Raw genomic sequence first — 72089 nt, 5'->3', positions numbered from 1 at the left:
GGAGGATGTTGTTGGAGGAGAGAAGTGGGCGAACAGGTGTGTATTTGCTGACTACCATTTTATTCAGAATATATTCTCATCTCTGCACTTTCTGTCATGTACGAACGCAGCCAGAGTGAACCTGTGCAAATACGACTGCACCTGTTAAGTAAGCAGACCATGCTCGTCTCTGTGCTACGGCAAAGGTGCAGCCATACTCACACAGGTGCAGTGCGGCCAAGTTCGTGCACAAAGGGGAGCTTGGCCACCAACTAGAGGGTTCTGGGCAGTTGCAGCAGTCTCAAGGAGGATCCAAAGCCTCTTCATAGGTTTTTTGTTTTAATCAGCCTTGGGTTTGCCTTAAAGCTATACGTAAGATTATGTTAAAATACAGAGATAACACTACTTCTCTAAAGCCAAGTTTTCTGCATCATTTATGTTTTCCCATGTTCACCAGCTTGGGAGAACTGTAGCAAATTGGAGCTTATATGGTTCAAGTAGTTTCATTGTAAAAAGCATGACTTTAAAGCGGAATATAACCCTGCATTTCAACTTTGCTCTAAAACATTATTTACAGTATATTATATGCAACCAGCATTTTTTTTTTTCACTAGACCAGCATTGGAAGGGTTACACAGGGCTTTAAAGTCCCTGGAGATTTTTGCAGACGCATCCGAACTTGAGTTAGATACTTTTTGTTTACACAAATGTATCTAAGTGTTTATTGTGACTCATCTCTCTCACTGAGAAGGAGTTGGAGGACAGCCAAAGAGTGTGTAACATTTCTAAATATATACATATAACTAAATAGAATGTAACTATCTGAACGTCTGCACGGAACTTAAAACCTCTGTGTTTAACCCTTCCAATGCTGGTCTAGTAAAAAAAAAATGCTTTTTGCATATAATATGCTGTAAATAATGTTTTAGAGCAAAGTTGAACTGCAGGGTTATATTCCGCTTTAAACATTGCTGCGGATGTGGATTTGCTATATATTGGAGTTAAGCTCTTCTTTAAATTATATTTAAGAACAATGCCTTGATGAGTGTTATTATGCCTTCCTGTACCAGTGTTGAAAGATGTTTTGGACATTTTTGTAACTAGGAAAATACAGCAGAGGATTTTTTCTGCTTAAGTTTTTGGATGGCTGCAAACATAGCTAGGTAAAGGTACTTGAATAAATAAAACAGTTAATAGACTTCTATCACAAAAAAAATTAAAATACATTTATATAAGTTGAACATTTGAACCTATCAGATCTGTCAGATTTCCACTACCTACTTTCTACTATAATTGTAAGTGATATCGACATATTAGAAAAGTAATTTATAGTGCATTTAACTCTCAGACAAATATGCATTTTAAATGTATATATTTTAAATGTTACCATTTTTCATGATAGTGGCCCTTTAATTTCTAAACACTTGAGAAATTGCTACAGGTGAAAGTACATGTCTTGTTACCGCAACCAGCCTTATCTTTGACTTTTAATTGCACAGACAAAAATTATTTTCTTTAGTTAAATAGTCCTTTATATATTTTAAAGGTGTGAGTGTGATACCAGCTTAGGCAATGTTTTGTTTCTTTAGACACTTTAACAGAATAACCTTTCACACAGACTCACCTAGTAGTCTGGAAGTACAGGACAAGTTTATGTGTATTAATAATATTAAAGAGACTCCGTAACAAAAGTTGCATCCTGTTTTTTATCATCCTACAAGTTCAAAAAGCTATTCTAATGTGTTCTGGCTTACTGCAGCACTATCACTGTCTCTGTAATAAATCAATGTATCTTTCCCCTGTCAGACTTGTCGGCCTGTGTCTGGAAGGCTGCCAAGTTCTTCAGTGTTCTGGTTCTGCTATGAACTCCCCCTTCCAGGCCCCTCTATGCACACTGCCTGTGTGTTATTTAGGATTAGAGCAGCTTCTCTCTTCTCTCTTATCTTTTACAAGCTGGATAAATCGTCCTCTGAGCTGGCTGGGCTTTCACATACTGAAGAATTACAGACAAGGGCAAAGCTGTTTGCAGGAAGAAACAAGCAGCCTGAAACTTCAGTGCATGAGAACAGGGGGAAAGAAACACACAAATGATCTCTTGAGATTCACAAGGAAGGCTGTATACAGCCTGCTTGTGTATGGATGTATTTTCTATGTGTGGACATACTGTACATCAACCTACTTCCTGTTTTGGTGGCCATTTTGTTTGTTTATAAACAAACTTTTCAAAAATGTTTTTAACCACTTTTAATGCGGCGAGGAGCGGCACAATTGTGTTAGAGGGTAATAGGAGATGTCCCCTAACGCACTGGTATGTTTACTTTTCTGCGATTTTAACAATACAGATTCTCTTTAAAACTCTAAAGCTGGGTACTATTTTCCGTGTGATAGATGGATCCGATTTATACAATCCCTCATGTCTGATATTACTCCCGATCGATTCTGCGCTCGATTTCTCATAGAAGTGAATGGAAAAAGATAAGAAAAAGGAGCAAAGATAAGAGAATGGAGCGCAGAATAGAGTGCAGAATCGAGAGGAAAAACCGATTGAGTCGGAAAATCGCATGGAAAATCTTACCGTGTGTACCCAGCATAAGATATTGAGCATTTAAAGAGTGTGGAAACTTTTAACAAGCATGCTACTTAAAGTCAAATAAATGGATTAAATCACAGGACTGACATTCATTCTATTTATTTTTAGAAATGTAAACAATCTTTTATATTTTGTTCCTTTAGGAACAGATTGAAGCTATTTTTGAAAATACCGTATCTGCTAGAACCAATTCCTCTGTAAGATTATTTCACATTTTCACAGCTGTCATGGTGAATGGCTTTTTCCATGTCTGGAGATTAAATCCCTTTTCCCCTCTAATCACAACAGCTGCCTTTATGTCTTTTGTGGCAAACGTAAAATGAGCAGCTTTCCACTGAATTTTCTAAATGATCCTTTAATTTATATAAAGATGTTCATGTCCCTCTGAATAAACTCTTGTCAAAAGGCTAATACAGTTAATTATTGTTCCTTTTAACTTAGTTCCCCCATGATCTCTATAGCTGTATTTATTTTCTTTCTGCTGTCTTACTAAACATATTTTCTATGATCTGCTGCCCATAATGGAACTGCATGTTCAATAATAATAATAATAATAATAATAATAATAATAATAATAATAATAATAATAATGTTTAATATAGGAGCAAAATAGCAAAAATCTCTTAAAATATACCCGAGGGAAACCTCAGGTACAAAAATAAATACTTACCTAAAAAGAAGGAAGCCTTTGAATGCTATAGAGGCTTCCCATGTCATCTTCCAATCCCCAGGCTTGTTAGTAAATACTCCCTTTCCAGTCACGACTGTGGCGGAGCCACACTGGGCCTGCATGATTATGGCCACGCCTGCACAGTAAGTCGAAGCCGCTCGAGCAAAGAGAGCAGCCCCAATGTGGAGCTGTGGCAGAGAACTAGAGGGCAGCGTGGGAAGCCTCTAGATGATCCGGGGGCTCCCCTTTACTAAGGTAGGTACTTACTTTTTTACATATTCCCTGCCTTGAGTTCTCTTTTAGTCAATGATTGGTGTATGCTTGCACTAGAAATTGCAGACTGGGATTGCTTACTGCTACTGCTAAGTCTGTGATATACAAGTAAATCCACATTATTTTCCATCAGTGACTCTCCCATTCCCATGATCCATTCTCTCCTCCCCCGGCCACCCCACCCTCACCCCCAACAATATAATATGGTGTGATATTTGCTTATATATGTAAGCTTTGAGTCATCTATGTAACTACCCAAATATTGGCACATTTTAACCACTTGAGGACCTAGGGCTTTCTACCCCTTAAGGACCGGCCACTTTTTTTCCATTTAGACCACTGCAGCTTTCACGGTTTATTGCTCGCTCATACAACCTACCACCTAAATGAATTTTGGCTCCTTTTCTTCTCACTAATAAAGCTTTCTTTTGGTGCTATTTGATTGCTCCTGCGATTTTTACTTTTTATTATATTCAGCAAAAAAGACATGAATTTTGGCAAAAAAATGATTTTTTTTAACTTTCTGTGCTGACAGTTTTCAAATAAAGTAAAATTTCTGTATACATGCAGCGCGAAAAATGTGGACAAACATGTTTTTGATTAAAAAAAACCATTCAGTGTATATTTATTGGTTTGGGTAAAAGTTATAGCGTTTACAAACTATGGTGCAAAAAGTGAATTTTCCCATTTTCAAGCATCTCTGACTTTTCTGACCCTCTGTCATGTTTCATGAGGGGCTAGAATTCCAGGATAGTATAAATACCCCCCAAATGACCCCATTTTGGAAAGAAGACATCCCAAAGTATTCACTGAGAGGCATAGTGAGTTCATAGAAGATATTATTTTTTGTCACAAGTAAGCGGAAAATGACACTTTGTGAAAAAAAAAAAAAAAAAAAGTTTCCATTTCTTCTAACTTGCGACAAAAAAAAAATGAAATCTGCCACGGACTCACCATGCCCCTCTCTGAATACCTTGAAGGGTCTACTTTCCAAAATGGGGTCATTTGTGGGGTGTGTTTACTGTCCTGACATTTTGGGGGGTGCTAAATTGTAAGCACCCCTGTAAAGCCTAAAGGTGCTCATTGGACTTTGGACCCCTTAGCGCAGTTAGGCTGCAAAAAAGTGCCACACATGTGGTATTGCCGTACTCAGGAGAAGTAGTATAATGTGTTTTGGGGTGTATTTTTACACATACCCATGCTGGGTGGGAGAAATATCTCTGTAAATGACAATTTGTTAATTTTTTTTACACACAATTGTCCATTTACAGAGATCTTTCTCCCACACAGCATGGGTATGTGTAAAAATACACCACAAAACACATTATACTACTTCTCCTGAGTACGGCGATACCACATGTGTGGCACTTTTTTGCACCCTAACTGCGCTAAAGGGCCCAAAGTCCAATGAGTACCTTTAGAATTTCACAGGTCATTTTGAGAAATTTCGTTTCAAGACTACTCCTCACGGTTTAGGGCCCCTAAAATGCCAGGGCAGTATAGGAACCCCACAAATGACCCCATTTTAGAAAGAAGACACCCCAAGGTATTCCGTTAGGAGTATGGTGAGTTCATAGAAGATTTTATTTTTTGTCAAAAGTTAGCGGAAAATGACACTTTGTGAAAAAACACAATTAAAATCAATTTCCGCTAACTTTTGACAAAAAATAAAATCTTCTATGAACTGACCATACTCCTAACGGAATACCTTGGGGTGTCTTCTTTCTACACATGTGGTATCGCCATACTCGGGAGAAGTAGTACAATGTGTTTTGGGGTGTATTTTTACACATACCCATGCTGGGTGGGAGAAATACCTCTGTAAATGGACAATTGTGTGTAAAAAAATCAAAAGATTGTCATTTACAGAGGTATTTCTCCCACCCAGCATGGGTATGTGTAAAAATACACCCCAAAACACATTATACTACTTCTCCCGAGTACGGCGATACCACATGTGTGGCACTTTTTTGCACCCTAACTGCACTAAGGGGCCCAAAGTCCAATAAGTACCTTTAGGATTTCACAGGTCATTTTTGTTTCAAGACTACTCCTCACGGTTTAGGGCCCCTAAAATGCCAGGGCAGTATAGGAACCCCACTAATGACCCCATTTTAGAAAGAAGACACCCCAAGGTATTCCGTTAAGAGTATGGTGAGTTCATAGAAGTTTTTATTTTTTTTGTCACAAGTTAGCGGAAATTGATTTTAATAGTTTTTTTTCACAAAGTGTCATTTTCCGCTAACTTGTGACAAAAAATAAAATCTTCTATGAACTCACCATACTCCGTACGGAATACCTTTGGGTGTCTTCTTTCTAGAATGGGGTCATTTGTGGGGTTCCTATACTGCCCTGGCATTTTAGGGGCCCTAAACCGTGAGGAGTAGTCTTGAAACCAAATGTCGCAAAATGACCTGTGAAATCCTAAAGGTACTCATTGGACTTTGGGCCCCTTAGCGTACTTAGGGTGTAAAAAAGTGCCACACATGTGGTACCGCCGTACTCAGGAGAAGTAGTATAATGCGTTTTGGGGTGTATTTTTACACATACCCATGCTAAGTTGGAGAAATATCTCTGTAAATGACAATTGTTTGATTTTTTTACACACAATTGTCCATTTACATAGAAATTTCTCCCATCCAGCATGGGTATGTGTAAAAATACACCCCAAAACACATTATACTACTTTTCCTGAGTACGGCGGTACCACATGTGTGACAATTTTTTGCAGCCTAGGTGCGCTAAGGGGCCCAACGTCCTATTCACAGGTCATTTTGAAGCATTTGTTTTCTAGACTACTCCTCGCGGTTTAGGGCCCCTAAAATGCCAGGGCAGTATAGGAACCCCACAAGTGACCCCATTTTAGAAAGAAGACACCCCAAGGTATTCCGTTAGGTGTATGGCGAGTTCATAGAAGATTTTATTTTTTGTCACAAGTTAGTGAAAAATGACACTTTGTGAAAAAAAACCAATAAAAATTAATTTCCGCTAACTTTTGACAAAAAATAAAATCTTCTATGAACTCGTCATACACCTAACAGAATACCTTGGGGTGTCTTTTTTTCTAAAATGGGGTCACTTGTGGGGTTCCTATACCGCCCTGGCATTTTACAGGCCCAAAACCGTGAGTAGTCTGGAAACCAAATGTCTCAAAATGACTGTTCAGGGGTATAAGCATCTGCAAATTTTGATGACAGGTGGTCTATGAGGGGGGGAATTTTGTGGAACCGGTCATAAGCAGGGTGGCCTTTTAGATGACAGGTTGTATTGGGCCTGATCTGATGGATAGGAGTGCTAGGGGGGTGACAGGAGGTGATTGATGGGTGTCTCAGGGGGTGGTTAGAGGGGAAAATAGATGCAATCAATGCACTGGGGAGGTGATCGGAAGGGGGTCTGAGGGTTTGGCCGAGTGATCAGGAGCCCACACGGGGCAAATTAGGGCCTGATCTGATGGGTAGGTGTGCTAGGGGGTGACAGGAGGTGATTGATGGGTGTCTCAAGGTGTGATTAGAGGGGGGAATAGATGCAAGCAATGCACTGGCGAGGTGATCAGGGCTGGGGTCTGAGGGCATTCTGAGGGTGTGGGTGGGTGATTGAGTGCCCTAGGGGCAGATAGGGGTCTAATCTGATAGGTAGCAGTGACAGTGGGTGATTGATGGGTAATTAGTGGGTGTTTAGGGTAGAGAATAGATGGAAACACTGCGCTTGGGTGGTGATCTGATGTCGGATCTGCGGGCGATCTATTGGTGTGGGTGGGTGATCAGTTTGCCCGCAAGGGGCAGGTTAGGGGCTGATTGATGGGTGGCAGTGACAGCGGGTGATTGATGGGTGGCAGTGACAGGGGGTGATTGATGGGTGGCAGTGACAGGGGGTGATTGATGGGTGATTGATAGGTGATTGACAGGTAATCAGTGGGTTATTACAGGGGAGAACAGATGTAAATATTGCACTGGCGAATTGATAAGGGGGGGTCTGAGGGCAATCTGAGCGTGTAGGCGGGCGATTGGGTGCCCGCAAGGGGCAGATTAGGGTCTGATCTGATGGGTAACAGTGACAGGTGGGGATAGGTGGTGATAGGGGGTGATTGATGGGTAATTAGTGGGTGTTTAGAGGAGAGAATAGATGTAAACGCTGCGCTTGGGTGGTGATCTGATGTCGGATCTGCGGGCGATCTATTGGTGTGGGTGGGTGATCAGATTGCCCGCAAGGGGCAGGTTAGGGGCTGATTGTTGGGTGGCAGTGACAGGGGGTGATTGATGGGTGATAGGTGATTGGCAGGTGATTGACAGGTGATCAGTGGGTTATTACAGGGAAGGACAGATGTAATTAATGCACTGGCTAATTGATAAGGGGGGGGGGGGTGTCTGAGGGCAATCTGAGCGTGTGGGCGGGTGATTGGGTGCCCGCAAGGGGCAGATTAGGGTCTGATCTGATAGTGACAGGTGGTGATAGGGGGTGATTGATGGGTGATTGATGGGTAATTAGTGGGTGTTTAGAGAAGATAACAGATGTAAACAATACATTTGGGAGGTAATCTGACGGCGGATTTGCGGGCGATCTAATGGTGTGGATGGGTGATCAGATTGCCCGCAAGGGGCAGGTTAGGGGCTGATTGATGGGTGGCAGTGACAGGGGGTGACAGGGGGTGATTGATGGGTGATAGGTGATTGGCAGGTGATTGACAGGTGATCAGTGGGTTATTACAGGGAAGAACAGATGTAATTAATGCACTGGTGAATTGATAAGGGGGGGTCAGAGGGCAATCTGAGCGTGTGGGCGGGTGATTGGGTGCCCGCAAGGGGCAGATTAGGGTCTGATCTGATAGGTAAAAGTGACAGGTGGTGATAGGGGGTGATTGATGGGTGATTGATGGGTAATTAGAGGGTGTTTAGAGGAGAGAATAGATGTAAACAATGGATTTGGGAGGTGATCTGATGTCGGATCTGCGGGCGATCTATTGGTGTGGGGGGGTGATCAGATTGCCCGCAAGGGGCAGGTTAGGGGCTGGCTGATGGGTGGCAGTGACAGGGGGTGATTGACGGGTGATTGATGGGTGATTGACAGGTGATTGACAGGTGATTGACAGGTGATTGACAGGTGATCAGGGGGATAGATGCATACAGTAAACAGGGGGGGTGGTCTGGGGGGGGGGGGTCTGGGGAGAATCTGAGGGGTGGGGGTGATCAGGAGGGGGCAGGGAGCAGGGTGGGGGATAAAAAAAAAATAGCGTTGACAGATAGTGACAGGGAGTGATTGATGGGTGATTAGGGGGGTGATTGGGTGCAAACAGGGGTCTGGGGGGTGGGCAGGGGGGGGTCTGATGGGTGCTGTTAGCGATCTGGGGCAGGGGGGGGGGAAAAATCAGTGTGCTTGGTGCAGACTAGGGTGGCTGCAGCCTGCCCTGGTGGTCCCTCGGACACTGGGACCACCAGGGCAGGAGGCAGCCTGTATAATACACTTTGTAAACATTACAAAGTGTATTATACACTTTGTATGCGGCGATCGCGGGGTTAACATCCCGCCGGCGCTTCCGTATAGCCGGCGGGATGTTGCGGCGGGTGAGCGGCGCCAGGCGGAGGCGGAGGATCGCGTCACTGATGACGCGATCGCTCCGCCCATGCCCCTACAAGGACCGCCGCCAATTGTCAATACGGCGGTCCTTGCGGGGTGCACTTCCCGGCCGCCAATTGTACATACGGCGGTCGGGAAGTGGTTAAATTGAAAGCACATTGTAAATTTTGGATATCTTTGACTTGATTGAAATTACATTAGGCAGCATTCACACTTGTCTGTTTTTGTGTGCATTTTCTGCACAGGAGAACACATTTAAACTGAGAATTAATGTAAATCAATTGGGCAGTTCACACTTTAATACATTTTTCACCTGCAGAAAAAAAAAACGGACAGCAGTGCAGCATACAGTAATTCTGCACTTTTTGCAGACTTTCTCTGTCAATTATATTAGCTGATGTAAAAAAACGTGTGGGGTACAGAAAACGCATGCAGAAAAATGCACACAGAAAACGTACACTGAAGTGTGAATGCTGACTTCAAGTTCTTTGGCCTTGGTTTACTAAATGAAGGGAAAATTACTGTACACAGACAGGATGCGGGAATCTTGCTGGTAATTACGAAAGTGATATAACACAACATGCTTTATATAGGCAACATCATTGCTTCTGTGATGGGGTTACCCAATAAGTGTAACATGAGTTACACTAGCAATGCACACAACCTACACCAAACCCCAGTAAAACCGTGCATGGCAACTTTTTTCTGGGGTTTAGTGAATCACCCCAGACTACTGTAATGCTAAGAGTTTGATGAATGTAATCACCCGCATATTGTTCTTCTTACTAAATGTGTCATATGGTTGCTCCTGATTGACCCACCCAACAATAGAATCCAGAGAAGACAAAAAGAAAAGGTGGCCATACACCTATAGATAGCCACCAGATCGACAATCAGATAGATCCCTCTATGATTGCATCTGATCAGAGAAGGATCTATTGGCTGCCCAGACACTGTACACAGATTTTGAATCAATTTCACCATGAAACTGATTTAAAATCAGTGGAGCTGTCCCACTATCACCTGTATGGCCAACCAGGTCTCGCCCATCTGTGCTCCCCCCTGGCAGCATAACTCTCCTCTATCCTGCTGGCCCATGTCCTTCCGTGTCCACATGCCGCGGGTCTCCTCCACCCTGTGTCCTCTTCTCTTCCTGGTAATGGGACACGAGCTGAAATTCAACCACTAGAGGGCCGACGTGTAAGCTGGCCTCATGTATGCTGCCAGACCTCTAGTGTTTGAACTTCAGACCTTGATGAGAAGAGGACACAGGAAGGAAGACCCAGGGCATGAAGTAAATCACTGCACAAGGGACAGGTAAGAGTACTGCCAACCCTATGCGTCTGTCATCGTCAGATTGAATACCACTCGTGACATGCTCCTTACCCGCTGCTTACAAAATTTTCTGCCCTGGGCGATCAATTGATTCAATCAATTTCCAATGGAAATTGATAGTTCAGGCAATGTATGCGTTAGCGATCTCTAACAGATCAATGCATAAGATCGTCTCGTTTATGGACAGCTTACATTGTGCCACAGTTCCAATCTCACTTTGCCCATAAAACCAATATTTTGCCCCCTTTTCCTCACTACACTGTTTGTATTCACCTATATTCCGTCCTGAATACTAATTTAAATGTTGGGCTAAAAAAAGGTTTGAAATTTGTGAAAAAATTATTGTAATTGCAAAATTGCAAAGAATGTGTTCCCATTAAAGTGTATGGAGAATTTCTAATACTTTAAGTTAAATAGCCCACATTCACCAACATAAATAATACCCAAGTACTTTGCAGGCTCAGAATGCTGGTCTTATGGCTTTTGCGACTACGTGCAAATGACTTTCGGATCAGCTTCTTGGCAGCAACTTTGATTACCCCCTGGTCTCTGATCTTTTAAGGTGCATACACACGCCAGATTTTTGCGTTCAACTGTCCAAATGTCCAAAAGACTTGGTTTGAACGATCCACTTGGCGGATCGTTCAAATCCAGTCTAATCAGGTGAACGACCGACCGTACACACGCCCGATTTGACGTCCAAACGACCGGACGTTCAAACGTCCAAATGACCGGTCATTTGAAAAAATCCGACGTATGTATGCACCTTCAGTCTTCATATTTGGGCATTCTAGGGTGGGCTAGGGTGAAGAACCAAAGCAAGCTCTGCTTCATTAATCTGTACAATGCATGCTATCAGGAAAATCTAAAGAGGAGGAGGAGGAGGGAAGACTCTTTTTCTGACCTACATTCCAGGAGCTGCACAAGTTGAATGACATCATTGCATAAGAAAGGTCAACAGAACATTTCAGACAACAGGTGGAGGATGTAATTAAATAAGTTACATGTAATATATTGGGCTAAAAAAAAAAAGCTGTACAGTTTCAATCCTGGGACTGGAGATGCACCTTGCAAAAAGCTAAAGCCAAGCTGCTATCCGAGGCTAACAAAAGGTTTGTTACGCTCAGTGGTATATTCTCCACAGTCAGCATGACATGCATAACCTAACGTGAAGGAGACACACATGCAAGCACAAGGAACCAGGATATCCCCAGTTTAGTGGAGGAGAGGACTAACTCCAATAGGAGATGTGGCGAACAGAACAGGCGTAGATCCGAACAGCCACAAACAATACTTTCACCTTAGTGGCTCAGCGCAAGGTAGCGCTGAGCGCATTAACTAGAACTCAGAAGATCAGGACAGGTAGACAGAATTAACGCTTGTTTAACTAGTCACTGCTTTAGTGACAGCAAGCATCCATAACAAGACAGACTGGAATGAGGCAGCCAATGCGAATGCAGCGATGGCGTGCCTCACAAGGACAGGACAGAATAGTCAGGAAATAGCAGAGTCAAGGCAGGCAGACGCAATACAAGCAAATATACAATAGGTATGCTATCCTAGCATATTACAATTACAGCTATCAATGAAACTACAAACGACTAACATATGTGTATATCAGCGATGAACCGATATATAACATAAGCAAGGAACACTAGCTAGGAACTGGAGCAATACAAGGAACAGGACTAGGAAGGATTCGCTACTTCTACGCAGAAGTGAGCGCAATCCACACAAGGTAACAGGAATAGGACTAAACTAACTAAGCACGGGTGATCACGCTAAGCGCAACCTACAGAAACGTGCTGGAAACTGACTGACTGAACACTGGATATAAACAGTTCGAGTACATATATATCAGCGACACTGATGTATTAACGTAACACGAATACAAGGAAAATAACAAACGCGCTAGTATGTGTATATATCGGCGATGAACCAATATATGATGCAAGACCAGCAAAGTAACACATACTGATAAACAGGATCAGGACAAGAAGGACTCACTGACCCCTTCGCAGGAGTCAGTGCAGTCCACACGAGATCTAGGAACAGGGGGGAGGGCCCGGACAGAGTAACAGACTGATCTGAAACTATGATAGCCCGTGGAGCCCTGCAGGAAGCAGATCTTTATACTGAGGTCATCCAATGGGAGCAGACATGCAGATTCCCACACTGGTGAATGGTAATTATTCAATCCTGAGCTGGCCAGAACTGCAGAGCAACTGCAGATGGAATCAGCAACTAGTTTGAGTGCAAACAAAACTATGCAAGCAAATGCATGTCATGAAATCAGAACTGCTTGGGCTGCAATACAACTGCAGCCAGCAGTACACGCCGCAGAAGCGATCGTGACAAGGTTCCAGTTTTAATACTTTACTGCAATGGAAGCTGGTCTCTGTACGGGCTGAAAGAATCAGTTAATGTAGGGGAACTCAGGGAATTATGTCATTCCACTCACATTAATACAGCTGGATCACTGGATGCAGGATTTAAAGGAAGTTATTTATCATCCGGAATAACCACAAAGGAATCATAAAAAAGTAAAATTCAGCTTTGGTTTTAATTTGGCAAATATGATGCTGTCCTCTCCCTGCTGTCACTACGTAATGCATGCCTCTTTTCTTTTTATTTCACTGGAGAATACGGCAACTAAACACTATGAAAGATCTTTATTCTATTAAACGTGCTTTCTCCTAAGATTTTATATTCAAACATCAAAACTATAACTTAAACTCAGCATGTTTTCTGCACTGTAGTATAATAACTTGCTTGGCATGTAAGCATTTAAGCACCACAATGAAGTTTTTAAAAAATATTTTCCAACACAATTTAACTATTTACCACAATGTGGGCGCTATATCTACATCCTGCAGGACTTCATTTATATTTTTTATACTTCTCTTCCCTTTCGTATTATGTCTTACTAGTGCTATTTTGGGGTCTCAGACCCAAGGGAAGAATTGTACAGTAAAACTGTATTGACCTGTAGTGTTTCCAATATCATGCTCTATTTATAGTTTGTGGTCGACTGTGTAATTTAAACTTGAATTCAAATTCCCCATGTGGAAAAAGAGAGTACACACTTCATTTATCTCTGTGTCATGGAATACTGGAAGTATTCTGTACCGGAATCTGAAAGAGTGGGTGTTTCTCTCAGTTTTTTATTTTTACTTTTTTGTTGTTTCAGAGCTTGCGCTGATCACCATCACAGACTCCACCACGTACTCCTCTTTGTATCAGAGGGTGCTTGAAGATAGTATGTGCCTATTATTAGAATGGAGCGCAACCAAAAGTGGAGAGTGAAAAACAAATTAAAACGTTATAGTAAACATAAGAAAGAATGGCTAAAAATTAGAAGGTGGTTGTGAATGGACTGTGCAAGCAAGAAACAACCCACAATGCACAGCTGAAAAGTTTCTACACTGAGAGTTTGAAAAATATTCTGTCAGTTTGATGCCAGAGACAGGTAAAAAATAATAAGTGCCTAGTTGACAGAGCTGGATCATTCACAAGGCAATCCTAGGCAGCTTCCTAGGGCCTGAAATGCAAGCTCCCACAAAATCTAACTGAAAAAGTCAGGTGATTATTAGTATTGGACAAAAACTGCGATTTTGCCTAGAACACCATGCCATCTTAAAGGAATACTATCGATTCACATATTTTTTTTCAATTGACCCAGGAATTGTTTGGGAAGTGCTGCTAAGTACTGGTGTATACATTTTAGTAGCAACTTCTGTGTTTACTGTTATCATAATACTTTTTAAACTTTACTGACGCCAAAACTGACGGCAGACTGAGCCATGAGGAGAGGGGAAATTCCCCTCACACTTGATCAGTTAACTCTGACTATGTGTAGCTCTGTGTGTGACAGAGAGAACAGCTGCAGCTCCTGTGTCCTGTGTTTATGACTGAAGTGTCTGAAGAGAGCAGAGGAAATGTAACTAATTCTCACAGCTTTTCATACTATTTTTGCTTTCAGAGTTTGATATGTTTGATATTTGCTTTCTGTAGTCTGATATGCAACTCTGGCTGTGCTTTGAAGCAGAAACCCCTTCTGCAATTGATTTGTCCCAATATAGCTAAATCCTACCCTCAATAAATTACAGCTTTTGCCTCTGATATTTAACATGAAAAGTAGGAAAGTGTTTACACAGCTACTTAGACATTATTTGTACATTGTCATTTTAGAACACTTGGGTATCGATAGTATTCCATTAATCCATTTCGAGCACCAGGTGAGACAGCCAACTCTGTACTTACTTCTTCTCAGAGGAAAAACTGTTATCTGTTAATTTACCATCAAATATATTACTGCAAAGTCAGTTTTCATAGTTTGTTAGGGCAAATTACATTTATCTTTATATGCTTGAATTAGGATAAAGTACGAATATTACTGCATAATGTTTAAAAAGGAAATACTTTGCTTTTTCCAGTAATTACTTTTTCACTGTATGTTGGCACATATTCTATAGAAACCTAGCAACAGAGTTGACAAACCACTTTCAATAACTGTCTCTTGTTCAAACCCTTAATGCATTAAGGACAATATAATCAGAGTGTATTCATCAGACACATTTTTAATATATTTTTTACATGTTAAAGCGGTCTAAAACCTGGACATAATATTCAATAAAAACATGTTTTCCTACTTTTTACAGTTATCATATTTGCTTTTGTGCATAAGTATTATTATTCATTCAGAAATTACAAGTGTCCAAAGTACACTTTTTTGCTCTGAGAGCTGACTTTGCATTTTATTCATAACTGGGTTTTTTTTCATCTTGAAATATAAGTAGAAATACTTTCTGATTGTCTGTCTGTGTTCAGGAGAGTCTGCAGTGTCAGAGAAGTGTTTGTTTACTTTCCTCACTTGATACAATGAAACACAAGATAACATTATCTCCAGTTCGGATGAGTCCAGGTTTCCCGGCATTGAACTTTTCTGTCCCGTGTTTAACCCTTTGAATGCTGTTTTAGTAAAACAAAAATGCTGGTAGTATATAATACAAGAACATTTAAAGGGACTCCGAGCTCAAAATCAAAATTAAATTCGTACTCACCTTGGGCTTTCTGCAGCCCCACGTAGGTTGGGAGGTCCCATGGCGGCGTCCTGACTCTTCTCCCAGGCCTTCTCCCAGAGATGGCTGCCCGGCGGCTTCCGGGCGGCTCCAGCCGACACTGGCCTAAGTGTCGCGCTCCTTCTTCCGCATACGTCACGTATGACTTCAAACGCCAGCCGCCTCGCGTCATCATGGCGGGCGGCGTGACAGTACGGCGCATGTGCAAATAAATTGCACATGCGCTGTACTGTCACGCCGGCCGTTCTTGGATGGTTGCAAGAAGTTGCTGTCAGAGGATGTTTTGGTACCATTCTTTATACATGACTGTGTTCTTAGGCAAAATTGTGAGTGAGCCCCAACCCCCCCCCCCCCACACACACACACACTGCTGCCAGTTATTCAGTAGTGTTGTGTTACTGTCTACCTGTACTACCACTTGGACCCATAAACTGACTGCTTGAGGAGGGATTAAATGATGACTGATAAAACTCTCGGTAGCCACTGTGATACAAAAAAATGAACTGTGACAGACTGCAGTACCCTATTGAAGTTGTTCTACATGTACTGCTAAACAGAGGTATCTCATCAGTGGGGGCCAGCCACCTAACTTTTGGCAGCAACATGGAGAGAGCATACATCCGTATGGTAAGAGTACAACAAGGACAAAAGCCAAGCTCTGCTCTCTGTGATTGCCACCAGGGCCGGGCCGAGGCAGAGGCTGAAGAGGCTCTTGCCTCAGGGCGCGGTGTAGGACGGGGCTGTGCATGCTCTTAACTTTCTCTGCAGTATCTCGGGTGTGACAACCATGCTTTGAGCCATGCTCCCCCAATCATCTGAAGTTTAGAGCACATGTCTGCCATACACTAGATACACCTTTGGTCAAGAGTCACAGTGTACCTATGTTTGGGAGAGGAATGCCATTCTGTCCCTGCTGCTGGGATATAGAAATATTCATCTGCACATATACTGAGTCTGTGGTGCTTTTTCACATTGATAACATCAATCGTTTATAACAGCCTTGGGAAAATACATAATGGATATGGAAGCCTTATCTATTACTTTACACTAATTTCCTGTTGTTGCAGGAAGAGAAATTGGTGCAACTCTTGTTTTTCATTCAGTGTTCGCTATTCCCTTAGGAACGTTAAGCATGTTCTAAATATTTGCTTTAATTATAATAGCTATTGTGTACATTTCCAGTAGCTGCTGAATAAGAATTTCAGACTAATTGTTCATTGATGACTGCAGTAAATTTTATTTCGCTCAAGGTCAGGGTAACCACTTTGCTTTCGTTTTTCCTTTATTCTGGCATTATACTAAGATTTTTGTCATTGGTAATGAAAACACTTTGTAAGCCAGGTCTCTGGCGTGTTCAGTGAACACAAAGCTGAGCTGATCATTTACTTTTATGATGGAAAATACCAACATAGTTATAACAGATACAATAAATGTAAAAGCCTTTTGATAACCGAACACCATTTAAAGCTATTGCCTACATTTTTGTTTGACTTGATATTTTCATAAAAATAGAGTGGATGTTTGCTAGATACACATTTTTGTTAAAATGAAGACTTAAAAATGTGTTTTCTCGTGCACATTGACTTAAATTCATTTTGTGAAAATGGGGTATGAAAATTTTACCAGCATTTAGTTATTACAGCCCCTTTTATATGCAATATACCTAGCCCTCCATGGGTAACACATAGGGTGCACATATGCACAGGATCAGCACCATGGAAAGCTTTCTATTCCACAGGAAATGTCAGAAATCTTCAGGTTTTGTTCTATTTTTACTTAAAGGGAACCTACACTGAGAGGGATATAGATATTTCCTTTTAAACAATACCAGTTGTCTGGCAGTCCCGCTAATCTCTTCTAATCTCTTTGGCTGCAGTAGTGGCTGAATCACAGACCTGAAACAAGCATGCAGCTAATCCAGTCTGACTTCAGTCAGAGCACTTGAGCTGCATGCCTGTTCACGGGCTGTGGCTGAAAGTATCAGAGAGACAAGATCAGCAGGAGAGTCAGGCAACTGGTATTATTTTAAAAGGAAAAATCCATATCCTTCTCAGTTTAGGTCCTCTTTAAAGGCAAAAATATACCTGTGCAAAACCCATTCCTGAGAGTTTGTGAAAGTTTCATAATTCTAGTACCTTTACCAAACTTCATCCCCGCCCATAATCAATGTTCCTCTGAGTCTAATATTACAGCAGAGCAGTGCAAGGACCACAGATCATGCTGGATAGCGAGGATTCACAGCAACGCACATAAAACAGGATTAAAAGCATGCAAACTGAGCCTCAAATCATGGGTACTTTAAAGCTGAATTATTCTAATAACTGACAGGGCAAATTACACTCAATGTGTAAGCAGAGATGCTGTGTGGGGACTGGGGACCGACTTAGTCTTGGGGCAGGCAGTCACACGGCGTGCAGGCAGAGATGCTGTGTGTGGGGACTGACTTAGTCTTCGGGCAGGCCTGACCGTGCTTTGCAGACCACGTGGTCAGATGGACCCTTGACCCAACGCTGTGTGCCAGAGATGACACCACTTGCCTTTCAACATCACGGTACAGTTTGGGTATCACCTTTTTTGAGAAATAATTGCGGCCTGGTATCTTCCACTGTGGTGTGTGGCTTTGCTATTGTGTGCTGCTTTTCCTCAGGTGGTCATCCCATTGCAGTTTGTGCTTTGTCATCATGTACCTTCGTAAGGAAGTTGTCTTTATGCGGGTCTTGGTCTTTCCACAGCTCAATTTTTGGTGGCAGAGAGTACAGATGGCATTGCTCTCATCTGAGGCAGACACACAAAAAATGTCCTCACCACTGTTCCCTGGGATTATGGCACTTTGGTGGTGGCGGCCGACTGAGTGTTAAGTGGGATGCCAGAATCAGAGCAGGAGGAGGAAGATATAAAGTAGTAAAAAATGGTATCAACCTCTGCTTCAAATCACTTATCAAATTTTATTAAAGGTATATCATACTTGCATGCTACTTCTGTATCACAGTTAAAATCATAAAACACACTGCGGGTTGTGTATAGCACAGCCGGCTGGGCTCATGCACTCAACACTACCACACCTCAGTCACACGTGGGATCCCCACAGCCAACAGTACTGCTCTGGTATATGACTCTCAGGTTCCACAATTAAAGTTCTCTATTCCCCCGTCCATCAGGGACTACAGCTCTAAGGACTAATTCTATGATTCATTGATGTCAAGTGTCAGTTCAAGGTAATTATACATGTGCTCCGCAGTCTCTGCCACTTAGATAAGATTCACATATATTGATATAGAACTATTTGCCTCATCAGAGGCTCTCACCACTCCATTATGTGGCTATCAGCCGTCATTGATTGGTTCCTTGCACATCAAACGACATCCTTCATTGTAGTAATCATGGAGTCCCAGGATACCATTGACATTGTGGTCTCTCGTGTTGTTAATCAGCTGATGTGTGTGCGCCCGCAGGAGCTCCCAGGAGGAGGAAGATATGTCACGGTTCCATGCGGAAGCTGAGGAAGATGAGGTGTTCTGTGTTAAATAGTCAACTACATCCTGACAATCTTGGGGGTTGATGGCATGTGCCTTCTGAACACTGTACTTTGGTCCAGGGCCACACAAAATCACGAAAGCACGAGCTCGAACAGACCTGCCGGGTGGCCTGCCTCTGGCTCTGTCTGTTTTGCCCTTATTGGGGGGGATGAAGTGAAAGGTATGCACTGACTTGACTAATAAAATGTGCAGTCACACAGGTACAGTGAACAGGTATGCAGTGACTGGTATCAATACAGTGTGCAGCTGTCACACACACAGGTACCGTGAACAGGTATGCAGTGACTAGTATTACAAATTTGCAGCTGTCACACACACAGGTACTGTGAACAGGTATGCAGTGACTAGTATTACAAATGTGCAGCTATCACACACACAGGTACCGTGAACAGATATGCAGTGGCTGGTATATAATATAACAATGTGGGCTGTCACGCAGGTGCACTGAACAGGTATGCAGAGACTGGTATCAATACAATGTACAGCTGCCTGTCACACACACAGGTACCGTGAACAGGTATGCACGGTCGGACTGGTATTACAAATGTGTAGCTGTCACACACGTGCAGTGAAAAGGTAGTCACTGAATGCACTGGAACTTGCAAAGTATAGGAATTAGCAAGGGCCAGCTGTGACTGACTGACAGGGGTGTATATGCAAGTGTCAGTGGGCCACACAAAAAAAAAAAACAGATCACAAGAACAACATTAGCCCTCAAAAGAGCTGGTGTGGGGTGCTTTTTAGCAATAAGTATCAGCAAGGAGCAAGCTAAAAGGCCTAACTTTAGCCTAACTAAGCGTTCCCTATGTCTCTGCAGCAAACTCTCCCTTCTCTAATTACTGCAGCCACACGGGTGAGGATAATGGCCGACGCAGTTGCCTTATATGGGGGGGGGGGGGGGGGCTCCAGGAGGGAGTGTAGCCTGATTGGCTACCATGTGTCTGCTGACTGTGATGTAGAGGGTCAAAGTTGAGCCTAATGATGTAGTATAGGGGCGGATCGAACTCACCATAAAGTTTGTGTTTTAACGCGAACGTGGACCAGCGATGTTTGCGCGAATAAGTTCGCGGTCGAACCGTTCGGGCCATCACTACTTTTAGCCACCAATACTTTCCTAGTGGTTCTGGGTCACCATGTGCTATCTGGGTATTCTCCAATTTATAAATATATACATACAAAATAAAGTGCATATGGTATAACATAATTAATAATCCAAAGTGTAGGAATGCAAAGGAGTATGGAAAGGTGAGCAAAGTGCATGAGAAAGATCATAAACCTATCAGTGTAGGTATGCCCAGGCAGGGGTTGTGAAGAGGTGGCGCACCCCACGCCTTTGCATGGTTCAGGTCTGCATCTTGGATTTATTCATTCATTTATAACATCAGTAACTCCTACTTCCAACTTAGATAATGTTGAACTAATGCAATTATATTAAATGTGATTTATCATTTGTTTATGAGGCTCTCTGGTAAAATATTTGAAATAATTGATAGCATCTGTAGATAATAAATGAGGACAAAGGGAAAGGGCAGGATACAGCTGGAGCACCTACAACACCCAAAGGATGGAGGAGGATTAGCAACTCAAAATTCTTGGATTTATTTTATTGCATTGCAGTTTCAACACATGAGGGTGAGACAAAAAGAATTAAGTAACCCATCAACGGCTGTTATTCATTTTGTACTGAAAATTAGCAAATTATGTCAACAAGCTCAAGAGTTGCACCATTTAATAAATACTTTATTCCCTACTTTAGTCCTCATGCAAACAAACCGCTAGAAGGTTAGCCAGTTTCAGAAGGTCATTTGTGTCCACATGGGAATGCCTATGGGACAACCTGGCTGTAACTGAAATTCATAAATTGGGTTTTACTGAGGGAAACATTTTATGCACCAGGTATTTATTTGTTGTTGATACTCTATGAAATACAGTATCAGACACATGTCAGCCAGGAGACAAAAAAAAAATATTTTCAATATTTATAACTGTGTTGTATCATTGTCTCACAAAACATACATTCATTACAGCTTGACACAGTTCCAACTTTTGATATGACAGATCAGACTTCACCTAATAAGAATTTACCACGTCTGTCTGTTACCCTGTATCATACATGTCAATCTCTGGCCAAATCTGGCCCGCAGTAGCATCAAGTAGTTTCCCCACTTTGCATTCTATTTAGCCCACAAGCACCAGAGCACTAAGCCTATATGGCTGGCTACGTGCTAAATTTATGAAGTTACATAGTGAAGGGAGAGGGGCTTTTAGACACCAGGGAGGGAACTGTATAGGGGAGGGAAAGGTCTATTAGACACCAGGGAACTGTATGGGGAGGGAAAGGTCTATTAGACACCAGGAAACTGTATAGGGGAGGGAAAGGTCTATTAGACACCAGGGAACTGTATGGGGAGGGAAAGGTCTATTAGACACCAGGAAACTGTATAGGGGAGGGAAAGGTCTATTAGACACCAGGGAACTGTATGGGGAGGGAAAGGTCTATTAGACACCAGAGAACGGTATGGGGAGGGAGATGGCTATCAGACACCAGGGAACTGTATAAGGGAGGGGGGGCATTAGACCCCAGGGGACTGTATAAAGGAGGAAGGTGGCCACTAGACATCAAGGATGACCCACAACTTGGTCCCAGTTTTTAGTTTCAGTACATTGTGTATTTGTGTTTGGCATCCCTACTCTACATTGTTTATCTACATTTTAGTAAAAATCCTGACGTTCTGTGCCAAAATTCCTGTTTCACTTTTAAAATTAGGTTTTATTTGTAAATGTTAAAATAAGAAATTCACAAGTTTTTTTTCCTTTTACTTACAGCTTGGCAATAAATGTCCACTTTTGTGATTACCTCCTTACAATTCAACAGTGTGTCTTCATCAGGAGATGCTATAAAAGCCTTGCTACTGGTGTTCACACCAGTAGCATAGTGTGTGTTGCACACTCGTATAGCACAACCCGCGTTATGTACATGTGTTATACACATACGTTATGTGTTATACATTACACTATTTGCACCTTTACTTTTTTTAAGTTTGCTATGCTGCAGCCTTTTACTACTACCATTTAAATTATATTATGTGTCATTAATCTATACTCATTTCCCCTTAATGATAAATTGAAAACAACATTTTAGACAATTTAGTAAATTTGCTAAAAAGAAAAAAAAAACATTTAGTAGTTACACCTTTTGCAACTAAACTGAAAATTTAGCTCAGGTGCCTCCCATTTCTTTTGATCATTTCTTGCTGAGATGTTTCTATACCTTGATTGGAGTTCACCTGTGGTAATTTAATATGTACAAATATGGAGAAAATCTGTACTAAAAGCTGCTGGTAAATCACGAACATAACTTGGTTTCTACTCATAGTGCTATATTTTACAAGGCACCATTTTGTGGGCAACAAAGATATGATTGGATATTGGGATTTGTATCTGCCAAACCATCTCCATTTTCATTTAGAGAAGGTGAAATAATAACACAAACAATAAATGAGATAATCAGAGAATCATTGGTTAAATACACATCTGGCACGACAGGCTCCTTCAAAGTCTTTATGGGTTTTTCCACATTATGATCTGGAAATACTTAAGTGGTGAACTCCATCTGGAACATCAGACACTCTGCAAACCCATCTGCATCTGGAGAGAATAAAAGACATGAGCAGAGCGCTATTTCAGCAGCATTATCTAACCTGTGGCTTGCTGTGTGGACTTACGAATGATTATTAGTAAATAACACTGCACACGTTTATCAAGATAACTGATGTTGCCAAAAGTGTTTTATCCAAGATGCTTGACGTGGTGCTTATACAATTTCTAAAATGCTGGACTGGAAAAATACCTTATTGCATTTTACGTTTTGCATACCAAAGGGCCAATTTAGTGTAGTCGATGAACAATGGGGAAGAAAGGCTCACATTAAAAATGAACTTTAGGTGGTGCAAAAGGCAATGCAACTCTTATTTGGGACATTTTTAAACATTATAGGGTTGCCAAAAGATAAGTGATTTATCAGTTGTGTGATTGCAAGCTCAAACAGGCACTTGCAATTAGAACTTAATCACCTTCCCCTTGGATGCTGCATGCAACAGCAGTCACACCACCACTAATTCACTTACCTCCAGGCATCACTCATGAAAGGTTTACACTACAAGAACTTTTTAAGCATAAGTGATTTGAAAAGCTCTTGCTAATGCAACCCAATGAGTGATTTTCATAAAATCACATCGCTCAAGTGAAAACACACACTTAGCATTACATTAGCAAGAGCTTTTAAAATTACAAGTGCTTAGAAAAAGCTCTTGCAGTGTGAAGCCACCTAAGGTTTGAAAAGCTCTTGGTAATGCAGCAATGCTATGGGTTAATTTAAGAAAATTGCATCGCTTCAGTGAGGAAACAAACACATAAAATCACAAGTGGTTAGGAAAAGCTCTTTCAGCCCTTAGGTTTCACACTACAAGGGCCTGAGCCCACTAACGGGAGGATAAAGTCTCAATACGTAGACAAGATAAGGTAAAAAGACAGTGGGAGCCTAATATTATGGGGGTGGAGAGGGGGGTGGGGACAGTGTAAAGATTAAGGAGGTTGGTAAAACTTCAAGTAGCCCAATTCATGTAAACAAAATTGGTAAATGTGGTGGTAAAAAATATAAAGTGCATGGTAACCAATGCTCGGAGCCTTGCAAATAAAATAGACGAACTAGAGTTCATTCTGAATGACAAAGGCTATGACATTGTGGGAATAACCTAGACATGGATGGATGAAAGCCATGACTGGATAGCTAATATAGAGGGATACAATGTGTTTAGGAAGGATAGAACAGGGAAAAAAGGTGGAGGGGTCTGTCTCTTTGTTAAGAATTCTTTTACAGCTGTCCTCAACGATGAGATGGAGGAAGATTGCGAAGATGTGGAGTCCGTTTAAGTAAATATTCATGGTGGAAATAAAAGTTGCCAATTGCATATTGGGGTATGCTACAGGCCACCTCATATTAATGAAGCTGCAGAACTGCGATTACTACAGCAAATTGAAAAAGCTGCAAGTAAAAATGAGGTCATAGTTATGGGCGACTTCAACTTTCCAGACATTGACTGGGGTATTGAGGCTACCCATTCTGGTAAAAGCAGCAGATTTCTGGCAGCACTACAGGACAATTACTTGACTCAAATGGTAACGGAACCAACTAGGGGGATTGCGTTACTGGATCTGATCCTTTCTAATAGACCAGATAATGTATCAAATGTGCAGGTTCAAGAACATTTGGGAAATAGTGATCACAACATGATAACGTTTGATCTGGTGACTGATAGGCCACGGGGCAGCGGGACCACTAAAACTATGACGTTTAGAAAAGCAAAGTTCAATCAACTTAGGCAGGCACTAAGTTTGGTGAACTGGGATAATGTACTACAAGGGAAGGACACTGAAGGGTAATGGCAAGCTTTTAAACGTATTCTCAATCAATATTGTAGTATGTATATCCCATATGGAAACAAAATGTCTAGGCATAAAAAAAGGCCTCTATGGATGAATAGAAAGGTTAGAGATAAAATGAAGAGGAAAAATAATGCCTATAAGGTCCTAAAACAGGAGGGGACTGAGGCTGCACTAAGCAATTATAAGGAGTGCAATAAAAATTGTAAAAAAGAAATTAGGCTGGCAAAGATCGAAGCTGAAAATCAAATCGCTAGGGATATCTAACCCCAAATAGGTTTACAAGTACATCAACTCTAAAAAAAGAAAGGTTGACTGTATAGGACTCCTAAAGGATGAGGGTGGGAACTCAATGGTGGATGACCAAGGTAAGGCAGAGTTATTAAATGCTTTCTTTGCTTCTGACCAGGGTTCGAATCTCGGCTCTGTCTGTTCAGTAAGCCAGCACCTATTCAGCAGGAGACCTTAGGCAAGTCTCCCTAACACTGCTACTACCTATAGAGCGCGTCCTAGTGGCTGCAGCTCTGGTGCTTTGAGTCCGCCAGGAGAAAAGCGCTATATAAGTGTTTGTCTTCACAAAGGAAACAGCACTGTTGCAAATTACAGATGCAGAAGAGTCTCAATCTTCCAACTGTATTATTAAATACTTAACGCAGGAAGAAGTGAAGGCAAGACTAGATAAATTAAAAACAGACAAGGCACCTGGCCCGGATGGCATGCATCCTCGGGTCCTAAGGAAATTAAGTTCAGTTATAGATAAACCCCTTTATCTTATCTTTTATGACTCTCTTTGAACTGGCAGAGTCCCAGTGGATTGGCGTACAGCCCACGTTTTCCCATTATTTAAGAAGGGCAAAAAATCAGATCCAGGAAATTGTAGACCTGTAAGCTTAACATCAGTTGTATGCAAACTATTTGAGGGGTTACTAAGAGATACTATACAGGACTTCATAGTAGAAAATTATCTTATTTCTCAGCATCAACATGGGTTTACTAAAGACAGGTCCTGTTTGACTAACATGCTCAGCTTTTATGAGGTAGTGAACGCTAATGTTGATATTGGGAATGCTGTAGATGTGATATACTTGGACTTTGCAAAGGCCTTCAACACTGTTCCCCACAAAAGTCTGGTGCAAAAGTCGAGGATGCAAGGACTGGGGAAGAGTCTGTGTGCATGGATAGGGAACTGGCTAATGACAGAAAACAAAGAGTTGTGGTCAATGGATCATACTCAAAATGGGAGACTGTTAGCAGTGGGGTCCCACAGTGGTCTGTACTGGGTCCAGTGCTCTTCAATTTATTTATTAATGACCCAGTAGATGCAGTAGTGAGCAATGTTGCTATTTTTGCAGATGGTACAAAATTGTGCAGAATCATCAACTCTCAGGAAGATAGTGACATATTGCAACAGAATCTGTATAGGATGGCTATATGGGCACATACATGGCAGATGAAATTCAATGTTGAAAAATGTAAAGTCATGCATTTTGGTCGTACTTATGGTCTAGCACCATACAAAATAAATGGGATATAGTTGGGGACATCAAACTTGGAGAAGGACTTAGGAGTACTCATCGACAACAAGTTAAATAATCGTACTCAATGCCAAGCTGCTGCAACTAAAGCTAACAAAATTTTGGGATGCATTAAAAGGGAAATAAAAACTCGAGATGCTAGCATAATATTGCCCCTGTTTAACTCTCTAGTAAGGCCACATCTGGAATATGGAATTCAGTTCTGGGCACCACATTACAAAAAAGATATTGCAGTTTTAGAGCAGGTGCAGAGACAAGCAACAAAATTGATACGTGGGATAAAAGGTCTCACTTACCAAGAAAGGTTAGATAAGCTGGGTTTATTTAGTCTAGAGAAAAGACGCCTTAGAGGGGATCTAATTAACATGTATAAATACATCAGAGGGCAATATAATAGCTTGGCGGATGAGCTTTTTGTCATAAGCCAGGAGAACAAAGAAGCGAATGATGAGCTTTTTGTCCCTAGGCCTTCTCAAAGGACTAGAGGACATGATCTGCGCATGGAGGAAAAATGTTTTAGCCATTTATTTAGTAAAGGGTTCTTTACAGTAAGAGTGATTAAGATGTGGAATGCATTGCCACAGGAAGTCGTTATGGCAAACTCTATACCTGCATTTAAAGGGGGCTTAGATGCTTTCCTTGCGTTGAAAGACATCCATGGCTACAATTACTAGGTAATGCCTAATGATGTTGATCCAGGGATTTTATCTGATTGCCATCTGGAGTCGGGAAGTAATTTTTTCCCTTTTGGGGCTAATTGGACCATGCCTTGTAAGGGTTTTTTCACCTTCCTCTGGATCAACAGGGATATGTGAGGGAGCAGGCTGGTGTTGTACTTTGTTCTCTGGTTGAACTCGATGGACGTATGTCTTTTTTCAACCAAAATAACTATGTAACTATGTAGCTATGTAACGCAGTTGTGCGCAGTTGTGTCTGCTTTTCAGCAACACATCAATGTTACAGATGCTGAAAAGCGGACACAACTGCACACAATTGCGCACAACTGCGTTAGTGGGCTCAGGCCCTAAGCGCTAGAGATTTTGAAAGCTCTTGCTTATGCAATGCTATGAGGGATTTTTACAAAATCACATTGCTCCAGTGTGAACACACACATAGGATAACATTAGCAAGAGCTTTTAAAATCACAAAGCGCTTAGAGAAGCTCTTGCAATGTGAACAGGGCCTTAGATCTGATATAATAATGATCCAGGTGAGGATGGCAATTTCCAACCAATCATTGCAAATTAAAAAAAAAAATCTGGTAAACTTTTGACGGATCAGCCTTATTCCCCTGTGCTTTCCACACTGCTCCAACCTACATACAGTGTATCCATTTTTGTGTGAGCTTACACCAAATGCATTTACAGTATGATTCTTCATGTTAGAGTTAGGACCTTGTGACACGGAGGTGTCTGTGGATTTTATATGTATTTGCAACCGTATGTAAATGTTTATGGTATAATTTTAAGATGAATAATAGAGCATTTTAAGGTCAGATTTGGAAATGATATGTTTGCGTGATCACCCAAGCTTGCATCTTGGCTCATGCGATTAACAGCAAAAATCAGTTTGCTTGGCTGCATTTTCCTGGCTGATAACTTCCCCAGATAAGCCAGAGATGTCTCGCTCCCTTCTCAATATGCATATTTTCCTAATTTGAACATGGATGTTCGAGCACAGACCTCTTCTAAGAAATATCTTCTGGCAGTCATGTCCGAATCTCTGGTGTGCTGTACACACTTGAAAGTTGCCTCAGATATGTCTATACCAGCGAGATGGGTTACCTTCCATGTAGATTAGAAATGTTCCCCCTATGTTCACCTCGATATATATGTCCCAGTATAACTCCTTCCTTAGATTAGTAGGCAATGAACTCTGTCAGATGTTTGTGTTCAATCTTAGTATTTTGCAGCAACAATGCTGTAATAGTTATACAAGGTCCCCATACATGCATTGACATCTACGGTTTATGAACGACCACATCTTACACTTCACACAGATGATATTATTTTCGACAGGGCGCACCCATCAGGTTGGACATCTTGGAACATCTTGATATCAAACCAAAGAGTAGGTACAATAAATGATTAATGGCTTTCAAATCTATGTCCAAATATTTAAGAACTGATAGCTGCAGCTAAATTTGTATTCAGAATGAGTTAGTATCAGTGAATGTATTTTTAGACCTTTCATACATTTATCTTTTATCAAGGATCCTAAGGCCACCGCTTTATCAGGGACTAGAAATGTTTGTCTGGGTGATTCAACTTCCAGCCTTTCTGAAATAAGAAATATAGCAGGCGTCCAAGGTTGTTCAGTATTGTTCTGTGCGTGAGCAAAACAATCCAGTCTCACGCTCGGTCTATAGCTTTCACCAAAATTATTTTGAACTCTGTAAAAAAATGTCCCCCAATAAAGCAATAAGTTACTGCAGATCCAGAATACAAATGCTCTTGGTAATAATAATCAGATAAATATTGCAGCACTCTGTAGCGGTGTAAGACATAAAAAACAAAGAGGAAGTACATCCAACAAAAATGTCCAGAACTAAACAAGTAAAGGTATTAAAATAAAATACAACCCAATCGTAGCTGTAGTTGAGAATAGGGTTGCTGTTAGCGGCAAGAAGCAATAGAAGCAGGAAAACTAAGCAGCGAATTAAAAAGCAGAAATAATACGCAGATATATGATGTCAGATAATATGGAAAAAATATGCAAGTATAATTATCAGTTGTGTGACAGTAGTACACAACAGATGTTCTTTTATCTCATTCCATTGAAGCTGTGGAGCATTGAAGCCCATGAGTCCAGAAGCCTCTAGAGATGCTGTAAGGCTGCAGTCAGCACAAAAAAGGCCTTTAGGGCTTGATTCACAAAGGTTACTTATTTTTCACCTTAACTGTAAAGTGTGCTAATGCATGAGATACACAAATAAGGATAGATAATTCATTAGCTAAATAGATACGGAGAACTAAACTATGATTTAAGTCAGTTATGGAGAGTTAAACAATGAGTTAAGTCAGTTAAGGAGAGCTAAATCATGAGTTAAGTCATTTAAACAGAGATAAATTGTGAGTTAATAGGTAAGGTGAGATAATTTAACAGAAAAGCTTTGTGAATCAGGCCCTTGGAAACCAATGCCTGCATTTATAGGCAATGTAATGTATTGACCCTTCCACATCCCTTTCCTCACCCCTCTCCATGTTCACTTATCCAAGTTCCCTTATCTATCTTCCCTCTCCCGGTAAGGTCCTTTCTTTTGAGGCATTCATTCATTGGGCTGGGTTCCACAAGCAGTTTGCATTTATAAAGATGTTTTTATATTTTTACTAATACAATATCCTTGATCTTGGGAAAACAGTATTGCTAATGCATATTATGATATGAAAGCATTCTCCAAATGCAAACTTGCAAGTTACAATGTATGTTTAGGTCCGTTTTCACTTTGCCCACTACACTGTGAGCCCACATTAAATGGTCGCATGTGTGAATTTAAAGGACGCCTGAAGTGAAACAGATATGGAGGCTGACATATTTATGTCCTTTTAAACAATATCAGTTGCCTTGAAGTCCTGCTGATCTCTCTGGCTGCAGTAGTGTCTGAATCAGAAACACCTGAAAAAAAGCATGCAGCTAAACTTGTCATATTTTTGTCAGAATCTGATTTGATATGAATGCTTCTTGAGGGTCTGTGGCAAAAAGTATTAAGAGCCAGAGGATCAGCAGGACAGCTAGGCAACTGGTATTGTTTAAAATTAAATAAATATGCCAGCCTCCATATCCCTCTCTCTCTCTAGGTTCCCTTTAAAGATGATTTTCAATACCCTAAGGGCTAGTTTACAATGTTCAGTTCCATTGCAAAATAATTCTGCATGTCAGCCGCCCATACAGTTCGGTGGGCCTTTTCACAGTACCACATTCTAGCTTTTCTTGTTATTCTAACTTGCTGCATGCATGATTTGTATTTAAAGGAACACTATCAATACCCAAGTGTTCTAAAATGACAATGTACAAATAATGTCTAAGTAGCTGTGTAAACATTTTCCTACTTTTCATCTTAAATATCAGAGGCAAAAACTTTAATTTATTGAGTGTAGGATTTAGCTTTATGTGTATGTAGAACAAATCAATTGCAGAAGGGGTGTCTGCTTCAATGCACAGCCAGTGTTGCATACCAGACTACATAGTATTTTTCTCTGAAAGCAAAAACAATATGAAAAGCTGTCGTGTTACAGACAATTACAAATGTTTATACAGTGGCTTGCAAAAGTATTCGGCCCCCTTGAAGTTTTCCACATTTTGTCATATTACTGCCACAAACATGAATCAATCTTATTGGAATTCCACGTGAAAGACCAATACAAAGTGGTGTACACGTGAGAAGTGGAACTAAAGTCATACATGATTCCAAACATTTTTTTTACAAATAAATAACTGCAAAGTGGGGTGTGCGTAATTATTCAGCCCCCTTTGGTCTGAGTGCAGCCAGTTGCCCAAAGACATTGCCTGATGAGTGCTAATGACTAAGTGGAGTGCACCTGTGTGTAATCTAATGTCAGTACAAATATAGCTGCTCTGTGACGGCCTCAGAGGTTGTCTAGGAGAATCTTGGGAGCAACAACACCATGAAGTCCAAAGAACACTCCAGACAGGTCAGGGATAAAGTTATTGAGAAATTTAATGCAGGCTTAGGCTACAAAAAGATTTCCAAAGCCTTGAAAATCCCACGGAGCACTGTTCAAGCGATCATTCAGAAATGGAAGGAGTATGGCACAACTGTAAACCTACCAAGACAAGGCTGTCCAACTAAACTCAGAGGCCGAACAAGGAGAGCGCTGATCAAAAATGCAGTCAAGAGGCCTATGGTGAATCTGGACGAGCTGCAGAGATCTACATCTCAGGTGGGGGAATCTGTCCATAGGACAACTATTAGTCATGCACTGCACAAAGTTGGTCTTTATGGAAGAGTGGCAAGAAGAAAGCCACTGTTAACAGAAAAGCATAAGAAGTCCCGTTTGCAGTTTGCCACAAGCCATGTGGGGGACACAGCAACCATGTGGAAGCAGGTGCTCTGGTCAAATGAGACCAAAATAGAACGTTTTGGCCAAAGTGCAAAAAGCTATGTGTGGCGGAAAACTAACACTGCACATCACTCAGAATGCACCATCTCCACTGTCAAATATGGTGGTGGCAGCATCATTCTCTGGGGGTGCTTCTCTTCAGCAGGGACAGGGAAGCTGTTCAGAGTTGATGGGAAGATGGATGGAGCCAAATACAGGGCAATCTTGGAAGAAAACCTCTTAGAGTTTGCAAAAGACTTGAGACTGGGGCAGAGGTTCACCTTCCAGCAGGACAACAACCCTAAACATAAAGCCAGGGCAACAATGGAATGGTTTAAAACAAAACATATCCATGTGTTAGAATGGCCCAGTCAAAGTCCAGGTCTAAATACAATCAAGAATCGGTGGCAAGATCTGAAAACTGCTGCTCACAAACACTGTCCATCTAATCTGACTGAGGTGGAGCTGTTTTGCAAAGAAGAATGGGCAAGGATTTCAGTCTCTAGATGTGCAAAGCTGGTAGAGACATATCCTAAAAGACTGGCAGCTGTAATTGCAGCAAAAGGTGGTTCTACAAAGTATTGACTCAGGGGGGGGGGGGGGGGGGGCGAATAATTATGCACACCCCACTTTGCAGTTATTTATTTGTAAAAAATGTTTGGAATCATGTATGATTTTCGTTCTACTTCTCACGTGTACACCACTTTGTATTGGTCTTTCACGTGGAATTCCAATAAAATTCGTGTTTGTGGCAGTAATATGACAAAATGTTGAAAACTTCAAGGGGGCTGAATACTTTTGCAAGCCACTGTAACAAGTTACATTTCCTCTGCTCTCTTTAGGCTTTTCAGTCAGAGATACAGGACACAGCAGCTGCAGCTGCTGAGAGCATTCTCTCACACACAGGTTTAACTGATGAAGTGAGAGGGGAATCCCCCCCCCCCCCCCCCATGGTTCATTCTGCCGTTAGTTTTGGCGTCAGTAAAGTGTGAAAGTATTTGATAACAGTAAACAAAGATGTTGCCAGTGAAATGTATACACCAGTACTTAGCAGCAATTCTCAATCAATTCCTATTTCAATCAAAATAAACATATTAATCTATAGTGTTCCTTTAAGTCTATGTCCAGTCTCCATTGCTATCCGCACTCAGTATAACATTATTTATTATTATTATTTATTTATAAAGCGCCAACATATTCCGTGGCGCTGTACAATGTAAGAAAACAAACAAGGGATACATAATGATACAGACAATCATATACATGAAATATGAACACTGATGCAAGACACAGCACTGCTGATTACAACTTGATTTAACATGATGACTAAAATGTATAAATTTCTAACAGTGTGCAAGCAATTGAATTAATAACATTCCATTCCAACACAAAAGGGTGAGAGCCCTGCCCTTGCGAGCTTACAATCTAAAGGAATGGGGTGGAAACAAGAGGTGGGGGAAGTATACAGTATATGTACAGGCAGTGCGTAATTAGGTTATTTAGTGGGTGCATGGCCTAAGCTAGAGAATATGCTTGTCGGAAAAGGTGGGTTTTGAGGGAACGTTTAAAGATTTCGAAGGTGGGAGAGTGGCGGATGTGTTGTGGAAGGGCATTCCAGAGGAGGGGTGAGGCACGTGAGAAGTCTTGTACACGTGAATGTGAGGAGGTAATTGTAGAAGAGGATAGAAGAAGCTCGTGTGCAGATCTGAGATTGCGGTTGGGTTGGTATCTGGAGACTAGTGAGGAGATGTACAGGGGAGAGAGATTGTGGAGAGCTTTGTAGGTTATGGTTAAGAGTTTGAACTGAATCCTCTCATTAATTGGTAGCCAGTGAAGAGCTTGACAGAGAGGGTCAGCAGAGGAAGAGCGAGAGGAGAGATGAATGAGTCGAGCAGCAGAGTTCAGTACAGAATTGAGCGGTGTTAGTCGGTAACATGTGCATTATGCAGCTAACCACTGTGAATCCAGCCTTAATCATTTATTATAAAGGGTACATCGTTCATCTTACACATCTATCAAGAGAGGTAGATGCACATAGTCCAACAAAGTAAGGGCACAGATTTGACAGGTACACAGATGCAAAAAGTTAATGAAGAATGGACACACGCTTTCAATAGCTGGAGGATACATAAATACATATTTCATTGTGTTTGCTTATTTAATTTTTCATGAATCTGATGCATTCCAGTAGAAATCAGTGCATGTGCTTACGGAACAAAATAACATAAAAAGACATTCTTCCAAAATTACTTTAATAATCAAAACCCGATGGGACTCGTAAACAGAGATAAAACAGAGCCAACCCACCACATTAATTGCTGTGACTCAGTTTGGATGATTCTTCAGACAATAAGATTCTTTTGCTTAATTAAGGATTCATTTGAAATGGTTTCATAGGGCCAACAGCCAAGCATGGATAGGATGCCAATGAAGATGTTTATGTCTTTGGTAGTACCAGCAGATAGTGCTTGATTACAAATTCTATTATTATAATATTATTCAGTAACTACAAAGATGATATTATCTTTTCCATGGCTGTAAATGTGGTCCTAGAAGCATACGTTACAGATATCGTGTAAAGCCTAGCTTTTGAAGATATGACAATAAAATAATGGTTTCCAAATGTGTGACTTGCAACATTCCTTTGAATATATTGTTTGTGTCATTTCATTAGTCATCATATTTTCTCAAGCGCACAATACTTAATCCAAAGTTTTGAATTAATTTAGTGAGGTTGGAAAGTATTTGCAACTTGCAAGTTGGATTAATATTCTGCCCATTTTTTGGGAAAATCAAATTAAGTTCAAAGTAAATAAAGATAACAGAAAAATTCTGTATCATATAATGAGTGTAATTTGTTAGTATGAACTTTCTTTAAGCAAACTAGGGGCTCTAGGGAAACATTAGATTTTTGCACACTTGACTCAAGTTAGCTTGAAGTACAGATGCGCATTGTTGAATTGTTAAAATGTAGAAGGCAGTAATATGAGTGGAAGGATGCAATGCTGCATACTCACACACTGAATTCCACACTGGTCAGGCCTCCATGGGTCAAATGTCCTCCCTATTTGTAAATGCAATCATACCCTGTTGTCTGACCCCTAAGTAGTGGCTAAAAATTTCAGTGGGAGGCTGGTAGCAGTGTTAGACCTGTGGAAAAACTAGACAACTATATAAAAGGGCTGCATTAACTTTCCCTTTAGGCAGTCATATGCAATACAAGAGGCTTGAGCTTCTGCTGCTCAAGTGTGTTCAACATGTGTGCAAGGGCCAAAGCTGAGCTTCTTGCTAATAGTCTGAAAGCCCATTCCAGCATTGTGCAGGTCTACAATCTTGTCTAGAATGTCGTTCGACAGTACTTTATTCTTGCCTACGGTGATGGAGAGGTTGTAATGCAAGGAACTGATTCTGTGGACAGGTGTGCTTTATGCACATAATGAGTTGAGATCAGTAGTATCTGTAATTGATTGGTGGTAATCTGTGTGTGACATGGGCACATAACCAATCTGTGGGAACCAAAATTCTGTCTGGGTTGTAAAGGATCACATACATATTAAAGTCAATGACATGCAAAACAATTTAAAGCTTTTATTTATTTTCTTCTGAATTTTCGGTTTATTTTCTTTCTTTTTGTTAAAATGAAACTACAATAAAAATTACAAAAAAAAATAAATAAATAAATCAAATCAGAGTTGTGCTCTGATTTTTTTCAACTGAAAAAAATAAAAAAAAAGGAATTAAATGTAAAGGTTAAACTCATGTAATTAACAAAATTCTCCAACCTGAGGTGAGCAATATTTTTTCACATAAGCAAGATTGAAAAATGATTTTTCTCATCTAAAGCCAATTATGTCACCAACATAAAAGAACTCCGGGGCAATAATAATAATTGCAGGGATTTTGTTAAAAATTGTTTGCAGTGAGATCCTTTTTAAAAATTTTACTCTTCACTATTTTACAATTAGGCAGTCTTAACCTTTCCCTTTAGACCATGCTGTAAGCTGGCCCAAATGAGCTTACTATTCTGTATTGGCAAATCTTTCCGTTTCCGTTAGTCTTATACACACGAACTCCCAAAATAAAATGTAGTATTCCATCCTATGAATGGGTTATAGGTGCAAACCTACATTTTCTCCAGATACTGGATGCCCCTGCCAGAAGAAATTTGTAATAGTCAATTTGAAGTGAATCTGAACTTTTGCACAGGACAGAAGGAAAACATAAAGAAAGGCACCCTGTATGTATTGTAGAGGGTTTAGCCTGTCTAATTCCTTCTCAGTTGTGTCTAATCACAAATTGTAATTTGATCTCTCCCCGTGTCACCTGATTGCTACGGCAGATAAGCTCATTTGAAAGCACAGGATATTATCAATATGTCTGCTTCCATGAAAGCAGGAAGTAGAAAAAGTGCAGATTTATTGCAGGATTTGTCTCAGTTGTAACAAAGAAATGTTTTTCTTTAAAGGTTATTATGCTGTCGCGTATCTTTTAGAGCAGAGACGGAGTTCAGGTCCGCTTTCAATTCATGAACCTTTAACTTCCATGACTTACTTTTGTTTCAGTCATGCTCCTTGTACCAGTCTTGAGTTCCATAAACATGCACATACTGTAACTTGTGTTGCATAAACATACCCATAGCATCTGCTGGCAAATACTGTATTCTGCTGTGTGTACACAACCTGTGTGCTACAACTTGTGACTAGAGGGCATGTTAAAAAAACTATTCAATTCTGCATGCTGATACCTTGCTTGTATTTTGTTTTTACAATTGTAGCTTCCAAACTCAGCTTACTCCTTGTTAATGCTGCCTGCCCAAGTGTTAGACCTGATATATGATTTCTTTTGTTTGCTGCATGCCTTGACCCTTGGACTGTTTAGCACAATGCTTCTGCAATACAGTTGGGTCCTTTATTGTTGCTTCTTTCCCTTGCCCTAGATTGCACTTATACCTGACTTCCAGCTTGCATCATCTGTCACATCAGCTGCCACTAACCCAGCAACACTTTGCAGAGCAACATTCTCATCATTAGGAGCTATGATGAAGACCTTCTGCTCATGGCATGAAGAATTTACTTAATTCATGACAAATGACCTCAGCAAAAGAGCATTGGTTTGAATTAACTTGCTACAAGGCAGTAAATGTACCAAGACTTGTTCTGCTGCCAATTCTGCTATGTTGTCTGCCATATCCTCCTGTTCTTTTTTATTAAAAATTTTAGAGAGAAATGGGATCAAAGCACTCATGAGGTATTTAGTATCAACAGGATAGCTGTAGCAGGCATATGTTCATAAGTCCAGGCTGGAATAGGATATACAGATAGTGAATATGTATCCAAGGCAGGCATCAACATACGCCCCCCTTTGTGTTCTCTGACTCACCGGACTCTGCGGCTGATCAGGGCCCATCTGAGCATCTGGGATGTAGGCCACCCCAAGGCCTCTCTCATAGTCAGCATGGCTCTTGTCCTGATGTAGCTCGGTTCAGTGCTAAAAAAAATACTCTGATAGTGTAAAATGTAAACATTTTATTGGGTTTGTTGCATATAAGAACAGTACAAAAACAGGCTCCACGCATGAGTGGGCACAGCTGGGCGCTGCTTAGCAAAGCCTAATAAACTGGCAAGCGGTCTGCGTAAGCACAGGGCATATAAGCTGTGTATACCTGCTCAAGATGTCAGCCACCAATTAGTTGAAAAAATCTTGCCGCCAGCACAGTGAAGGATTCGCACGTAGTAGCCATCACTGTGTTCAGAACATCACATGCTCAGTATGCCACCCTGTAGCTCTGCCCAATGTTATTCTATTATATACAGTGTTATACTTACCAAATATTGGGATAAATTCACTAAATATTGATAAGATTGCCATGCGCTACCTAACATTACTTACACCAACCATTATTTAATATCTTACTGATATTTAGTAAATTTAGTTTTATGAGGCATATTCACTAAATTGCAGTGATATCATCAACCTGTCCCAACCCCTTTGCAAGTACTCCCATTCTCCAGGCTCGACCATAATTTCAGTTTGTATACCATTTGGATGCTTGCTATTTTTTATGTGCTTTTATTGTTTCTTGACATCTTAAATCCGTTGTGCAGAATTGTTTTCCACTGTCACTTTCATTATGTAGCATTGGCACCTTTGCAGAAATTATTGACATTTACAATGTATCTAGACCAACATTGTTGCGTATATATATTTTGCATTATATTACTATTACCTGTATACTGTTGCATTTTTCGGTACTTGTGTTAAGTGTTCCTCTGACAACCCATTTTCCCTTTGTTTCCCTCCCCCAGTACCCTCCAAAACATTTTGCCTGATGAAGCGGGATTGTGACCCGTGAAACACATTGCAACTTTGGAGCTTTTAATAAAAAGTTACTTTATATTGAGAGTAATGTCCCATTGTCGGGTCTTTCTTTCTACGAGGGAGGTGAGTCCACCAACTTCCCTTTTTTAAACAGTTTTTAATCGATTTTACTCTACTTGGCGCCTCTGTGTTACTGCTTTACAAAATGTATCTCCATGTAATACTAGTAGTAAACTCTATGGTCAGCAAGCACAGAATTCAGCATTAAGCTAACATTTTCACTGCTTGTGTAGCAATGATTTATTTTCCTCATAATACTAGTACTGGCAGTAAACCATGGGCCATATTCAGTTAGCTCTGTTAAAGTTTCACCATTACTTCTGCAAGTATTACGAAGCATGCATTGCACAATTAGCGCATACCACATTAACCGAGTAAGGCTTGCATTGCTAGGGTAACACATGTTGTGCAACTTGTGTAATGCACATGCACATACAATGCAACATAAGCATTACCCTCCCTGGTAATGCGGGTTGTGCTAACTGCACAATATTCACTATTTAGTTTGTGAAAGCAATGTTAAAATTGCAACTTTACTGAATGTGGATGTGTATTGCAAGAAGGGGTACCCAAACAGGAATCAGACAAACATAATTTGAAAGTCTAGCGACTCAATATAAATCAGGTTGAAAAACAACTATATTGAAAAATCTGCATGCACCATGTCAGCGTTAATAATAGGCATAGAACAAAAGATGAACTGACTCTTGGGTGCATGCAAAATTTTGTTATTATATTTATTTATATTTAGTCAATTAGATGAAAAAGCACAATGTAACATATATATAAATATATATCAAAACTACACAAGAAAAACCAACAAACACGTATATGATAAAAATGGACCTAAATATCCCAGATAGGAGGAGGCTGCAGTCCTCCAACCTAACCAATCATGGTATTCCTGTAATACTAGCAGGATGGTAACACCATTGGTAGATGAATATAACCAGTTATATTAATTCTGAACGTCAGATTCCAAAAAATTCATCAAAATTGCCTATATGAACCCAGAAAGATTTCAATGGTCTGCAAAAGTCCATGTGCCCTAGACCTAGGTCTAGATCATTCTTTGGCACTCTTATGATCTAATATAAAAGAGATGGTGCTCAAAAACTCCGCTTCTCCTCAGCCTCCTCCTATCTGGGATATTTAGGTCCATTTTTACTGAATGTGGCCCCATGTGTCTAGGAATTCCTTAATTGTCTATCTCTATACTTATAGAAGCCTGAGGTGAGAAACATATGGAAACTGACATATTTATTTATTTTCAAACAATACCAGTTGCCCGGCAGTCCTGCTTATTTTTTGCTCAGTAGTGTGTGAATCACACATCTAAAACAAGCATGTGGCTAATCCAGTCTGACTGCAATGCGCATTGTTTAAAAGGAAATATATATGTCAGGCTCCATATGTCTCCCACCTCGGGTTCCCTTTGTAATGAAACTAGCACAAAGAGTTGACTGAGAAACTTGTTACCTGAGGCTGCATGTATTTTGGAGAGACATGTTTTACACTTGTTAGAGAGGAAATTGGTTACACTTATTATAGGGGCCATATGGCTGCACTTGCTATGGGGGAATGGCAACAGTAGTAGTGATTACCTAATAGTAATATAACATTTGAGATTTGAAAGATTTTTTTTTATTCACAAATAAACTATGTGTTTTGCAGATGTGGATCCCATATAGGTAAATATATTCACAAATAATGCATAGCAATTTTACCAGTTTTTTTGCAAGTAACGTAATATGCATTGCGCACATAGTGCAACTCTCAGTACATACATAATGCATGCATTGCATCTATAATTTTATAACTATACTTGATGCACACTTTGTGTATATAAAGCGTAAAGCGAGCTGCACTACGTGCGCACCACTCATTACGTTACATTACATTGACACAGTGACATTCCTACCCCCCAGTTTCATTGCTCTCAGCATACCACAAAGCTGACAAATGCAAACATTTTCATTTTTTCACTTCGAAGCAGTGAAATTTAAAGTAAAATAATCTGACCACTAGAGAGCGGTGTTCCCACATTAAAGACTCAGTTCATTCAATCACTGTGAAAAAAAGTTCATATTCAATAAAAACGGGATGAAATGTACTTTTGTTTAATGATAACAAGAGTACTGTTACACACATCACTTAGGCAATTATATTTCTTTTCCAGTCCCAATACACCTTTGAATACATATTAATTCAATCACATTTATTTTGCAGTCTTCGTTTACCTTTTGGGCAGTGCTTTGGTGTTGTACTTGGGGAAATAACAGTTAACCTCCTTGGCGGTTATCCCGAACTCAGTTCGGGCTATGCCGCCGTGGAGGATTTCTCAGGCCCTGGTGGGCCAATTTGCATAATTTTTTTTTGTTACACGCAGCTAGCACTTTGCTAGCTGCGTGTAACATCCGATCGCCGCCACTCGCCGCCGATCTGCAAATACCCGCTGCGCTGCGATGCCCCTGGCCCCTTGCGCAGCCTGGCCAATCAGTGCCAGGCAGCGCTAAGGGGTGGATCGGGACTTCCCTGACGCCATGACGTGGATGATGTTGATAAACGTCGCCATGGCGATGGGGGAAGCCAAACAGGAAATACAATTCTGAACGGAATTTCCTGTGTGCGCTGATCACCGGAGGCGATTGGAGGGGGTGGGGGGATGCTGCTGCACAGCGGCGATCATGTAGCTAGCAATAGGCTAGCTACATGGGTTTTTTTTGTTAATTTTTTAAAGTGCTGCGCCGCCCCCCTGGCGATTTTTTTGTAATGCCAGGGGGGTTAACAGCTACTTTGGCTTGTTTCAAATGTGTAACTAGCATACTATAAGCAGTGATGAGCGAAAATGCAAATATTCTTTTCGCCGAATTTTCGCCGAAAAAAGCACTAATTTCTTTTTGACAGGCGAATTCTCGAACGAATATTTTCGCATTAATTTTCACCTAATGCCCGTTATTTTCACGCTAAATACATAGTTTATCACGTACGTATTTCTACGTAGTCGTTGTACCGCTATTCGAAGCTTCACCCGCTACGCGTAGTTGACGTATGTATTGCAAAATCAACTACGCGTGCGGTAACTGCGTCTATACGGATCATTGCGCATGCGCAAAAATATTATTGCCCTTCTATATGTATCCAATTGCGCATTGTAAGGTGGAATGTACGCATGTATTAGTTCACCCATGCGCATATTTTGCGGATTATTGCGGACATTTTTCCCCATAAGGGCATAAGCATCCGCATACAGCGAAGTTTCTTTGATTTTCGCTGCTGGTCGAAATGCGAATATTTCCAAAGATTTTCGAGAAAATTCACTGAATTCGAAAAAGGGATTTTCCATGCGATAATGACTTGGGCGAAAATTTGCAAGCAACACTGACTAAAGGCACACTTGTATAGCAAAATTAATATTTCAGTAGTCACTTTAATTGTATACAAGCTAACAGTTTCTGTGTGAAAGCTCATTCTTCTGGGAGGTCTGTGTATTGCTTTCCTTAAAACAGGGGTGCTCATTGGGTAGATTATGATCTACCGGTTGCTCGCAAAACACTTCTGGGTGGATTTCACACCGCCTGCCTGAGTGGCGTACATGTCATACTCTGTCTCTTAGACCTGGATGAGCTTAGTGGCTTCAATTCACAGAATGAAGTGCGGTAGTAGAAAAAAGTAGGTATTTTATTGAATGTGGTATTTTTACATTTTTAGAGCAATTCATCATTTTTTAAAACTGAAAGTAAAAATATGAGGTTCTTTTCTATACTGCTAATGTTTTACTTATCATTCCATATTACACATACAATTAATTATCTCATAAGTTCATTTCCATGTCAGGTTCACTTTAAATGCTACCCCCAAGTGAACAATTTCTGTATGTCTAAAGTAAGACTGTTCATAATAGACCACATCTCACAAGCACTTGTTTAAATGCTTGCAATGACTAACAAGACATTCTGATTTGGAAGGATAATCACTTTTTCTCTTGTATTCTTTTTCATTCTCTACCGCCAACCTGTGTAGCTTTTTCTCCTCCCACACAAATTACAGGTTTTCAGGTATGCCCGTATCTCTGTGTAAACTATAATTCCTAATTCTGTTTCAGAAAGGTCATGAGGGAGATACTCTCTAGGCTAGATAAAAAATGAGAAGTTAGAGATGACTATCCACTATGTATTTTTATCAAGGTACTTCAGATCAGTTAATGTACAGCAAATCTGTTTCTGTCCCACGCAGTAGCATCCTGTTAGTCAGAAACCAACGTTTCAAGTATGTATGAACTGTGAACGGAAGCTGGGACCAAAGAAGGAACCAGCAAAAGCAAAGAAAATATTCAACTAGCAGTATGAGACAAATATACTAAATCCCATGACAATAAATTTGAGGTTGCTTTTTACTTGCTTGAATCCCAAGTTTTTTGTTCCTCTCTTCCACCATTCAACATTCAACATAATAAAGTGTCCACCAGCCTACAAAACTGCACTCATTCTCACAGGATGTGTCACCTGCTACAAGCTCACCACACTGCACTCTCAGAAGATCCTTCCTTTGCCACTATTTGTTTCCTATAGGGAATTACAGTACAGAAATAACACTATGCTTGTCTGTGGCCAAAGATAGGTGGCTGTCAACAGTGCCTAGGAAAGGGACAAAAGAGAGCGTACATTTGAATTAGCCGCTTGTTGAATTGGGCGCGATTATCGTGCTTGTTGTTTTGCGGCTATATGTTTATGTTTTTAGTGTTCGAAATATCTATCGGCCCTCCCTGCGACTCCCCCCTCCATTACAGTGACAAAACCTGGAAAGGTTTCCAGCACTAAACACACGCATCTAGCCGCTATATAGGAAGGGAGAGGTCGGGCTGCTCTCCCTGCGGCTGCTGCTCAGGCTCCTACAGCGACATAACCGATAGATATTTCGAACACTAAAAACATAAACATATAGCCGCAATATAACAAGCACAGCTGACAAAAATGGGAGTGGGATGGAACATTCAGGCGCGGACATGAGTGGGAGCGGAGCAGGAGGTTTAAATCAAATAGCAAGAGCAGATTGCCAGCCATAGCAGCACTTAATAACCTTTGCCGTTAATTCACATTGCGCCCATACTATGCACTCCGCGCCGGCAAGGAGTTATATAGCCGAAAATTGCATAGAAAGAATAGCCGCGCCTAATTCAAGCAGCGCTTTAATCGCCGTGTTCGCAAAAGAGACCACCTTATTAAGGCACCACTATTTAACTAGAGATGGCCCGAACGGCTCGCCGGCGAATGGTTCCCAGCGAACTTCCGGGGGTTCGCAATCGCGGAAAACCGCAAACTTTTCCGGGAGTTCGGTTTGCCCCCATAATGCACCATTAGGGTCAACTTTGACCCTCTACATCACAGTCAGCAGGCACATTGTAGCCAATCAGGCTACACTCCCTCCTGGAGCCACTCCCCCCCCTTATAAAAGGCAGGCATCACCAGCCATTTTACTCACTTGTGTGCCTGCAGTAAATAGAGAAGGGACAGCTGCTGCTGCTGCAGATTCTCATAGGGAAAGATTAGTTAGTTGTAGGCTTGTTAGCTTGCTCTTTGCTGATTCTTATTGCTAAAATAGCACCCCACAACAGCTCTTTTGAGAGCTAATCTTATTCTTCTGATCTATTTTTTTTTCTGTGTGTCCCACTGACACTTGTGTTGCATAGACAGCCTTGATTATTCATACTGTGTGTGTGCCACTGTCAGGCCCAGCACATTCAGTGACTACCTGTGTGTGTGACAGGTGCACATTGTAATACCCAGTACTGCATATACCTACCTGCCAGTCGTTCACCGTGCACCCACCTACCTACGTGAGCTGAGCGCACGCAGTGTCACTGTGCCTGACCACTACCTGTCTGTGTGTGACAGGTGCACATTGTAATACCCATTACTGCATATACCTACCTACCTGTTGTTCACAGTGCACCAACCTACCTACGTGAGTTGAGCGCATGCAGTGTCACTGTGCCTGTCCACTACCTGTCTGTGTGTGACAGGTGCACATTGTAATACCAATCACTGCATATACCTACCTACCTGTTGTGTTCACAATGCACCCACCTACCTACGTGAGTTAAGCGCACGCAGTGTCACTGTGCCTGTCCGCTACCTGTCTGTGTGTGACAGGTGCACATTGTAATACCCATCACTGCATATACCTACCTACCTGTTGTTCACAGTGCACCCACCTACCTACGTGAGTTGAGCGCACGCAGTGTCACTGTGCCTGCCCACTACCTGTCTGTGTGTGACAGGTGCACATTGTAATACCAATAACTGCATATACCTACCTGCTGTGTTCAGTGCACCCACCTCATCACTGCATATACCTACCTGTTGTGTTGAGTGCATCCACCTCATCACTGCATATACCAACCTGATGTGTTCAGTGCACCTACCCACCTACGTGAGTGCACGCAGTGTGATATACCACTCTGTGCATACCTGTGCATAGCTTTCACTTCATCCCCCCGATATAGACACAATGGACAAAACAGGCAGAGGTAGAGGCAGACCCAGAGGAAGGCCACCTGGCAGGTCTGTGCGAGGTCGTGTTGATGTGATTTTGTGCGGCCCTCGACCAAAGTACAGTGCTCAGAAGAAGGCACGTCCAATCAACTCCCAAGATTGTCAGGACATGGTTGACTATTTAACCCCCTTGGCGGTATGAAAAATACCGCCAGGGGGAAGCGCAGCAGTTTTTAAATTTTTTTTTTTTTATCATGTAGCGAGCCGAGGGCTCGCTACATGATAGCCGCTGCTCAGCGGCATCCCCCCGCCCGCTTCGATCGCCTTCGGCGATCACCGATCAGGAAATCCCGTTCAAAGAACGGGATTTCCTGGAGGGCTTCCCCCGTCGCCATGGCAACGGGGCGGGATGACGTCACCGACGTCAGCGACGTCGGGACGTCATTGGGAGACCCGATCCACCCCTCGGCGCTGCCTGGCACTGATTGGCCAGGCAGCGCTCGGGGTCTGGGGGGGGGGGGGCGCGCGCCGCACCGGATAGCGGCGATCGGGCGCGCGGCGGCGACGGCGATCGGGGTGCTGGCGCAGCTAGCAAAGTGCTAGCTGCGTCCAGCAAAAAAAAAATTAAGTAAATCGGCCCAGCAGGGCCTGAGCGGCACCCTCCGGCGGCTTACCCCATGTCACACACGGGGTTACCGCCAAGGAGGTTAACACAGAACACCTCATCTTCCGCAGCCACCAGCGCTACTACAAGCACAACATCCATTGCATTTGACACTTCGCAGGAGTTAATTGGTGGGGAATTAACTGATTCACAGCCATTATTGTTACAACCAGATGAAGGCGCTAAGCAAGTTACACCACCTCATATGTCTGAGTTAGGCGGCGACACTATGGTGTGAGGAGGAGGATGATGAAATACCTGCTGTTGGTGCAGTTTTGGAGGAGTTTGAGGCAAGCGAAGCTGGGCAGGATGATTATGATGATTATGATGATACGGATCCCACATGGGTTCCTAATAGACAAGATGACCAAGGGGACAGTTCAGAGGGGAAGTCAGAGAGGAGTAGAAGGAGATGAGTTCCTGAAAGAAGCAGGGGGAGCTCGTCATCAGAAACAGCTGGTGGCAGTGTCCAGCGCCATGTATCACCACCTATGTACAGCCAGCTAAAATGCCCTTCAACGTCAGCTGCTGATGCCACCATAGTGCCATCACCCCAGGGTGGCTCAGCGGTTTGGACATTTTTTAATGTGTCTGCCTCAGATCGGAGAAATGCCATCCGTTCTCTCTGCCTCCAAAAATTTAACCGTGGAAAGGCCAACACTCACGTAGGGACAAGTGCCTTATGAAGGCACATGGAGAAATGACACAAACTGCAATGGGAAGAGCACCTGAGCAAAAGCAGCACATAAAAGAAAAGCCACCCTCCTTCTCCTCTTCCTCCTTCAGGTGCAGCATCTTCAGCCGCTTTCTCCCTTGCACCTTCACAGCCACCCTCCTCCACTCCGCCTCTGCCCTTGAGCGGTTCCTGCTCCTCTGCCCACAGCAGCCAGGTGTCCGTGAAGGAAATTTTTGAGTGGAAGAAGCCAATTTCTGCCAGTCACCCCCTTGCCCAGGGTCTGACAGCTGGCATGGCGGAACTGTTAGCTCGCCAGCTGTTACCATACAAGCTGGTGGACTCTAAGACCTTCCATAAATTTGTAGTCATTGGAACACCGCAGTGGAAGATACCAGGCCGCAATTATTTTTCTAAAAAGGTGATACCCAAAATGTACCGTGAAGTTGAGAGGCAAGTGGTGTCATCTCTGGCACACAGCGTTGAGTCAATGGTCCACCTGACCACGGATGCCTGGTCTGCCAAGCACGGTCAGGGCAGGTACATAACTTTCACAGCCCATTGGGTCAACCTGGTGACCGATGGCAAGCAGGGAGTACGAGCATACCAACTTGTGACACCTCCACGGCTTGCAGGCAGGCCTCCTGCCATCTCCTCTCCTCCTGCTACATCTTCTTCGCTGTCAGAGGGGGGAGGTGGAGGAAGAGTCATGTGGGGAAGAGGAGTCAGACTCGGATGATGAGGAAGGTGTTTCTTTGGAGGAGGAGGCGGCGGCAGCAAAAGAACAAATGCAGCAGGCGCCGCAGGGGATTGTGCTGCTCGATGTTCCTGTGATATTGTTCGTGGCTGGGGGGAGGAGGAGGACTTACCTGACGTCACTGAGGAAGAGCAAGAGGAGATGGATAGTACGTCTGCATCCAACTTTGTGCAGATGGCATCTTTAATGCTGTCCAGCCTGTTGAGGGACCCCCGTATAAAAAAAACTCAAGGGGAATGAGCTGTACTGGGTGGCCACGCTACTAGACCCCCGGTACAGACACAAAGTGCCGGACATGTTACCAACTCACAAGAAGGCAGAAAGGATGCAGCACATGCAGAACAAGCTGGCAACTATGCTTTACAATGCGTTTAAGGGTGATGTCACAGCACAACGCAATAAAGGTACCACTGCCAGTAATTCTCCTCCCATGTCCACGCAGGCAAGGACAGGACACTCCAGCGATCTCCTGGTGATGTCTGACATGCAGACATTCTTTAGTCCAACGCCTCGCCTTAGCGCTTCCGGATCCACCCTCCACCAACGCCTGGACCGGCAGGTGGCCAACTACCTGGCCTTAAGTGTGGATGTAGACACTGTGAGCAGCCAGCGATGAACCCTTGGACTACTGGGTGTGCAGGCTTGACCTGTGGCCAGAGCTGTCCCAATTTGCCATCCAACTTCTGTCTTGCCCTGCCTCAAGCGTCCTGTCAGAAAGGATCTTCAGCACAGCTGGAGGCATTGTCACTGAGAAGAGAAGTCGCCTTAGTCACAAAAGTGTTCAGTACCTCACCTTTTTCAAAATGAATGAGGCATGGATCCCGGAGGGCTCCTGCCCGCCCGAAGACTAAGTCAGTCCCCACCAGGGATGGTCGTAGTCAGCCAACTTCGCTACGCTGGAACTACGCGTATTTTAACGCAAATACGCTTCGCAATCTACGGCAATGTAATCAGAAACTTCACTACGTTTGCATTTCGTAGACTACGTGTTAAATTACGCATGCTTCGCGCAGTGCGAAGTGTAGTTGATGCGACCGCTTATGCCCTTATGCGGAAAAATATCCACAATAATCTTTAACCTATTTGCAAATATAACGTAATATAAGCATACATTCCACCTTCCAATGCAAAATTGTATGCGTCTAAAAGTGCAATAATATTCCTGCGCATGCGCAATGACCCATATAGATGCAGTTACCGCACGCGTAGTTGACTTCGCAATACATACGTCAACTACGCGTAGCGGGCGAAGCTTCGCATAGCGGGACTACAACTACGCGGAATGCGTACGTGTAGTTCTTAACTTCGTCTACGACCTACGGTGCGTAGTTGCGTACTACGACTCGTAGATTCGTGCTGGCGTAGTTTACGAGCAACCCTGGTCCCCACACACAGCATCTCTGCCTGCACGCTGTGTGATTGGCTGCCTGCCCCAAGACTAAGTTGCTCCCCACATAGCATCTCTGCCTGCAGGCTGCTTGACTGCCTTCTCCGCCACCACAAACAGGGTCCAGGACTCCAGGTGGATTCCTGAAGTGTAGTTGATGCGACCGCTTATGCCCTTATGCGGAAAAATATCCACAATAATCTTCAACCTATTTGCAAATATAACGTAATATAAGCATACATTCCACCTTCCAATGCAAAATTGTATGCGTCTAAAAGTGCAATAATATTCCTGCACATGCGCAATGACCCATATAGATGCAGTTACCGCACGCGTAGTTGACTTCGCAATACATACGTCAACTACGCGTAGCGGGCGAAGGTTCGCATAGCGGGACTACGAGTACGCGGAATGCGTACGTGTAGTTCTTAAACTTTGTCTACGAACTATGATGCATAGTTGCGTACTACGACGCGTAGATTCGTGCTGGCGTAGTTTACGAGTAACCCTGGTCCCCACACACAGCATCTCTACCTGCACGCTGTGTGATTGGCTGCCTGCCCCAAGACTAAGTTGCTCCTCACATAGCATCTCTGCCTGCAGGCTGCTTGACTGCCTTCTCCGCCACAACAAACAGGGTCCAGGACTCCAGGCGGATTCCTGAATTTTTAAAGCCGCTGCTAGCAGCGGACGCTATAATAATTTTTCTGGTGCGTGTACATGCCTGCCTAATTTTTCTGGCTGCAGTGCAGCTGCAACAACAAAACAAAAGGCATGTACATTTGACCATTTCTCTTTCGTGATCATTACCTTGCCGTGGTGAAGGGGCTTGCGTATTGAAGCAATGACTGCCGGCTATATGAGTGTCTCAGGATGTTTTAAAGCACTTTAGGCCTGCAATTTAGCATTCAATGTGAATTCTGCCCTTAAAACGCTGCTTTGCATCCAATCCAGATTTTTCCCAGGGCTTTTGGCGTGTATCCCACTCCGCCATGCCCCCCTCCAGGTGTTAGACCCCTTGAAAAATCTTTTCCATCACTTTTGTGGCCAGCATACATTTTTCTAGTTTTCAAAGTTCACCTCCCCATTGAAGTCTATTGCGGTTCGCAAAAGTTCGCGCGAACCAAACTTTCGCGGTAGGTTCACGAACCTAAAATCTGAGGTTTGGGCCATTTCTATATTTAACATGTATTTGCAGATATGTGAAACCAATGACTTTTTTGATATTAGGGACAGTAATGCGGGTTCCTGCTTTGATTGCACTGAAATGCAGTTCCTCAGTTTGTTCCTCTTAAGTACACCTTTAGGCCCCATTCACATTGCAAACGCGGACGGCCATGTGTGCGCAACGCAACGCATGCGAACACACACCATATGCGTTTGTATGCGTTACGTGGCTGAGCCCATCACTGAAAAGTGAATGGGACAGCCGCGCAACAAATGCGTGCAGCATGCGTTCCCGGACTGCACAGGTCCGGAACGCATGCAGTGTGAACATCAGACAGTGCAATCTATGTCATGCGTGTTGGCCTCCTGCACGTGTTTCCAAAACACGGCTGGAAACACGTGCAATGTGAACGGGGCCTAAGTGGGAGAAATATGGAGGCTGTCTTATCTATTTCCTTTTGAACAATACCAATGCAGGGCCGGCGCTACCATTAAGGCAAAGGAGGCAGCTGCCCCAGGGCCCCAGAACTTGTAGGGGCCCCCAGTGGCTACAAGAGGAAAAAAAAATTTTCAAATCGGCCTTATAGTTTTTGAGAAAATCGATTTTAAAGTTTCAAAGGAAAAAAAAAACACATTTAAAAACCTGCCGACTTTAATGGTTAATAACAAATCCACCTTAAATGCTAGAAACCCTAAATTTGCAGGCTATGTTAAGGAGATTATTAGGAATAAGAGGAAAAAACAATTTCTCAAAAAGACCTTATAGTTTTTGAGAAAATCGATTTTAAAGTTTAGAAGGAAAAAAGTATAGTTTTAAATGCGGTAAATGTCACTTTTAGTAGCAAACCTAACGGTAGTGTAATTTTACATGCATCAAACGAAAGCGCAATACATTTCCTGACGGGGTTTTCATGGGGTCTATACGCAGCCGCAGCGCTTTGGCCAGGGATCGCTATACTGCCGCAATATGGCTGTATGAAGATCCCTGGCATTTTTTCCTATTTTCCCAATTTTTTTATGTTTAGAGTGTGGGAATTTTTTTTTTAAAAAAAATTATGTGGGGTCCCCCCTCCTGAAACTTTTTAACCCCTTGTCCCCCATGCAGGCTGGGATAGCCAGAATGTGGAGCTCTGACCGATTGGGACTTCACACCCTGACTATACCAGCTGCAAAAAAGGTCCCCTAATGCCGATTTTTGTTCCGGGGTATATGTTGGGGGGGCCCCCCAGGTTTATTTTGCCCTGGGGCCCCATTGTTGCTTAAACCGGCCCTGTACCAATGGCCTGGTAGTCCTGCTGATCTATTTGGCTGCAGTGACTGAATCTCGCACCTGAAACAAGCATTCAGAACTCTTTCCAAACAACTGATCAGAATGCTTATTCAGGGTCTGTAGCTAAGAGTGTGAAGGCAGGGGATCAGCAGGACAGCCAGGCAACCTAAATTGATTAAAGGGAAATAAATATGGTAGCCTCTTTATCCCTAAATTCAGGTGTCTTTTAAATGGCTTAGTAGCAGCTTTACACTACAGCCCTTATGTAACCAGGCACTGTTTTCTTTGAGCAGCCTACCAATCTCCCTTTTTGCAAACAAGAAAAGGAGGAATGCTGAGTAGCATGCCCCAGACATTGCCCAGTGGAAACTCCTGGTGCATAAACCACACCTCTTACATTACACAAACTAGGAGGGGGAGGTTAATAACTGGAATAACCCTGCACTTCATCCTAAATGAAAAGATAACTGCAATGTGAATCAGGCACAACAGCAGGCCAGGCTGGCGCAGGAACACAGTGACTCTACTCCAGTAGGCACCAGCACCTTTTTAAAATACAAATGATCTTATTGCTATGCTAATCTTCCACTACTAAAGTATCATAAATAATTGGTCAAGAGCAGATTAGGCATTCTGACTGCCCTGACTGCATGTTGTGGTGACTCAAAACCCACCCAGGCAAAAAGAAAACTTGTAAATAGAAAATAGCATGGTGGACTCTTCTTATTTAAGGTAAGCTTCAAATATGCTTTAAAGTGGAATTTAATATTTCATATAAAATCTCCCACCAGCTAGTCGCCAGTCAACTTTTTCTCTACGCAGAATGTAAATTAAAAAACAATGAAGAAACAAAAATAAAATGTGTTTGTGTGGTGTGCGTTATGAGGCACGGCCCACATATCTTCTCATTTTGCTCTAGGATTTGCAAAATAGCTGTTTTAATAACTAACATCCCCCTTGCATTCAAAATCTGATTGGGCTGTAATTGAAATGCATAGAATGTGGATAGTTTGGCATTAAGTTTCTTTGTATGATGGTGGAAGCAAGAGCCCTCTTGTTTTCTGCGTGTGACAGCTGGCTGACATAGTAAGAAATGAGAAGACTGAACCATCGCAGGGTGAAGAAAACTGGACAATGGACTTCTACTTTCTAGTTCTTCATGCTCTTTGCTCTTAAAGTAAAGACTACTAACATTTACAGAATTTTAATTTAACTCTTGTAGAGGTGATTGTTTCAAACAATTTCAAACAATTTGAATGCATTGGAACAATCAGAAGTAAAACTGGAAGTCTCTCTTATTTGTTCCTTTGCTAATTTCTATTGCTACGACTGCAACTGGTGGTGGTACGTCATATGTGAAGAGAACATCTGCTGTTTCTCTGGCTCAAACATATAGCCAGGGATGTGTCCTCACCCTGACAAGTAAAAAAAAAAAAATACCATAATGAGGAGGTGCATCACCACCTGGATTTCTGAGTAACGATGATGACACACGAACCCTTAGGAGGCTGGATGCATGTTTCCTTGGTGTACCAGTGTACTTGGTGGCTGCCTGGATAGTGTACTGGTTAAGGGCTCTGCCTCTGAGACAGGAGACCAGGGTTTGAATCTCTGCTCTTCCTACCTTGGGCAAGACTCCCTAACACTGCTACTGCCCAGTTGCTGCAGCTTTGACCCTTTGAGTCTGCCAGGAGAAAAGCACAATATAAATGTTCTGTGTCTTGCTGTTTCCTCCTCTGTCTTGGTTGTCTAGAGGCCTTTTTTACTCCTTGAGCCCTAATTCTGCAACATGTTTACAACCAAGTTGAGGGTGATACCAAAGCCTAGAAATCAGACACACTCAAATAAAACTTACAGGTCACACCAACCTGTTTTCACCAATACCTGTCTAATGGTCATTAAGAAAAAATAGGAATTAGTTGTTTGTAATTGCAGTTACTCATTTAAACCACGGGAGTGCTTACAATCTTCCTGTGTTACCAATGGTCTACCATTAGCATCCTTAAAGTGAACCAGAGATGGTTCACTAGCGCTTATTTATACTTACCCGGAGCTTCCTCCAGCCCCAGCACAGAATCTCTCGCTGCCCTCCTCGGCCCCACCGTTAAGCCATCATGACTCCTGGTACTCCGGGCAGCCGCGGCCGTCTGCGCATGCACGGCTGAGCCACGCACACACCCCTCCCATCCCTTGGAGCATTCTGCACCTGCTCAGTAGTACGGATTACCAGCAGTTGTAGCGCTAGAATGGAGTGGCCAAGGAAGATGGCAAGGGACTTAGCAATGCTCATGGGGCTGGAGGAAGCCCTGGGTAAGTATAAATTAATCCTAGTGTACCATCTCTGGAACAGTTTAATAGCAGGACGTGCATTGCAGATAAACGTGCCACAAAAGGTGAGAGCGTTAACAGACCACCCTTAAAATTTAAACCAGCTCTGCCACAACTGGCTGTAGGACTGATGCAAAGAACCTATAGATTGTTAATTCTTGTATGCTTATAGCCAGGCTGAAGGTGACACCCCATGCAGCACTGGAACAATGTACTTCTGCCTATCCCCCAAGGCAAGCCTTACTGAATTACTTTGAGTAGGTGGTTATTGGTTTGCAGAATGGGTTTTGGTTGCGCCTATTCCCCTACCAGAATCAGTGCTAATTGCTTTTGTATGAATAACAATAAAATGGCATGCACAGTTGCACACCAGCCAATTTGTATGCAAAAATAATTGAGTAAGTATGGGCCTGACCCATGAAGCAGCAGTTCAAGTGCCTGCCCAAGTAGTGCGTAGTGCACAGCAATTTTACTGGGACTAATGGCGGGGGGATTGGCAGCTCGCATTACCATTAGCACAATGCTCATTGCCGGGTTAATGCATGCATTGTACCTTAGTGCTGGTAAAGTTTCCATGCACTGCCTGCACACAGCAATTTCACTGATACTCAGTGCATCCATCAGGTCCATATTATCAAGCATCGCAAATATTACAGCACATAACAGAGTCAAATGACATTACACAGCTGCTACAATTACCTAAGTATGGCAATGGGACAATCAGTAGGGTATTTATGCATTTATAAGCCAGATGCCAAACTTTTTCCAACAAGGACCATCAAAATTACATCATGGTAACTGGCTTTACTTTATATCTCATATGGTTGTTTTGGGCTTTCTTATTTGCATCAATTGGACTTGGATGTAGTTATGACTCATTCAATATACTCACATTTAAAAAGGATTTGAGTACTTTCTTAAGTTCGAATGACATCCATATGACATCTACATGGAAAAAGATGATAACTTGATCCAGTCAGCTAGATCGTTTGTAAGGTTGAACTTGATTGAATGCATGTCTTTATTTAACCAAGATAATTCTGGGGTTAATTCACAAAAGTTTGGAAAAAACTGCAAGTAATGCAATAATGATCCCACACCAATATCCTTAGTATTTGGCTGAAGTAGTGTCAGAATCACACCTGAAACAACCATGCAGCTAATCTTGTCAGAATATCAGAAACACTTGATCTGCTTGTTCAGCGTCTATGGCTCAGGCCTTGTTTCCATGGGGCAGTTGAACTGTGTGCTCAGCAAGCAGTTACCCGGCAGCAGTGGGCAGTTACCAGGCAGCACTGAGCTGTTACCAGGAAGCAGCAAGGAGTTGTGCGAGCTGCCTATCAACTGCCCGTGTCAACTATGTGGCCCAAGTTCCCCGGCACCTCTCTGACCCCCCGATCGCCGCCGGCAATACTTACCCGTCCACGATCCCGTGAGAGCCGCAGCTTCACCAATGAGCTTCACTCGTCGCTATGGCGACGATCGGACATGACGTCATGACGTCATGGACGTCATGCGCAGTCCCGATCCTCCCCATAGTGAAGCCTGGAGATGATTGGGAGGCTGCGTCATTGCGGGATCCCTGGGGGGTACGTATAACGGCGGCGATTGGGGGCGATCGGTGGGGACCGGAGGGACTTTGGCCACATGGTTAGCTAGCGAAGTGCTAGCTTAACAATATACAAAAGTTTTTATTGAAAAAAATCCTCCCGGGGCCATTTGATCCCCTGCAGAGGCTAGCCGGGTAGCCCGACCCTAGGTCGGGCTTACAGCCATGGAGGTTAAAAGGAATTATATATGGCAGCCTCCATATATCTCTGACTTCAATTGTTCTTTAAAAGCAGAAGGGAAGGTCTTTCTGGAAGAACTGAAAAAAAACTGCAGGATGGCTGTGGCTGTGCTAGTGGCAAGAACATTTTTCATTCTCAGTGAAAGAATGCACAAAGGTTAAATACATTTGTGTTTCCATTAATTTACTTTAGGAGTGTAAATGCAGCATAATCATTACAGCATGTTCCATCTTGTTCAATCTTATGAAACTTTATTTAGAGGCCAGACAGAGCATGTATACCTATGGTTAGACTGTGCTTGGCAGGAGTGGTGAGCAATTGCAAATAGAGCATAACATCTATTTTCGATTTTGCATGATGTCACTGCTGTGTGTTAAAAGGTACAAAAAAGGTTTCTAATATTTACAAAGAAAATAAAGAATCCTCTGGCTAGAAATAATATATAAAGTGGTGTGTATTAAGGGATTATTTTTTTATGGTTACGTAGAATGATTAATATAAGATAAAGTGTTGCAACAGATTCTGCTTGCATTTATTTGATCTAATACTTGTAACTGTTTCAGAATGTTAGGTGAGAAAATAAGGTTTCACGTCCTTCTTTTTTGGGCAAGATCCAATCCAGTTCAGCTCTATATATGAAGATTGTATTTGTCATTATTGCAGTTTATAAAAGCAATCCTGAAGTCATATTATTTGTACTAAATTAAGTTTTAGGCTGCTTACACACAGGGACGTTACAGGCGCACGTTAGTGCGCCTGTAACGCTCCCGCAACGCACAGCAATGTAACTCAAGTGGGCTGTTCACACAGCCCACGTTGCGTTACATGTAACGCTGTACGTTGCCCGGAAAGTGCAGCATGCTACGGCGTTACAGCGGCTATAGCCGCGTTAGACTGTTTACACATGCGCAGTAGGGGGCGGAGAGGAGGCGGGGAGAGCCAGCTACAGTAGCCGCGCACATGGCTACTTAATATTCACTGCACTGGCGGCCGCTGATTGGCCGGCGGGACCACGTGATGCGGAGTGTCTCGCTCCGCGTCACGTGGTCCCGCCGGCCAATCAGCGCCACTCTGGGAGACTTTATCGAAATAGAGCCGCCTAACGCGGCTCACTCTACCGTCGGCTCTTGCAGCACCATACGTTGTGTTAGGTGCACGTTATGCGACCTTAACGTGGCACCTAACGCAACGTCTTGGTGTGCAAGTAGCCTTAAGGTATGTGCCAGGCTCATATACCTTTAGGCATTGTCCATGTTCTTGTTTTAACGCTGCAGTTTCTGAGTTCTGCAGTGAAAGTATTAGACCCACTCTGTTGAATAATGATAAGGAGGAAGAGGCAGACTTGATTAATGTGGCTCCGCCCATTCTCCTCCCATCACCACACACTAACAGCCGACTCCCCACCCTCTCCACGCCCGTTTCAGCAGAGCCCAGCTCCAACAGCATTTAGCTCAGAGGCTAATCATGCCTGCCATTTTTTGAACCTAGGTCCATATGCAATTAACTTTTTCTCCCGAGTTATCTCCTAGGTGATAATTTTCATATTCTCTTTAAAATAACTTTTTAGCATTTTACAATTGAAAAAGTACCCAAAAGTTAGTTAAACAGTACTGCCAACATTGTTTTGATTATTGTCTTGCTTGTTGGTGGTCTAAAAAGCATTTTTTGACAAGGGCCCACATGCAATTCACTTTTTTTTCTCCTGAGTTTTCTCCTAGGTGATATTTTCACAACTTGTCATAAAATGCCTTTTAAGCCACCAGCAAGCAAGAAAATACTCAGAATAAATGTGATAGTACCTTTTCACCAACTTCTGGGTACTTTTTCAATTGTAAAATGCTGAAAGTTAGTTTAGAGAGAAGATGAAGATTATCTCCCAGGAGATTACTCAGGTGAAAAGTGAATTGCTTATGGGCCCAGGGCCCATATGCAATTAACTTTTTCACCTGAGTTTTCTCCTAGGTGATATTTTCACAACTTGAAAATAAAATGCCCTTTAACCACTTGCCGACCGCGCACTCATACCGCGCGTCGGCAAAGTGGCAGCTGCAGAACCAGCGACGCAGTTCTGCGTCGCCGGCTGCAGGCTAATTAATCAGGAAGCAGCCGATCGCGCGAGTTCCTGTCAATTCACGGCGGGGGGCTCCGTGAATAGCCTGCGGGCCGCCGGCCGCGGCTCGCAGGCTAAATGTAAACACAAGCGGAAATAATCCGCTTTGTTTACATTGTACGGCGCTGCTGCGCAGCAGCGCCGTAAGGCAGATCGGCGATCCCCGGCCAATCAGCGGCCGGGGATCGTTGCCATGTGACAGGGGACAGCCTGTCACTGGCTGCACAGGACGGATAGCGTCCTGTGCAGCCCAGATCACCAGGGGGGACAGGGAGGAGAGGAAGGAGGGGAATCTCGCCGTGGAGGGGGGCTTTGAGGTGCCCCCCCCCCCGCAACACCCATCAGGCAGGAGCGATCAGACCCCCCCCAGCACATCATCCCCCTAGTGGGGAAAAAAGGGGGCGATCTGGTCGGCCTGCACCCTGATCTGTGCTGGGGGCTGTAGAGCCCACCCAGCACAGATCAGCTAAAACAGCGCTGGTCCTTAAGGGGGGGTAAAGGGTGGGTCCTCAAGTGGTTAAAGAGACTCTGTAACAAAAAAAAAAGTTCCCCTGGGGGGTACTCACCTCGGGAGGGGGAAGCCTCAGGGTCCCAATGAGGCTTCCCCCATCCCTGTAGCTGCAGGCAAACCAGCGCTGGCTCTCCCGAAATGACCCACAATCCTGGCTCGACAAGCCTGACAAGGCTTGATATATTTAATTTCCTGTTGCAGCTCTTAGCATGGAGATAGGCGGAAATCGCTGATCTCTGTTGGGTCCGCTCTACGACGCAGGCGCACGAAGAGCCGGCCCCACACCTGGCCGGGGTGTCGCCGGTAACGGGAGCCACCGGAGAGACACGGAAAAGAGCCAGGAGGACGCCGGGGGATCTCGTTGCCTACAGTGGGCTGGAGGAAGCCCCAGGTAAGTGACATTTTGTATTCAATCTACTGCTAAGTATCCCTTTAAAAGTTATTTTCAAGTTATGAATTATCAGGTTCAGATTATTAGTTAGTAAATACTCATGCTTTCTCTGCAAGAACAAGATGAAGTTCTAATAATTTTCTTCTCATCCCACCAGGGGCATAACTAAGAGCCCCCGGGCCCCCCTGCAAAAATTGTGAGCGGTCCCCCCTCCCCTCTGGGGCCCCCCTCCCCCCAGGGCCCGCTCGTGGCTGTTTTGGGGGGCTGGAGGGGTCGCACCATGAGGGGAAAGCTATGGCCACACTCGGCGGGGAGGGGGGAAGGCCCCCCCCCCCTACCTCACCTCGGGCTTTCCCCTCTGTGCGCCGCTCCAGCTTCAATAGCTATACAAGACAAGTGCAGCGGAGAGGCGGGCAGCGGCAGGCAAACATACCTTCCGTGCGTCCGGACGCTTCTCGCTCTAGTGACTGACGCGACTTCCTGTTTTATACAGGAAGTCGCGTCAGTCACTAGAGCGAGAAGTGTCCGCGCTGGAACGCACGGAAGGTATTTTTGCCTGCCGCTGCCCGCCGCTCCGCTGCACTTGTCTTGTATAGCTATTGAAGCCGGAGTGGAGCACAGAGGGGAAAGCCCGAGGTGAGGGAGGATGAGGACCTTCCCCCCTCCCCGCCGAGTGTGGCCATAGCTTTCCCCTCATGGTGTGACCCCTCCAGCCCCCCAAATCGGCCACGAGCGGGCCTGAGGAGGAGGCACGGGCCCCCCGCTGGCACAAGGGCTGCATCCCCTATTGTTACGCGCATGCATCCCACTATTACCAATCATTTGCTATAGGTCTTCAAAAAAGACAACACATTTATTGGCAGTTTCTGAATAGCACCAGATCCGTTTAACCGCTTCACCTTGAAGGATTTTTCCCCTTAAAAAAAAACAGAGCAATTTTCACCTGTCAGCGCTCCTACCATTCATTCAACTATAACTTTATTACTGTTTATCACAATAAAACAATTTATATCTTGTTTTTTTGCCACCAATTAGGCTTTCTTGGGGGCTACTTTTTGCTAAGAATTATTATTTTCTAACTGTAAAAATAAGAAAAAAATTGAAAAAATACTTTTAAACATTATTTCTTAGTTTTCACTATTATAGTTTTAAAATAATACATGCTAACGTAATTAAAACCCACACATTTTATTTGCCCATTTTGTCCCGGTTATTGCAACATTTAAAATTTTTCCCTAGTACAATGTATGGTGCCAATATTTTATTTGGAAATAAAGGCGCATTTTTTCAGTTTTGCGTCCATCCCTAATTAAAAGACCATATTTTATAAAGTAATGGTAATATACCCTCTTTACATACTGTACATATTAAAAAAGTTCAGTCCCTAAGGTAACTATTTATGTTTGTTTTTATTTGTAAAAATTGTTTATTCTTTAAAAAAAATAAAATAAAATTGGTAACTATTGGGGAGTGTGGGAGATCAGGGGTTAATTTATAATGTAAAAATAAGGTAAAAAGGGATTCTTTATTGAAAAAAAAAATGTAGATATAATTTTATAATTTGGCCACAAGACGTCCTCACAGGTGAGTTCAGTATTACTACGTAATCAGGAAGCACTGCGTGGACGGTCTTTATGAATATAGGCGCCGTCTAACAGACGGCGGCGTTCATTCACACGGGGACTTAGATCAATGAATGGGAACCGTGTTGGTGGTTAACAAAAACTTATTGTCTACTTAATTAGACAAAAACAGGTATGAGTTAACTGTAAATTCCCCTCCTTCTACCAAAGACTAGCACAGTATTTGATCTATCACCAATGTACCCTGTAACACTGGTGTGTACTGCATTATCTGGTTGTCTATGGAAATTAACATTGGACAAATTTTTTTTTTTACTTAACAACGTTATTAAGCTATTCAGTAAAAGTACTGAACCATTCTCAATGCGCAGAACAGTGATGCTCAAATACCCCTTTTTAAAATTCGAGTTTGGTCGAATTCGAATAGTAAATTATTCAAGGTCAGTCGAATATTCGAGTCGAATAATTTTTACTATTCGATTCGACCTCGGACTTCGAGCTCACTTTTCGAGTCGGTATTCGAGCTCACTATTCGAGCTGACTATTCGAATTGGCCTTAAATAGCTTCCAACACTTGTTTTGAGGGTGAATGATGCAAGAAACATCTTTTTTTCCAAGTAACAACAGCAAGTGATTATGTGGGGATGTTCCTTTAAAAAAAAATGTGGAAAGAGAAGTTGTGTCCTTAATTTTGTTCAGTAGTGTTACTGTATATACTTGTTCTTCTTCTTCTTCTTTATCTTTCTTCTTCTTCTTCTAGATCTTCTTCTTCTATATCTTCTTCTTCTTCTTCTATATTGTCTTCTTCTTCTTCTTCTTCTTCTTCTTCTTCTTCTTCTTCTTCTTCTTCATCATCTTCTTCTTCTTCTTCATCATCTTCTTCTTCTTCTTCTTCTTCATCATCTTCTTCTTCTTCTTCATCATCTTCTTCTTCATCTTCATCTTCTTCATCTTCTTCTTCTTCTTCATCTTCATCTTCTTCATCTTCTTCTTCTTCATCTTCTTCTTCTTCTTCATCTTCTTCTTCTTCATCTTCTTCTTCTTCTTCTTCATCTTCTTCTTCTTCATCTTCTTCATCATCTTCTTCATCTTCTTCTTCTTCATCTTCTTCTTCTTCATCTTCTTCTTCTTCATCTTCTTCATCTTCTTCATCTTCTTCTTCTTTTTCATCATCTTCTTCATCTTCTTCTTCATCTTCTTCTTCATCTTCATCTTCTCCTTCTCCTTCTTTTTCAATATCGTCTTCTTCTTCTTCACGTATTTCTCTTTTCAATTTTTTTTTAAAGAAATGCAGCTATTTTTGAGCGTAACAAATAGCTGGTGGGCGCACGCATGTTGGAAGCGCCATTGTATGTGCTCCCTGGCAGTGGAAACACAAAGACAGCAGGAGGTAAATTCAGCAGCAGGAGGAGGAGGATGAGTGTGTGGCAGCAGGCAGTCAATGAGGCAGGCAGCTCGCCGTGACATAATAGCCCTGGCACCTAGCGGTGATACCAGGGCTGTAAATAAACACAACTGGAGGTCCCAGACAGCGGTCGTGCAGCCCACATTGTGTCCAATACACAACTGGGACAACACAGTTTTCAACCCGGGCACCTCAGAAAAATTAAACCTTTTTTTTTTTTTTAATGGTTTGTTTGGTTTTGGTTTTGCAACCAATATAGCTATTGTTTGACGTAATAGCTGGTGGCAGAGTGGCAGCAGAAGAAGGTAATTCTGTGTACCCTGGCAGTGGGAAACACAGACAGACAGCAGCAGCAGGAGGAGGAATGGAGGAGTAGGCGAGCAGCTATTGTTTGACGTAATAGCTGGTGGCAGAGTGGCAGCAGAAGGTAAATCATCTGTGTACCCTGGCAGTGGGAAACACAGACAGACAGCAGCAGCAGCAGCAGGAGGAGGTATGGAGGAGCAGTGTGAGTGTGGCAGCAGGTAGGCAGCGTGACATAATAGCCCTGGTACCTAGCGGTGATACCAGGGCTGTAAATAAACACAACAGGAGGTCCCAGACAGCGGTCGTGCAGCCCACATTGTGTCCAATATACTGATGGTGAACTGGCCTCCTCCCCAGGCCCTGCTGGGCGGCTGCTGTGAACAGGGGTGGTGGTGGTGGTGGTGGTGGTGGTGGTGAGGGTGGAGGCCTCGGATGCAGAGCTGATGGCGGGCTGCTCATCCTCCGTCATGAGTTGCACCACAGTGTCTGCATCCTTTTCCTCAATGGGACGTTTCCGACCCGGCTGGAGGAAAATGGGAGCAGGTGCTACACGCTGCTGCTGCTGTGTCTCTGCAGCATGAGTTGCAGATGCTCCTGCTGGGCGGCGCCCAAGGCGTCCACGGCCAGTGGCTATGGGAGGAATGTTAGCCACTGACGCTGCTGCTGCTGCTGCGGAACTGTGCATGATGGCGCGCCCGCGGCCGCGGCTTGCCACAATGCTGCTCCCTCTCCTCCTGATTCCCTTGCTGCCCTTCCCCTTGCCCAAACCGCGCTGGCTGCCACTTCCAGACATCTTCAATGTTTTGGGCGTATAGACAAAAGTTTTTTAAAAGGGCGGGTGAAAAGTGGGGTACTTTAATGGAGTGGGTTGGTTGGTGAGGTGACTGAGTGAGTGTCCCCTAGTACAGTAAGTAAGTAGTAACAGTCAGGAAGTACAACTAGCAGTTACAATAATCAGTAGTAATCACAAGTAAATTTAGTGTGTGTACACTCAGACAGTGAGTGCACGCACGCAGGAGCTAGTAGCCTATGAACACAGTGACTGAGTGTCCTAGACTCCTAGTACAGTAAGAGTAATTAGTAACAGTAAGTAGAACTAACTAATTACAATAATCAATCAGCGATCAGAAGGAAATGGAGTGTGGGTGTGTGTACACTCAGACAGTGAGTGCACGCACGCAGGAGCTAGTAGCCTATGAACACAGTGACTGAGTGTCCTAGACTCCTAGTACAGTAAGAGTAAGTAGTAACAGTAAGTAGAACTAACTAATTACAATAATCAATCAGCGATCAGAAGGAAATAGAGTGTGGGTGGTGTGTGTACACTCAGACAGTGAGTGCACGCACGCAGGAGCTAGTAGCCTATGGACAGTGACTGAGTGTCCTAGACTCCTAGTACAGTAAGAGTAAGTAGTAACAGTAAGTACAACTAACTAATTACGATAATCAATCAGCGATCAGAAGGAAATAGAGTGTGTGTTGTGTGTGTACACTCAGACAGTGAGTGCACGCACGCAGGAGCTAGTAGCCTATGAACACAGTGACTGAGTGTCCTAGACTCCTAGTACAGTAAGAGTAAGTAGTAACAGTAAGTAGAACTAACTAATTACAATAATCAATCAGCGATCAGAAGGAAATGGAGTGTGGGTGTGTGTACACTCAGACAGTGAGTGCACGCACGCAGGAGCTAGTAGCCTATGAACACAGTGACTGAGTGTCCTAGACTCCTAGTACAGTAAGAGTAAGTAGTAACAGTAAGTACAACTAACTAATTACGATAATCAATCAGCGATCAGAAGGAAATGGAGTGTGGGTGTGTGTACACTCAGACAGTGAGTGCACGCACGCAGGAGCTAGTAGCCTATGAACAGTGACTGAGTGTCCTAGACTCCTAGTACAGCAAGAGTAATTAGTAACAGTAAGTAGAACTAACTAATTACAATAATCAATCAGCGATCAGAAGGAAATGGAGTGTGGGTGTGTGTACACTCAGACAGTGAGTGCACGCACGCAGGAGCTAGTAGCCTATGAACACAGTGACTGAGTGTCCTAGACTCCTAGTACAGTAAGAGTAAGTAGTAACAGTAAGTACAACTAACTAATTACGATAATCAATCAGCGATCAGAAGGAAATGGAGTGTGGGTGTGTGTACACTCAGACAGTGAGTGCACGCACGCAGGAGCTAGTAGCCTATGAACACAGTGACTGAGTGTCCTAGACTCCTAGTACAGTAAGAGTAAGTAGTAACAGTAAGTAGAACTAACTAATTACAATAATCAATCAGCGATCAGAAGGAAATGGAGTGTGGGTGTGTGTACACTCAGACAGTGAGTGCACGCACGCAGGAGCTAGTAGCCTATGAACACAGTGACTGAGTGTCCTAGACTCCTAGTACAGTAAGAGTAAGTAGTAACAGTAAGTACAACTAACTAATTACGATAATCAATCAGCGATCAGAGGGAAATAGAGTGTGTGTTGTGTGTGTACACTCAGACAGTGAGTGCACGCACGCAGGAGCTAGTAGCCTATGAACACAGTGACTGAGTGTCCTAGACTCCTAGTACAGTAAGAGTAAGTAGTAACAGTAAGTACAACTAACTAATTACAATAATCAATCAGCGATCAGAAGGAAATGGAGTGTGGGTGTGTGTACACTCAGACAGTGAGTGCACGCACGCAGGAGCTAGTAGCCTATGAACACAGTGACTGAGTGTCCTAGACTCCTAGTACAGTAAGAGTAAGTAGTAACAGTAAGTAGAACTAACTAATTACAATAATCAATCAGCGATCAGAAGGAAATGGAGTGTGGGTGTGTGTACACTCAGACAGTGAGTGCACGCACGCAGGAGCTAGTAGCCTATGAACACAGTGACTGAGTGTCCTAGACTCCTAGTACAGTAAGAGTAAGTAGTAACAGTAAGTACAACTAACTAATTACGATAATCAATCAGCGATCAGAAGGAAATGGAGTGTGGGTGTGTGTACACTCAGACAGTGAGTGCACGCACGCAGGAGCTAGTAGCCTATGAACAGTGACTGAGTGTCCTAGACTCCTAGTACAGCAAGAGTAATTAGTAACAGTAAGTAGAACTAACTAATTACAATAATCAATCAGCGATCAGAAGGAAATGGAGTGTGGGTGTGTGTACACTCAGACAGTGAGTGCACGCACGCAGGAGCTAGTAGCCTATGAACACAGTGACTGAGTGTCCTAGACTCCTAGTACAGTAAGAGTAAGTAGTAACAGTAAGTAGAACTAACTAATTACGATAATCAATCAGCGATCAGAAGGAAATGGAGTGTGGGTGTGTGTACACTCAGACAGTGAGTGCACGCACGCAGGAGCTAGTAGCCTATGAACACAGTGACTGAGTGTCCTAGACTCCTAGTACAGTAAGAGTAAGTAGTAACAGTAAGTAGAACTAACTAATTACAATAATCAATCAGCGATCAGAAGGAAATGGAGTGTGGGTGTGTGTACACTCAGACAGTGAGTGCACGCACGCAGGAGCTAGTAGCCTATGAACACAGTGACTGAGTGTCCTAGACTCCTAGTACAGTAAGAGTAAGTAGTAACAGTAAGTACAACTAACTAATTACGATAATCAATCAGCGATCAGAGGGAAATAGAGTGTGTGTTGTGTGTGTACACTCAGACAGTGAGTGCACGCACGCAGGAGCTAGTAGCCTATGAACACAGTGACTGAGTGTCCTAGACTCCTAGTACAGTAAGAGTAAGTAGTAACAGTAAGTACAACTAACTAATTACAATAATCAATCAGCGATCAGAAGGAAATGGAGTGTGGGTGTGTGTACACTCAGACAGTGAGTGCACGCACGCAGGAGCTAGTAGCCTATGAACACAGTGACTGAGTGTCCTAGACTCCTAGTACAGTAAGAGTAAGTAGTAACAGTAAGTACAACTAACTAATTACGATAATCAATCAGCGATCAGAAGGAAATGGAGTGTGGGTGTGTGTACACTCAGACAGTGAGTGCACGCACGCAGGAGCTAGTAGCCTATGAACACAGTGACTGAGTGTCCTAGACTCCTAGTACAGTAAGAGTAAGTAGTAACAGTAAGTAGAACTAACTAATTACAATAATCAATCAGCGATCAGAAGGAAATGGAGTGTGGGTGTGTGTACACTCAGACAGTGAGTGCACGCACGCAGGAGCTAGTAGCCTATGAACACAGTGACTGAGTGTCCTAGACTCCTAGTACAGTAAGAGTAAGTAGTAACAGTAAGTAGAACTAACTAATTACAATCATCAATCAGCGATCAGAAGGAAATGGAGTGTGGGTGTGTGTACGCTCAGACAGTGAGTGCACGCACGCAGGAGCTAGTAGCCTATGAACACAGTGACTGAGTGTCCTAGACTCCTAGTACAGTAAGAGTAAGTAGTAACAGTAAGTACAACTAACTAATTACGATAATCAATCAGCGATCAGAAGGAAATGGAGTGTGGGTGTGTGTACACTCAGACAGTGAGTGCACGCACGCAGGAGCTAGTAGCCTATGAACAGTGACTGAGTGTCCTAGACTCCTAGTACAGCAAGAGTAATTAGTAACAGTAAGTAGAACTAACTAATTACAATAATCAATCAGCGATCAGAAGGAAATAGAGTGTGTGTTGTGTGTGTACACTCAGACAGTGAGTGCACGCACGCAGGAGCTAGTAGCCTATGAACACAGTGACTGAGTGTCCTAGACTCCTAGTACAGTAAGAGTAAGTAGTAACAGTAAGTAGAACTAACTAATTACAATAATCAATCAGCGATCAGAAGGAAATGGAGTGTGGGTGTGTGTACACTCAGACAGTGAGTGCACGCACGCAGGAGCTAGTAGCCTATGAACACAGTGACTGAGTGTCCTAGACTCCTAGTACAGTAAGAGTAAGTAGTAACAGTAAGTAGAACTAACTAATTACAATAATCAATCAGCGATCAGAAGGAAATAGAGTGTGGGTGGTGTGTGTACACTCAGACAGTGAGTGCACGCACGCAGGAGCTAGTAGCCTATGGACAGTGACTGAGTGTCCTAGACTCCTAGTACAGTAAGAGTAAGTAGTAACAGTAAGTAAGTAGAACTAACTAATTACGATAATCAATCAGCGATCAGAAGGAAATAGAGTGTGTGTTGTGTGTGTACACTCAGACAGTGAGTGCACGCACGCAGGAGCTAGTAGCCTATGGACAGTGACTGAGTGTCCTAGACTCCTAGTACAGTAAGAGTAAGTAGTAACAGTAAGTACAACTAACTAATTACGATAATCAATCAGCGATCAGAAGGAAATAGAGTGTGTGTTGTGTGTGTACACTCAGACAGTGAGTGCAGTGCGCACACGCAGGAGCTAGTAGCCTATATGAACAGTGACAGTGAGTGTCCCTACGGGTACAGTAAGAGTAAGTAGTAAGTAAGTACAACTAACTAACAATAATCTATGAGTAATCAGAAGGAAATAGAGTGTGTGTACACACAGACAGTGAGTGAGTGCACACACGCAGGAGCTAGCTAGTAGCCTATAAACAGTGACAGTCAGTGAGTGTCCTACTCCTAGTACAGTATAACTACAATACTATTAGTAAAGGACAGCAGAAATACTGGTATAGATGAGAGAAATAAACAGAGGACAGCTGCCCACAGAGGCAAGGCCCCCCCTGTGGCCTAAACCTGTAAGCTTGCAGCAGCTGCCTGTCTCTAATGTAACACACAAGCTACTAACTAAAATACAATGTCTAAATAACTAACAACAATATAGGTGTGTATAGGAGGTGTATGTGAGCAAAAACGCTAGGTAAATGACCACAATAGAGCTCTTGCTAAGCCAAAGCACAAAGGAGCAACTCTCTCTCTGTACAAGTCTCAGGCAAGCACGGAGAAACGGAACATGGCGGCCGCTATTTATAGGGTAGGGGCTGGCCAGGGTCCCCCTCTGTGATTGGCTGCCGTCAGAGGGCCTGGGAGCCCTCTGATTGGCTCTAAGGACATCAATCTGGGCTATGACGCTATTCGAGCTCGGTACCGAGCTCGAATAGCGCCGGGTTGCTCGAATAGCTCGAATAGTGAATGGGCTATTCGAGTGTACTCGGATAGCCCATTCGAATAGCTCCAGCTATTCGGAGCTCGAATACCGAGCTCGAATAGCTGAAAAAGAGCTCGAATATTCGAGCTACTCGAATATTCGAGCTCTGCTGAGCACCACTGCGCAGAACATAGTATGCAAAGGCCCTGTCTAGACCAGATGCGGATCATTAAGTATAGTCCCACGCAAACTTCATATCTGTTCTCAGCTCATTTCATTTGATGAAAGATGACCCTATTCTATCATTTTACCTGCATTCTGAATTTTACTTTTTATGATTGCTTGTTGGCCCCAGTGTAAAAGCTGCAGCTTCTGCAATTAAAGTGGCAATCCAGGATGGTAGCTAAAAAAGAATGCTAGAAATACATTTTGTACTGCTTGTCTGCTTTTCACTTAAAGAAAAACTCTGACCAAGAATTGAACTTTATCCCAATCATTAACTGATACCTCCTTTAACATGAGAAATCTATTCCTTTTCACAAACAGACCATCAGGGGGCTCTGTGTGACAGATATTGTGGTGAAGCCCCTCCCACAAGAAACTCTGAGTACGTACTCCTGGCAGTTTCCTGTCTGTGAACCTTGCTGCATTATGTGGAATAGCTATTTATTGCTGTTTCCAACTGCCAAAAAAGCATGCAGCAGCTACATCACCTGCCAACAGTAATAATGTCACCATGTAATACATTTCAGAATGTAAATCAGGGATTTAAAAGATTTTACAATGGGCAAACACTGACTAAATCATTTATACATAATTATTGTAAAAATGAAGCACTTTTTTATTACATTATTTTCACTGGAGTTCCTCTTTAAGCTTTATAATCAGACTAGTTAACTGTAAGATGGCTGACAGGTGACATAGGACCCGATTCACTAAACATTGGTAGGATGACCATGCGCAGACCAGTATAAACAATAACATAGGTGTATATGCACAAAATGTTAGTAAAGAGAGCGCATGGGAATTTTACTTTTGCTAATGCTGACAATGTAGTGTGCATTACACAATTAGCACAGCCAGTATAACCATGAGGATTGCTAGGGTAATGTGCATCACGCTACTTGCATAGTGCATGTTACTCTAACAATGCTTGCATTCGTTAGGTGATGCAGGTTATGCTATTTGCGCAATGCATGCTCTCTGCACATTGTAACTTTACCCAAATTTTGCACATATGCATGTATTGTGCATGTATTATGCAAGGTTATGTACACAACGTGTACACTGCTAGTATACGCAAATAGCACAATAGATTATGAAATGCACACATTGGGCTTGATTCAAAAAAGAGTGCTAACTGTTAGCACGGCCGTTTTCGCGCGAATTTTCGCATTGCGCGCGATCGCGAATTTTCACGCGAAACGATAAAGCTTTCGCGCGCAAACGCGAATTTTACCGCTAAATCGTTATCGGTTTAGCGCGAAAATTCGCATTGCGCGCGAAAACTTTATTGTTTTGCGTGAAAATTCGCGATCGCGCGCAATGCGAAAATTCACGCGAAAACGGCCGTGCTAACAGTTAGCACTCTTTTGTGAATCAAGCCCATTGTGCTACTTCCACAAATACCTGTAAAATTGCTATATGTTGTCTGTACAGGCCAATTTTTCTGATGTTTAGCAAATCAAACCCATAGTACCGTATATTTTTAAAATAAAATTGACCTTCAACAGGACTCACCTCCCTAAATTTTAATAACAATAACACAACAATAACAATAATATTTACATAGCGCTTTTCTCCCTGGGGACTCAGAGCGCTGTAACCCTGCATTATGCAGTCTCAAGGGCTAGGTGAGTTTTTAGCCTTTTTTTAAACTGTCCAGAGAAGGAGCCTCTCGTACTGATTGTGGAAGTGAGTTCCATAGAGTAGGGGCTGCATAGGAAAAGGCCCGAGCACCGAATGTTAAGTGTATCCTGGGAATAACCAGCTTCATCTTGTTGGCAGAGCGGAGGGTGCGTGGAGGGGCATAAAGTTCCAATAGATCCGCTATGTATTTGGGTCCCATGTGGTGTAGAGCCTTGAATATCAGTAGGCAGATCTTAAAATTGAATCTCCATTTTACTGGCAACCAGTGAAGAGTTTGCAGTACTGGGGTGATGTGTGAGCTGCGGGAGGCATTGGCTAGGAGTCTGGCTGCAGCATTCTGTACTAGCTGGAAGGGGTGCAGAACGTTATCTGTAGATCCGATGAACAGGGCGTTGCAGTAGTCTAGACAGGAGGATACAAATGCATGAACCAGGGCAGGTAAGTCTTCAGCTGTGATAAGGTGTTTGATTTTCGCTATATTTCTTAGATGGAAGAAGGAAGACTTGACGACAGCTGATATTTGCTGTTTGAGTTTTAGATTTCCATCCAGGATCACCCCAAGGTTTCGCACAGAGTCTTTATACTGTACAGTATCTCCCCCAATTGCTAGTTTGAGGTGGTGAGCGTTTTGAACTTTATCCATCATGTGTGGACCACCTACCACCAACACCTCTGTTTTGTCAGAGTTCAGCCTCAGCCAGCTGGTGTTCATCCAATTTTGTTAATCCACTAGACACGCATTTATGGATGCTGATGGGTCTTGGGTGCCAGGCTTGAAGGACATATACAGTTATAATACTTATAATTTGGAAAGTGTGTACTTACAAGTATAAGTTAGCCTTTACATCCACCAATCCTAATGCTTTTGCTGCCTGATGCAAAGCATATGTGCTACTGCTCCCTCCACCCCATCCCGGAAAATAATAGCAGCCAGTATCTGTCCTTGCCCCCCCCCCAAAGATGTCCTGCAAGGTAAAGTATTCTGCCCCCCTTCCCTATCTTAATACACAGAGCAGTCACGGGGGAGCACAATTACCTGTTACATTTCTGGGTCTTCTCCTCTTCTGCATTGTGTCTCTCCTATCACTGAGCAGCAGCATCTCTCCTTAGCCTTCCGATGTCACATGACATGCATTGGCCGCCTATGGAGAGATTCTGCTACATGGTGATAGGAGAGCCACAGTGCAGAAAAAGAGAGGACCCGGAGACAGACCAGGTAATATTTCTGCGCTGCAGCTTTCTTGCATATTGGGATGTCCCCGGCTCTGCACGGCTCTGCACATCAATAATGGTAGGGTAGGCGCTATGCCTTTGATACCAAGTAATGCTTACCTGCACCTGCACCTTTCTAACGTTCTGCAAAGGAGGGAATAAAGGGGTACTTTCACTAAATATTGGTAAACTACATGCGTATACTGCACATGTAATGTTTATCGAACGTTATGCTCAGTATGTAACGCATGTTGCAAAAATAGCACAACTCAGGCTACATATACAACTCGCACATTGCTTAAAGAGAAACTCCGACCAAGAATTGAACTTTATCCCAATCAGTAGCTAATACCCCCTTTTACATGAGGAATCTATTCCTTTTCACAAACTTTTCATCAGGGGTCGCTATATGGCTGATATTGTGGTGAAACCCCTGCCACAAAGAAACTCTGAGTACGTACTCTTGGCAGTTTCCTGTCTGTGAACCTTGCTGCATTGTGGGAAATAGCTGTTTACAGCTGTTTCCAACTGCCAAAAAAGCATGCAGCAGCTACATCACCTGCCAACAGTAAAAATTGCACCATGTAATAAATGTCAGAATGTAAATCAGGGATTTAAAAGATGTCCAATGGGCAACCACTGACTAAATCATTTATACATAATTATTGTAAAAATGAAGCACTTTTTTATTACATTATTCTCACTGGAGTTCCTCTTTAAACAATGCATGTCATACAAGCAAAATGCATGTTGTGTATGTAAACCTTATGTGTCCTGTCTGCTCATGCAAGTTTTACCAATACTTCGTAAATATACCTCAAAGTCTGGCATTTTAGACTATATTTTAATTAAAAGTGGAGCCCTCATCTATAAGCTGACCCTTTTAAAATTTTTTGTGTTTAAGTTGCACACCACCCATTTTTATCATTGAAATTAGGCTCAAAATCTTTATTTTGGTATAAACAGAAACTTATCAAATAAATAAATAAATAAAAATGAATTAAAGGTATTAGATAAAGGTGTGCAGAGAATTGCATATCATGTGACAGTTAAAATAATTTCAAGAGATGTATTCCCACAGTTTATTTGGCTTTGTCTAGAGTTCTGTTTACATACCAATCCAACAAACAGCAACAAACTGAACGGCTTACACTATGAAATAAATGTGTTGCATTTGCATAGGGGACGGGAGAGCTACAGCCTGCAGTCAGACCACTGACTGTTAAAGCGGTATAAAACCCTGACATAATATTCAATTAAAACATGTTTTCCTATTTTTTATATGCCATACGGTTATCATATTTGATTTTGTGCTTAAGTATTATTATTAATTTAGAAATGATACATTCCTTAAGTACACTTTTTTTTTCTCTGAGAGCTGACTTTGCATTTTATCTATAACTGCTTTATTCATGTTCTAACGTAAGCAGAAATGCTTTCTGATTGTCTGACTTGGTTCAGCAGAGCCTGCAGAGTCAGAGAAGTTTTTATTTACATTCCTCACAGATCCAATTAAATACAAGATAACATTATTTAAAGTTCAGATGCGTCCAGCTTTGCTGGCAGTGAACTTCTAAGTCCTGTGTATAATCCTTTGAATGCTGGTCTACCGTGTTTCCCCGAAAAAAGACAGTGTTTTATAATCAATTTTTGCTCCAACTGTTGTACTAGGGCTTATTTTCAGGGTATGTCTTATATTTCTATTAACGCACAAGCTCCTCTGCTATGTGTGTTCCCCACTGTGCCACCTCTTCCACTGCTGGATCCAACCTCTTGTGTGCCTCTTGTGTCCCCCTGTGTCCCCCTTGTACCTTTAGTGTCCTCCTGCTGTCCCCCTCTGTACCCATGTCCTCTATCCCCTAAACGCCTGTGTACCATGTAACGCTATGAAGTCCTGGTATCTCCTGCGTCCTCCCATGTCCCCCTGCATCCTCCTCTTACCCCTAGCTCAATGTCGCGGTTTCCCCGTGTCCTTGGCTGTCCCCCTAATCCTTTTCTTATCCCCATCTCCATGCCGCTGTTTCCCTGCTCTTCAGCCTATGGGGAAGGAGTACAGCAACTTGTGTTTCTACTGGAGCCGATGCTCTCAAATGCGGTAGCATAGTTCTGTTCTTACGCCGATCACTGCACTTGTTGAGTAGCAGCGAGTGCAGTGATTGGGCCATTGACAGAGCCTTGGTCCTGCCCGTGAGACCATTGGCTCCAGTAGTAACACAAGTTGCCATACTTTTTCCCCTTACTGCAGCTAGGGCTTCATTTTGGGGTAGGGCTTATATTTCGAGCATTCTCAAAGTTGCTGCTAGGGCTTACTTTCAGGGGATGTCTTAATTTCAGGGAAAGAGGGTAGTAAAAAAAAAAATGCTGGTTGTATATAATATGCTGTAAATAATCTATTAGAGCAAAGAAGAAATGCTGGGTTTTATTCCGTTTTAAATGGTACATATAAAGAAGAGAGGAGCTATGTTAATCTTGCTTAGGTGACATGATTTTAAAGGAAACGGCAGATTGTATGTATATTGACCACTCCCATCAGCACCTGCCCTTTCCATTTTTTTGCATTCTCTGCTTGACCAAATACTTCCGAGTTGAATCTGCATTCTCTGATTGGTCCAATGTTTCCAAGTTCTGTGATTGGGCTTAAATTACCGAGTTGCGGTAATGTGGTATTTCTGCAGAAATCCGATTTGCGATTTC

The 72089-nt window shown here is 42.7% G+C and overlaps 1 long non-coding RNA gene across 1 annotated transcript; it reads right to left on the bottom strand.

Moving 5' to 3' along the window:
- Positions 1 to 22592: 22592 nt before the first annotated feature.
- LOC137517647 (uncharacterized) lies at positions 22593 to 53382 on the bottom strand. Its single transcript, XR_011020608.1, has 3 exons — positions 53083 to 53382; positions 36452 to 36559; positions 22593 to 22677 (listed from the first exon to the last, which is right to left on the bottom strand). It is a non-coding gene; the product is annotated as an uncharacterized lncRNA (long non-coding RNA).
- Positions 53383 to 72089: the final 18707 nt, after the last annotated feature.

The sequence above is a fragment of the Hyperolius riggenbachi genome, chromosome 5 (assembly GCF_040937935.1).
Source record: "Hyperolius riggenbachi isolate aHypRig1 chromosome 5, aHypRig1.pri, whole genome shotgun sequence".
Lineage (NCBI taxonomy): Eukaryota > Metazoa > Chordata > Amphibia > Anura > Hyperoliidae > Hyperolius > Hyperolius riggenbachi.
The sequence above is the reverse complement of the archived record's forward strand: the minus strand, read 5'-3'. Positions and strand labels throughout refer to the sequence as shown.